Source organism: Nycticebus coucang, chromosome 9, assembly GCF_027406575.1.
Source record: "Nycticebus coucang isolate mNycCou1 chromosome 9, mNycCou1.pri, whole genome shotgun sequence".
Lineage (NCBI taxonomy): Eukaryota > Metazoa > Chordata > Mammalia > Primates > Lorisidae > Nycticebus > Nycticebus coucang.
The window spans coordinates 72140735-72212823 of NC_069788.1; the positions used below are offsets into that span (position 1 = coordinate 72140735).

At 38.8% G+C, this 72089-nt stretch overlaps 1 protein-coding gene across 2 annotated transcripts; it reads left to right on the forward strand.

The window, feature by feature from the left end:
• The first annotated feature begins 1885 nt into the window (after window positions 1-1885).
• On the forward strand, window positions 1886-46424 carry SSR1 (signal sequence receptor subunit 1). 2 transcript variants are annotated; one of them, XM_053601050.1, is made up of 9 exons: window positions 1886-2123; window positions 5244-5356; window positions 13046-13133; window positions 15493-15755; window positions 18748-18824; window positions 19821-19899; window positions 22191-22284; window positions 30795-30858; window positions 45601-46424. In XM_053601050.1, the coding sequence occupies exons 1-9, from the start codon at window positions 2045-2047 to the stop codon at window positions 45623-45625; spliced, it is 882 nt and encodes a 293-aa protein (XP_053457025.1). In that variant the 5' UTR covers window positions 1886-2044; the 3' UTR covers window positions 45626-46424. The 2 variants fall into 2 exon arrangements, with proteins under 2 accessions (XP_053457025.1, XP_053457026.1); XM_053601051.1 differs by lacking the exon at window positions 45601-46424 and having other exon boundaries at window positions 30795-33152.
• Window positions 46425-72089: the final 25665 nt, after the last annotated feature.

The window sequence follows — 72089 nt, forward strand, 5'->3', positions numbered from 1 at the left end:
AATGACCCCTATAAAATCCTGCCCCTTAACTGACTGCTTGACTTTTTGAGTTGTTGCCTAGAAATGGTGGATGTTCTGCAAGACAAAGTTGTTGAGATTCTAAAGGCCCCTGCCCAAGGTACCTGGAGGCAAGTGTCCCCACCTTCCTTCCTCATAACCTGCCCCAAAGTGCTTAGCCTCTGGTTAGTTACATAATGACTTGCCCCAAGGCACAAGCCCCACCTTTAAAAGGCCAAGATCTCTGTTGTCAGGAAGATGGATTTGAGGCAGCTTCTCACATCATATAAACAATTATTTTCTTCCTTGGAAATCCTTGTCTGAATAACTGAATCTTTGTGCAATAAGCAACTGGCTCTACACCAAAACCCCCTTGTGGTTTCACAACTATAGGTTCAGGCTACAACTAAATATCTCCTAAGAATTGGTGAGACACACCTACCAGGAATCTCTTTAACAGAAGGCATGAGAAGTCCTTCTCATCAGAAATCAGTCCTCTAAAGAAAAAGAGAGGCAGTGAAACACCCCCATGGCAGTGATGAAGAGCAGAGGTGAGTGTGAGTACAGCATGAATTCTTTAGCTTTATTTTGTACAAAGTTTGTTTCTGGTACTAGGAGAAAGCAAGTTAAATAGGATGATGCATTTCTAAAAAAAAAACTCCTCAAACATCAGGAGCTGGGAGCAGGTCTCTTTTGAAACTCACGAAACAGAAAGTGCTGCAGAGTAGAGAAGGGCAATTATTCCTGACAGTGGAGAACTCAGCAAGGTTCAGCCACATCAAAACAGGGTCAGCAGCCCTTCTGGCTTTGAGCAGAGTGGCAGCATGGGTAGCTGGGCACAGGAGCAAGGACAGAGAGGATGCCCTCTTGGGGAGGCTCTCAACTTCTGCAGGGTGCTCTAGGAGCAGCAGCACCCACACTGGTGGCCTGGTGGAATGGGGTTAAGCTCATTCAGTCCAACACTATCAGGTTGTAATTTTAGCAGACAGAAGTAGACAGTGACGGCAGCAGCAGCTACAAGCTGGCTTTACAGGGACCCCAGGACAATGAGACCTTAAGCAGAGACAAAAGTAGAACAGCACATGTCCTAGGCCAGTAGTGTGGGGTCTGGAACCAGATTGCCTTGTTCAAATCTTGCACTTGCCATTTGCTAGCTTTATGAAGCCTGGGGTAAATTGCTAACCTCTCTGGGTCTGTCTTCTCCTTAGAAATGATACACATACACAGCTCATAGGGATACTAAGAAAGGAACAGTGATTGACAACCTTCTCTAGATTTGTTCCATCCTCTAGATGACATCTCAAGTCTAAACCTACTTGGTATTCATTAGTATCATGAAATTAATGTACTCTTGAGTACAAGAGTGCTGGACTAGGCCAAAGCCTAAAGCCCAAAATAGATGAGGAGGAAAGAAAACTATACACATTGCTGCACCCATTGTACAGTTACCCAAAGTTTACTAAATGTCAGGTACTGTTATAGGCGATCTCTAATTCTGTAATGTCACATAGCAATCTCAGAACTGCCTTTAAATATGGGACAGGGTGCATGCGGGCAGATAGGGGAAAAATATTTTCCATTGTATATATTTTTATGGTCTTTTGGAGGGGGGGAACAATGTTGTCTTCCAAAATTTGTTTTTGCTTTTAAATGCCTTATAAAGGCAGTTCATGTTCATGTTCCTTATATTACTGTTAAAATTAAGTTACCACTGAGGACGTTATTTAATTGAGAGGAAAGGGTAGGGCGGAACAAGCGGAAAAGCACGTATGTCCAGCCCATGACAGCGCCGGAAAACCGAGTCTCGCGGGAACTCCAGAAGCGCCGGCAACCGGCCTCGTGACTCCGCTGGCGGCCGCCCCTCCCCACCCCAAGCGCGTACTAGCCACGTCAGCGGCGCCCCTCGGTCGGGGGGGCGTGGCGGGGACAGTGGCGTGTACGTGCCCCGCCCCTCCCCGCCTGGAGCCCGGATGAAGAGTAACGCCATTATTGCCGGAGCCGCTGAGAACCCTCGCGGTCAGGGACTGGACACCGGACTGTCCGCGCCATGAGACTCCTCCCCCGCCTACTGCTTCTTCTCTTGCTTGTGTTACCCGCCACTGTCTTCCTCCGAGGCGGCCCCACAGGTGAGGCGAGGGGAGTGGGCGATGGGGTTTGGCCGGAAAGAAGACGCTAGCGATGGCAAGTTTGAAGTTGGAGGCGACGGCGGCTCCTGCTTCTGGGGTCGGCGTCCACCGCGCCAGCTTCTCTCCTTCACAGCTCCCAGCTCGTAGTAGGGGGCCGCAGCGCGTGCCAGGGCGAGACCCGCTGCGGCCTCTGTTCTTCCACGCGGGGCGCGGGTGCAGTGCCCGGGCGACCTTGCTTTGTGGACGTCCGAGGGCTGAGTTTGCTCTTCTGGCCCCGGACCCACTCCTGCAGGGGTGGCCCAGAGCCGGAGTGTCCTCGGCTGGTGGGAGGCAGGCGAGGGGGCCGTGGACACCGCTGCGCTCCACGCGCACCGCAGCCCAGTTTATTTCTTTTGGCCGCCTCCAGCTCCGCTCCACCCCCCTCCTCTAGCGCTCTAGGCTGACGTGTCTTTAGCTTCCACGCTAGGAGACAGCCTTCATTCATTTGCTGAAATCTTTGTTTTCTACACATTGAAACTGTTAGAGCATCTTTTTTATGGTCACCTGGCTCGTTTGCCACCACCTGATTCCTGCGTTACCAGGAGGCTTGATTTCAGAGAAGTTCCCAATGCTCATACCCTGTTATCCGCTCGTGTTGCGAGGGAGACTGAAGATTCTCTGTGGGATGTCTCATTCTTTTGCCCTCTCTCTCTTTCATGTAATCATATTTTGTTTGTGGAAGCATCGGATTGTGCTGGAAAAAATACCGTCTACTTAGAGTTTTGTTCTTTACATAGGTTTATTCTTTCCAACAGTTAATCTGGTGCGAAAATAGCAGAACAAAAAAATGTGGCAGCTTGTTTTCTTGTTGGTTTTGTCGTGAACTTCGATTTTCTTATTTGTAAAGTTAAAGAATTAGTCCAAACGATCACTAAAATTGCTTTCCATTCTGGAAGTTTAAGCAAGTAGTGTGTCCCAATGAACGATGATGACAGTTAGCCAGTTGTTTTACAAAAAAAAAAAAAAAAAAAGGAAGTAACCGGTTTCTGTTTAGTAGATAGGAAACCAAGCCAGAGGATTAACCAAAACTGTTAAGAAATTCATTTGTAGATTTAAATTAAAGAGAGATTCTTTACTACGTCTTGAGCCTTTTTTTTTTTGTGATTTTTGGCCGGGGCTGGGTTTGAACCCACCACCTCCGGCATATGGGACCAGCGCCCTACGCCTTGAGCCACAGGCACCACCCAAGAGAGATTCTTTCCTTTTAGAAGTTGATTGCTGGTTTGCTCTCATTTAGCTTTTGAAAGAAAATTTGACAAATCTGTTTAGAAGCTAGACCATGTCTTTCAGGGTTAAAAACCATCTTTAAAGAAACACCAATTCATTTCCTAAACTGGATTAATATTTTGTAAACATTTTTTATGAATAATGGATTTTCTTTAAAGAAAATGTTTTCTCAGTTTTTCCAGTTAGAAGTTGTTAATTATTTCTAGGGGCAAAATTGTTATTGGTTAACATTAAAATAATAAAATTGTTTAATACCTACTGAAATGTCGTGTGAAAGGTCATAATATGTATTCAGAAGTCCTCAAATTTAGCTACAACTTTAAATTACAATGTCAGATATGGGTATTTTTCTTAATGGTTTTGGAAATTACTTGAAAGTTATGACTGCACTATTTTAGCCTTTCTCAGCAAGCATTGGAAGCTGTTTTCTGATTTGTAATGTTTTTTAATATTTTGCAGAAATCTTAACAGCCAGTAAGAACTCAAAGATGTGGAAAAGACTTAAATGCATGGTTGTTAATATATAGTTTTTTCCTGGGTATCACACATACTTGTCTTCCCACACTTTTTCTCTTCTGCATTGCCACATCATCATTTTTTTCTGAGAAATGTTGGCAGACACTAGCACTTGGAATTTTTTTGAGGGTCTTGCCTAAAATCTTTTAATGTGACTTATTTAGAGGTTTTTTTTTTTTTTTTTTTTTTTTTGCAGTTTTTGGCCACGGCTGGGTTTGAATCCGCCACCTCCGGCATATGGGGCGGGCACCCTACTCCTTTGAGCCACAGGCACTACCCTATTTAGAGTATTCTTGACTATAAACCTATAGTTTAAACTGTAGTTTAAACCTATAAACCTATGACATATTTTTTTGGCTTTACAGCTCCACTTTTGCTTTGTGATAATAAGTATGGGGAAAAATAAAATCTTACTTTATGTTTAAAGCCATATGCAAAAATAATTGAATTCGGGCAGCACCTATAGCTCAGTGAATAGGGCACCAGCCCCATATACTGAGGGTGGCGGGTTCAAACCTGGCCCTGCCAAACTGCAATAACAAAAAAAATAGCTGGGCTTTCTGGCGGGCGCCCGTGGTCCCAGCTACTCTGGAGGCTGAGGCAAGAGAATCACCTAAGCCCAGGAGCTGGAGGTTGCTGTGAGCTGTGACACCACTGCACTCTACCAGAAGGCGATAAAGTGAGACTCTGTCTCTAAAAAAATAATAATAATAATAATTGAATTCTTTCTTTTCTCTCAACCTTGAAGATACCAGTGTACTTTTTACTGAACAATGTCTTTTTTACAAGCTAGTTTTTACTATGGATATGATATAGACATTTTTTTCCTAAGAATTACATGCCATCAAATTCTAAGAGTTTTCAGCTATAATCAAATTTAGTAATTGTTTTTTTTGTTTTTTACGTAGATACTGAGGATGCTACTTTTTCTGCACCTTACTTTTTTTGGTTCTATATAGTTAATGATAGGGATTAAATTTAGATGTTTCTTATCTCTGCAGCAAAATTAATGTTCCTTAATTTGCTTAACAAAACTGCTTGAAGTTCTTTATTATAATATAATATTTGGGCTTCAGGGCATCTTTAGTTTCTGTAGCTCATTTTTCCACTGGATGGGTACTTTTTAAAATTAATAGCATTGCTCATTAAAATTAACATGCAGTTTAGTCAAATAAAATAATATAAATATTCTTTGATGCTTTATCATTTGGCATCATTACAGTAAACTGGAGATTGAGTAATACCCAGAGGAAAATTTTCTTGCATATACCTGATCTTAAAAAAAAAAAAATCAGTGTTTCAGAGTAAAGGTTAACTGGTTGTTTTATATTTTATTAGGCTCATTAGCAATGGCTCAAGATCTTACGGAGGATGAAGAAACAGTGGAAGATTCAATAATTGAGGATGAAGATGATGAAGCTGAGGTTGAAGAAGATGAACCCACAGATTTGGTTAGCCTTAGATACTGTTTAATACTTATAGAATGTATATAATACATCTAGAATTTATGAATTTTTTTATAGAAAAATTTGATGTTCTCAATTTTAGAGATTTATTAATGGGATCAAAGTGGATTGAAGTTGGAATATAGGGCCCAGTCATTGAGGATGGAGTGTTAAGTATTTTTTGGAACAGAGGAGGCAGCATGAAATAGCTGAAGAATAATTCGTGATCATATGCATGATCCTAGAAGGGTAACAATGTAGTGGAGATAGCCCTGGATTGATAGATACGGGATACATGCTGCTTATTAGCTTTCTGACTTATCTCTTTGGATCTCTCCTGTTTGCTTGTTTTTGGGGGCAGGTGTATGTTTTGGTGGCAGGGGGTGAGAAGCAGTCAATAAATAATAAGTAAAATATATTGTATGTAGAGTAAGAGAGTTAGTAAAAGATCTCTTAGAAGTTATCCAGCTTTGAAATTTTTACTGTATAATTATAGTATGACAGTAAGAATATTGGGGTGTAATCAGGGTCATTGCAGCATGCACCTAGCTAATTCTGTTTCTTTTCTGGAACTACTGTAATCCATAGTTTTGTTTTTTTTTTCTTTCTCTTTTATACTGTGCTTGAACCTTGAACTTTTCATGATTATAGAGTTTCACATTTCCTTCAAGATTAAACCACTCATTTCCTATTCTGTTATTTCAGTATCAAAATATTTAGCCTAATATGTAGATTTCTGCCTCTCTTTTGACTTACCTTTTTGTGGCATATACCTTCCAACTAAGGCAATCATTTATTTTGTTGATGTTTTTGTGTTACATTTTTTATGCATTGGACATACTGTTTAATCTGGACAGAATGACTTTGCTGATTTGGGTACTTTTTCCTAATTTCCCGTCTTTTGGAACCTCTTACTGATTACCTGTGTGTCCAGCCTTTCATATGCATGTATACCCATACTTTTAGGGTTTGTATTAGGACTCTGCATCTTTAGACCATTTCATTAAGGGAACAGTTTCAACTAGAACAACACATTCCTATTTCATTATTTGTCATTAATGTTTGACTGTTGTAATAGTGCCAGTTCTGGTAAGTTATCTTATAGTGAATCGGGGAAGGACTCTAGTCATTTTTCATATTAAAAATGGCATTTGGGACTATGAAATTTGGGCATGTGCAGACATTTAGTGGTGGATTGTGATAACCATTTCTATGAAATTACTTGGGCTTTTTGGTTCTGAAATGTACTTATTGTGGAGGAAGAGATTAGAGAAGGGAATTGTTAGATCCTTGATATCCTTACAGTGTTGGCCAGAACTTTTCTGTATCTTAATCATTTCCCCTGCCTTGAGAACCATTAAAGGAAAAAGAACAACTGTGATTGGCACTTCCCACCCTAACCAATTAGTACAAACGTCTTAGTAGATTTTCTTTGTTCCTTTTTTTATTTTTGCAGTTTTTGGCCAGGGCCGGGTTTGAACCTGCCACCTTCGGTATAGGGGGCCGGCACCCTACTCACTGAGCCACAGGCACCACCCCAGCTTTGTTCCTTTTTTAAAATCAGAAAATGATGAGGATTTACATGTGGATATCCAGTTCTCCCAACACCATTTATTGAATAGAGTGTCTTTCCCCTGAGGTATAGTGTTTGGTTTATCAAAGATTAGGTGGTTGTAAGATTAGTTTCATTTTCTGGTTTTCTATTCTATTCCAAGTGTCTATGTCTCTATTTTTGTGTCAGTACCATGCTGTCTTGACCACTATGGCTTTGTAGTACAGCCTAAAATCTGGTATGGTGATGCCCCCAGCTTTATTTTTATTACTAAGAACTGCCTTAGCTATACGGAGTTTTTTTCGGTTCCATACAAAACGCAGGATCAATTTTTCCAAATCTTGAAAGTACGATGTTGGTATTTTGATAGGAATGGCATTGAATAGGTTGCTTTGGGAAGTATAGACATTTTAACAATGTTGATTCTTCCCATCCATGAGCATGGTATGTTCTTCCATTTGTTAATATCCTCTGCTATTTCCTTACTGAGGATTTCCTAATTTTCTTTGTAGAGGTCCTTCACTTCTTTTGTTAGGTATATTCCTAGGTATTTCATTTTCTTTGAAACTACGGTGAAGGGAGTTGTGTCCTTAGCTTCTCATCTTGACTGTTGTTGGCATATACAAAGACTACTGACTTGTGGACATTGATTTTATATCCTGAAACATTACTGTATTTTTTGATGACTTCTAGGAGTCTTGTGGTTGAGTCTTTGGGATTCTCTAAGTATAAGATCATGTCGTCAGCAAAGAGGGAGAGTTTGACCTCCTCTGCTCCCATTTGGATTCCCTTTATTTCCTTGTCTTGCCTAATTGTATTGGCTAGAACTTCCAGCACTACGTTGAATAGTAAAGGTGACAGAGGACAACCTTGTCTGGTTCCAGTTCTAAGAGGAAAAGCTTTCAGTTTTACTCCATTCAGTAAAATATTGGCTGTGGGTTTGTCATTGATAGCTTCAGTCAGTTTTAGAAATGTGCCACCTATGCCTATACTCTTCAGTGTTCTAATTAGAAAAGGATGCTGGATATCCACATGTAAAAGACTGAAACTGGACCCATACCTTTCCCCACTCACAAAAATTGATTCAAGATGGATAAAGGACTTAAATTTAAGGCATGAAACAATAAAAATCCTCAAAGAAAGCATAGGAAAAACACTGGAAGATATTGGCCTGGGGAAAGACTTCATGAAGAAGACTGCCATGGCAATTGAAACAATAAAAATTAACAAATGGGACTTCATTAAACTGAAAAGCTTCTGTACAGCTAAGGAGACAACAACCAAAGCAAAGAGACAACCTACACAATGGGAAAGGATATTTGCATATTTTGAATCATACAAAAGCTTGATAACTAGGATCTATAGAGAACTCTAATCCACATGAAAAAAGCCAACAATCCCATATATCAATGGGCAAAAGACATGAATAGAACCTTCTCTAAAGAAGACAGACGAATGGCTAATAAACATATGAAAAAATGTTCATCATCCCTATCTATTAGAGAAATGCAAATCAAAACCACCCTGAGATACCATCTAACCCCAGCGAGAATGGCCCACATCACAAAATCCCAAAACTGCAGATGCTGGCGGGGATGTGGAGAGAAGAGAACACTTTTACACTGCTGGTGGGACTGCAAACTAGTACAACCTTTTTGGAAGGAAGTCTGGAAAAACCTCAAAGCACTCAAGCTAGACCTCCCATTTGATTCTGCAATCCCATTACTGGGCATCTATTCAGAAGGGAAAAAATCCTTTTATCATAAGGACACTTGTACTAGACTGTTTATTGCAGCTCAATTTATAATTGCCAAAATGTGGAAACAGCCTAAATGCCCACCAACCCAGGAATGGATTAACAAGCTGTGGTATATGTATACTGTGGAATACTATTCAGCCATTAAAAAAAATGGAGACTTTACATCCTTCATATTAACCTGGATGGAAGTGGAAGACATTAGTCTTAGTAAAGCATCACAAGAATGGAGAAGCATGAATCCTATGTACTCAATTCTGATATGAGGACAATTAATGACAAGGTCATGGTGGGGGTGGGGCAAGGGGAGAGCAGAGAGAGAAAGAAGGAGGGAGGAGTGGGGAAAAGTAGAGCAGAGAGAGGGAAGGAGGGAGGGGGTGGGGCCTTGGTGTTTGCCACACCTTCTGGGGGCAAGACACGATTACAAGAGGGACTTTACCTAACAAATGCGTTCAGTGTAACCTGGCTTATTGTACCCTCAATGAATCCCCAACAATAAAAAATAAATTGAAAAAGAAAATGATGAGGATTGATTGTAATAGGAATGCAGGGAAAATGTGTCCTTCCATTGGACACTAGACCATACCAGCAGGAGTAGGCTTATATGTAGGCTATTTAAGCAAGGTGGGCCCACAGAGCCAAAGATGCTACAAAAGTCACATGTGGAATGAACTAGCATTTTGCCTGTTATTATTGTTTCCAAGATTTCTAAAGGAAGTGGGAGATATAGGAGGATCCTTTGCTACTGGCCCTCTTCCTGGAGTCAGCATTAAGCAAAGGAAAAGAGGTTTTTCTTGGGTGGCGTCTGTGGCTCAAGGAGTAGGGCGCTGGTCCCATATGCCGGAGGTGGCGGGTTCAAACCCAGCCCCGGCCAAAAACCACAAAAAAAAAAAAAAGAAAAGAGGTTTTTCTTGTGTTTGTTTTTTTTTTGTAGAGACAGAGTTTCGCTTTATCACCCTCAGTGGAGTGCCGTGGCGTCACACAGCTCATAGCAACCTCCAACTCCTGGGCTTAGGCGATTCTCTTGTCTCAGCCTCCCAAGTAGCTGGGAGGCGCCCACCACAACACCCGGCTATATTTTTGTTGCAGTTTGGCCAGGGCCAGGGCCAGGGCCAGGCCCAAACCTGCCACCCTCGGTATATGGGGCCGGGGCCCCACTCACTGAGCCATAGGTGCTACCTGAAAAGAGATTTTTCTTAAGAACTGAGAAGCCAAAAGCTGGTTTAGATAAAAGTTAACTGATTAAAATTTTACAGTGCAGGCAAAACTTACTAAAGGTAGTATACAAATGTCTACATACAATAACTAAGAAAATGCCATGAAGGCTACGTTGAACAGTTTGATGAGAATATTTCAGATTGTATATGAAACCAGCACATTGTACCCCTTGATTGCACTAATGTACACAGCTATGATATAACAATAAAAAAAAAATCAAAATATATTAGCTATATTTTTTATTTTAATTTATGGAGTATCTCAATTTTGTAAATGAAAGTTCTTGAGTTACATTAAATATGACTAGAATGAATGCAATTAAATTATTTAATTCTAAAAAAAAATTTACAGTGCAAAATTTTTGAAAAGTAAGCTGGGGCTTTCTGCTCTGATTATTATTCTTTTACTCTATAAAACTCTGGGTTGCAGCGTAGCTTGTCATCATTTCTGTAGCTTGTCATCAATGCTCTGATCAGAAAGCATTTTTTAAACAAATGATGGTTTTGTTATTTTAATTAAAACAAGAACTACAATGGTAATAATACTGACTTTTAAAAGTTATTATTTAAAATAGATAATATAGGGCGGCGCCTGTAGCTTAGTGAGTTGGGTGCCGGCCCCATATACCGAGGGTGGTGGGTTCAAACCCAGCCCCAGCAAACTGCAACCAAAAAATAGCCGGGCATTGTGATGGGCGCCTGTAGTCCCAGCTGCTCGGGAGGCTGAGGCAAGAGAATCGCGTAAGCCCAAGAGCTGGAGGTTGCTGTGAGTCCTGTGACGTCACGGCACTCTGTCGAGGGCGGTAAAGTGAAACTGTTGTCTCTACAAAAAAAAATTAAAAAAAAAAATAGATAATATATTCAAATAACTCAGAACATAAAAGGTGCAAAATACGTAGCAAAAAGTTTTCCCTTGCGCCTGTCCTCCAGACACTGAAGCCATCTCCCCATGGACGGTCAGTGCTACCAGTTTCTTCATTCTCCTTCTGGAGATGGTCTGTAATAGCTGAAATATTTTGGAATTTTATGAGGTAGCAGGCAGTAAGCATTATACGTCTTAATTTCCTGATTAACTGTAAGATAAATGAATTATCTACCTTATATATACTTTCCAATGTTTAGTGTTCTAAACATTTATTACTTTTAAATCCCTAACATCAGCCCTTTTTCGTTCTTGGCAGCAGCATTGTCTTCTATGTCAGAAAGTGAAGAAGACCATCAAGTGTGAACTCTATCAAATTTTGTACTGTTGGCTTCTAAATATATTATTCTTCCATCCTTTCTGCATTTTCTGCTTTCTAATGAGTTCTTGCTGTCTTCTAAGGCTTCCATGTGTGCTCTTGTCCCATCTCTTCCTGTGGGATCTTGTTAAGCTTATTCTTTCCTTTTGTAACTTGATCTTATTAAGCTATATACATGCTTATCAACTACTGTTCATCCACTTTAGGGTGCTACCCACTTTCTAATCTTTACCGCCACTAGTTACTTCCTGAAAAACTAACCTGTCCAGCTTTTCTGTTCTGTTCTTCTCATATTAACCATGGTCTTATCCCATGTATCTAGTACAACTTTTTGCTAAGGTTACCAACAACCGAATCCGCAAATTCCTGGCCTATTTTCCATTGTTACCCTGTTGGAGTTGTTTTTAGCATGTGCTGATTACGCCTTCCTTGAACCCTTTCATGTTGGCTTCTGTGGCACCCCTCTTTTAGTTTTCCCCACCTGACTGCTGGTTCTTGGTGTTTCTACGACCTTCTCTTTCTCTGTTCAGTCCTTATGCTGGTAAAACCTGTGGTTTCGACCACTACAACCTTACATTGAAGACTTTCAGATCTAATTTCTAGCCACCTACCTTACTGAGCTCCTACTTACATTTCCAGCTCTTCACAGAATCGCTTCATCGGAATTCTCCATATATACTTTAAATTTCATCTGTCAAAAATGGAATTCAGCATTACCATTCATCTCATTTCTTAAATTATTTCCTATTTTGGGTGGCGCCTGTGGCTCAAGGAGTAGGGCGCCAGTCCCATATGCCGGAGGTGGCGGGTTCAAACCCAGCCCCAGCCAAAAAATAAAAATAAATAAATAAATAATTTCCTATTTTGATAGGCTCCAGAGATTGAGCTGTTGTGTTATGCCTTCCATTTCTTTTTTTCTAAAATCCATTAATCAAGGTTTAGAGATGATTCTCTAAACTATTTCTCAAGTATACCCTTTCCTCTTTATTTCTATAGTTTATGGTTCCAGCCTCCCTGTCTCTGATCTCTTTTCCTAATTGTGAGTCTCTTTCCCCAAAAGTTACAAACTTAAATCTTACTAAATGATATCATTAAGAGTACTTAAAATGTAACTTAAAACACAGTTTCACAGACATTAAACAAAGGTTTGAATGTCTTCTCAAGTACATGAGCTAATTCTTAGAGAAATGATGCTTTACTGAAGTTTAGAGTTTTAAATGTAAAATTTGTTCATATTTCTAAAAAACTTCGAAGTAGAGTTTATGTTGTAAAATTAACCTGTTGTAAGCATATAAATGGTAAGTTTACCCAGTTGTGCAATAGGAATTTCGATTTAGAACATTTCTGTCATTCTAGTAAGATCTCTGATAACATTTTTTAAAACAGTTTTTTCCAAATTATGTGACAGGTTTTCACAGGAAAGTTTTTCTCTTATTCGAATGGAAATCTTTGTAGGCTGATAATAGGGCATCAGGGAAAATTCATCTATGCCCGTACTTGCTTTCACATTGTAGTCATATAGTTGGGAAGTTGCAGTAGAGACTTTATGGTCTGCACAACCATGTTTGCTGTTTGGCTCTTTACAGAAAAATTTTACCAACTCTTGCTCTGGAACCTTGCAGTTAAAAATGTGATCTGAATACCAGCAGCCTTGGCATATCCTCGGTGTTTATTTCAAATATGGAATTTCAGGCTTTACTCTAGACCTGAATCAGTTTTGCCAGATCCAGATAACTGATATACACATAACTGTTCAAGATGCACTGCTCTGGGTATTCTATTTTAACTAATAAGGGATGGTGGAATTCATATTTCTAATCCCAGTAAAGCCATGGAGAAGCATTATTTTGCCTCAGTCCTAGGGAAGTCTTTATTTTTTAAATGATATATTTTTCTTTCGTAATAATCCCTTTTTAATGTTTTTCTTAGGCAGAAGATAAAGAGGAAGACGATGTATCTGGTGAACCTGAAGCTTCACCAAGTGCAGATACAACTATCCTATTTGTAAAAGGAGAAGGTAATACAGAAATATTAGTTTTAATTCAGATATAGAAATTTTAAAATGAAAAGCTTGAGTTTTTTGGGAAGCCTTGGTAATGCTAAAGATCTTTATTAATCATCTTCTATATAACAAATATAGTGTAAACATGAATTTTGATAAAAATCTCACATATATAAATACCCATATCTGTAAGGTAGTGTTACTGATATTTAAACTAAGGGGAAAAACAAATATTCTTAGTTGACTAGAAATTAAATTCCTTTTCAAAGATAATGTTTTAAAACTTTGTCAGGGGAGGAGAGTGAAGTAGAGGGGCAAAAACCTACCTAATGAGTGCAATGAACATGATTCGAGTGATGGGCACACCTGTAGCTGTGACTTAAGCGTTGCAAAAGTGATCCATATAACCAAAAATATTTGTACTCCCTTAATATTCTGAAATTAAAAAAGAAAACTTTTTTCAACTGCTACAGCAAAGTACCTTTGTTACATTTTGAGTGTTAAACAATGAAATATTAAATCTTTTCCATTAAGCCTAGGTTTCATTAAAATAAATGTAATGGTTAATATTTATTGAGGGTTGTATGATAGGCACTGTTCCTAATACTTTGTATTCATTATTTAATCCTAACAAACCTTATAAGCATACTTACTTTTTTTTTTTGGTAGAGATAGAGTTTCACTTTGTCGCCCTGGGTAGAGTGCCGTGGCGTCACACAGCTCACAGCAACCTTCAACTCCTGGGCTTAGGCGATTCTCCTGCCTCAGCCTCCCGAGTAGCTGGGACTACAGGCGCCGGCCACAACACCCAGCTATTTTTTTGTTGCAGTTTGGCTGGGGCCGGGTTTGAACCTGCCACCCTTGGTATATGGGGCCGGCGCCCTGCTCCCTGAGCCACAGGCGCCGCCCGAGCATACTTACTTTTGAACTGAGACTTAGAGAAATTAAGAAAGCGGTCCAGGGCCGGGCGCGGTGGCTCACACCTGTAATCCCAGCACTGTGGGAGGCTGAGGAGGGAGAATCGCTTGAGCTCAGGAGTTCGTGACTCGCCTGTGACTCGCCTGAGCAACAGTGAGACCCCGACTCATGAAAAAAATGGAAAAACCCAGCTGGGCGCTGCGGCGAGCGCCTGTAATCCCAATGGCTTCTGGAGGCTGAGGCAGCGGGGTGCCTACAGCCTGAGTCTGAGGTTGTGGCGAGCTACCACGCCCACTGCACTCTGCTCAGGGGCATAGGGTGGGACCCTGTCTGAACAACAACAAAAAAAAGTAAAGAAATAAAAAATAAGCAACGAAATAAAATAAAAAAGCCAAAAAAAAAAATAAAATAAAATAAAAAAAAAGAAAGTGGTCCAGGGTTACCCAGTTCATAAATCGACTGTGAAGACAGTCTTACCTCACATTGTATACTATACTGGGTGAAACTCAGCTGGAGACTGTAGTATAATTAGTGCGGACTTAATATTGAAAGATATTAATTTTCTTGGTCATTTCACATTTTTTGTTTTATTCCCATGTACTTGACAGTTTTATGCCTGAAAAAGTATAATTGATAAAGCGATTTGTGTTTGCATTTATTTTTGTATCTACCTCAGGTCTTTTTTTTTTTTTTTTTGTGGATTTTGGCCGGGGCTGGGTTTGAACCCGCCACCTCCGGCATATGGGACCAGCGCCCTACTCCTTGAGCCACAGGGGCTGCCCTCTACCTCAGGTCTTAATCTTCAAATTTGCACTTTGACTAATTGCTTAAAGTAGACACGGATCATCTGATTAATTATTTTGTGTCTTAACAAATACTAGTTTTCAGATAAATCTCTTGGATGTTATCATTCCTCTCTCCATTTTTCTATACAAATAGCATACTGAGTTATAGATCCAGTCACATACACTGCAGGTGGTGGGTTCAAACCCAGCCTGTGCCTGCCAAACAACAATGACAACTCCAACGAGTTGGCGGGCACCTGTAGTCCCATCTACTTGGGAGGCTGAGGCAAGAGACTCATTTAAGCCCAAGAGCTTGAGGTTGCTGTGAGCTGTGACACCACGGCACTCAACTAAGGGCAACATAGTGAGACTCTGTCTCAAAAAATAAAAAAAGTATACAACTCTTTCTGAGACTGCATGATTTGAATGTGATTTGGTCTGAAATTCAGGTGCTCAGTTCAACTCAGTGTTGGAATGCTAGAGTGTAGATAAAAGTTTCAGCTAGTACACTAACTCTCATCAGTTTCTAGTTAGTGGGTGACTGTTGAAAAGGATTCTAAAACTAAGTCTATATGCAGCAGGAAAGGGTGTCAAAATCCATTAGTAATGTTTCTTTTTATTTTGAACTCTTTGCCTGTGTTCAAATTTTCTTATTTTATTTTGTTTCGCAGATTTTCCAGCAAATAACATTGTGAAGTTCCTGGTAGGCTTTACAAACAAGGGTACAGAAGATTTCATTGTTGAATCCTTAGATGCCTCATTCCGTTATCCTCAGGACTACCAGTTTTATATCCAGAATTTCACAGCTCTTACTTTGAACACTGTAGTGCCACCCCAGAGACAAGCAACTTTTGAGTACTCCTTCATTCCTGCAGAGCCCATGGGGGGACGACCCTTTGGTCTAGTCATCAATCTCAACTATAAAGATTTGAATGTAAGCCCCTTTAAATCCTCTTTTTCTTTTTTTAGGTTAGAGGTGAATGGGGACATTTGACATTATTAAATATTCTTCCATTCATTCAAGTACCTGTTATGTGATTGAAATTGTAATAGGCATCATAGAGGCAAAGATAAAATATATCCCTCTGTCAAGTCTGTAATCCAGTGGGGGATTTCGACAAAAATAGCCAGTATAACTGTGTGCGTGATAAGTGATGTGTATTAGAGATATATGTAGTAAGGTGCTAGTATGTGAAAGAGGAAGTGAAGATCTATTAACTCCCTTTGTTGCTTGTGTTTTGCCCATTTTACTTCTTATATCTGTAAGTTTAAAGGACTTCTTGCAACTGTTTTTCCATCATTTTATACAATCACAGATAAGATATATAACCAGATATGTTTAAGGTAGTTTTAGCAGCAAGGTTTATTGTTTAGTTTTAATTTATGAGAATAAAATGTCCTAACGTAAGCTTTGATGTATTATGATTTTTAGAGTGTATATCATATATGTGAGGCATCAGTGTGAATCAAAGAAACCACTAGAATCCACTGCTGGGAGTTGACCTCCGTATGCCGGTTGTTACGTCTTTCAGATGAGAGTACATCTAAATCATTCTCTTTTTGAAAAGTTTTTGGAGAAGGAAATTTTATCTCATTTGGAAGCTAATTCAGGCTTTATCACCCTCTAGCTAATTCAGGCTTTATCACCCTCGCTGTATGTCTGAGTTAAATTTCCTGGGCTGCAGTTAAGCTTTCCCTTTTTCTATTTACTTAGTATGAAAGTAACTACAAAAGTTTTGAGACAGAGTGTGTTATGGTCCATTATTGCACTTCCAAAAAATAGCAGTGTCTTTCTGATTTCACCTGTGCAAGTTTCAGCTTGCTTGGCTTATTGGTGTTGCTGGGGGTGGAGGGGGGGACATTGTTGACATTGTTTCCCTTCTCATGCCACTCGGTTGACATCAGCTGTGGAGCTGGGAAGAAAGCAAGCACTTTTGTGCATGATTTTCTGTTATTTTAAAAGTGGGTTAAACAAGTCTCCAAGACCCTGAGTGTTTGTAACAGGCTTCTAGGGACCTTACTTCTTCCCACGCAAGAGTTTTTCCATCATTTCAAGAATTTAGAAGAGGCTCAATCTCACGGAAATATGAGGAGAGAAATGGGCATCTGATGACTGCAGTGACTAAGGAAAACATCACTGCTGTGGGAAAAAATGGTTCAAAAAACCAGTTGAGTGACACTTGCGGATGTTGAACTGGCACTGCAGATTGGATGGCCAATACTGTCCAAAATTCTGCACAATTATTTTCAAGTCAGAAGAGTTTCATCCCAGTGGGTCCCTCACACTTTGACAGATGAGCAAAAGAGTATCTGTGTTGAATGGTGTGAGGAAATGCTGGTCACATTCAACTGAGGCAAGTCTAGTTGCCATTTCTGACATTAACTGGTGATGAAACTTAGATTTGCCAGTTTGATTCAGACAATGAGCATCAGTTGACTATGGATTGTTCCTGATGAAAATCCACCAACAAAAGTAAAGTGGTACTGAAATGTCAGAATGAAAATGGTAGTAACTTTCTTCTTCAAAAGGGTCATGTTGTAGCTGCTCCTGTGGAGGAACAAAGGGCTTATTACTGCTCTGTGGTACCCAATAGAATGACAACCAGAAGTTTTTGGGAAGCTCCAAGAATAGTGACCAAGGACAGGACTGTGGGAGACCATCTTGCATCATGACAGTATGTCCACCCACACAGCCAATGTCACCATTCAGTTCCTTGGAGTCCACAAAGAAATTGTGGTCCTATGTGATTGTTTTTTGTTCCCTACAGTAAAATCACGTACACAGAAGAAGGTTCTCCAGCCTGGAAGAAGCTTTTCATGCCTACAAAAGTGAGCTTATAGCACTTGAAGAAAATGAGTGGAAAGAATGTTTCCAAAAATGATTTATAAGAATGTAAAAGTGCATAGAATGCCAGGGTGATTATTTTGAGAAAATACAGTAATCAAAATGATTTTGTGTTTCTTAATTTTTGTATGTCTCAAAACTTTTGTAGTATCCCCTGTAGAGACGACGAAGGGTTTTCATCCAAGTAGAATTAAATGTAATCCAACAAGCATGTATGTATTTTCACTTCCATTTTGAATGTTACTTTTATTAGCATGTTCTGATTCTTGGAATTGTCAATAGAGGAATGCAAACTGAAAGATCTTGAAGTAAGATTTAGTAATTATGGTTCAGAAAAAAAGTGATAATTTTGAGAAAGTGCTATACAAACAGGAAGTGTCAACCACTGAGAACTGTCTTTGTGTTGCCTCAATGATTCTGATGTATTTGAAAACTAAAATTGTGTTGAACTAACAATTTAAGTTTTAAGACTAAAAAAGAATTTTGATACTGAAAATCACCCATTAATTAGAAAGAAATTGGTTTCCAACCCCATATAAGTTTAGAACATGAATTGATTTTTGTTTAGGTCTTGAAATGATCTGCTTCTGCAGCTACTGTTGTACATAATTATACTTCCTTGTTTTGGAGAATTGCAAATAACAGAAGGTAAAGCTGCTGATACAAGAATGCTTCATGAGCTTTGTTTCTTTCTGCACATTTTATCTCATTTTTACTTTGTTTTCCTGGTTCCTCATACCACATCCCTCTCTCACCTCCACTCCAAAGAAAGTAGGGACCACTAGGTCTCCCTCTTTCCTAGGATGGACTTGAACTCCTGGGCTTGAGATCCTCCCACTGCAGCCTCATGAGTAGCTGGAACTATAGACAGCTGCCACACGCCCACCCTGGGTACAGTTCTATTTTATAGGAGAAAGTAACACAGTAATGGTGAGTCCCTGACATTGAATAGTGTAATTGCATATAACTCTTTTGAGTCTTACCTTTTAAGTGCCGAGAAAGCAATAGTGGTTCTATTAGGGTAACAGTTTGAATAACTTTAAATTTCAGATTTTTGTGATTTTTTTTTTTTTTTAAATAGGGCAATGTATTCCAAGATGCAGTCTTCAATCAAACTGTTACAGTTATTGAAAGAGAAGATGGGTTAGATGGAGAAACGTAAGTTGCAGTATGTAGATCTTACAAAGTTGGACTGGAAGGTTTGCTTTTGTTACAGCGTATTTTTTAAAATCATGATAATTGAATGGATTATATAGATTTGGTGAAATCCTTACTAAATTTATTCATACTGTACATGATTCTTATAACTATTAATGTCAACTTAGGAAAGATAGATAAAACTGATAAAAATATTTGTATTTTGGAGGGCCTGTTATCATTGTTTGCTTATTCTTTTTTTGAGGGGGGGGGTACCATGCACTGGTTTTATATACAATTTGAAATATTTTCATCACACTGGTTAACATTGCCTTTCTGACTTTTTCTTAGTTATTGTGTTAAAACATTTATATTCTACATTTAGTAAGTTTCATGTGTACCCTTGTAAGATGCACCGTAGGTGTAGTCCCACCAATTACCCTCTGATAAAAGTATTTTTAAAAAGATAGTTGGCTTTCAGTTCTGCTTCTCTTCTTTTTTACCCTCAAGCTCATCATAAGCTGTTTACCAGCATTAAGCTAAGTCTATAATTACCATTGAAAATATAAATTAGGGGCGGCACCTGTGGCTCAAGGAGTAGGGCGCCAGTCCCATATGCCAGAGGTGGCGGGTTCAAACCCAGCCCCAGCCAAAAAAAAAAAAAAAAAAAAAAAAAAATCACACACACACAAAAAAAAGAAAATATAAATTAGAAGACTTGATTTTGAAAAAAAGTGTTCTTTCTGAATGATGTATCATTCTTACCATAACTTACAGGTCATGCAGTCAAATTGTACAAAATAATGTAATGTTTGAGACATACAAAACTTAACACAATTATTTTAAACTGAGCGTTTAATATAGCATAAATTATGAAGCAATTCTATTCATTTTAGATCATAGAATTGCTTTTATTTATGGACTAATTGCTCTCAAATATAAATTCAATTGTATAAAACATAATTAGCTGTGGCATTTCCTATGAATTAAAGCCAGTTTATATTTCTTTTATGCCAGAATTTTTATGTATATGTTTCTTGCTGGTCTTGGGCTTCTGGTTGTTGTTGGCCTTCATCAACTCCTGGAGTCTAGAAAGGTAATTATATATGATTATCTCTTACAGTCATTCTTCAAAAGTCACTATAGTACTAAGTTAAGCATAATCTAGTTCTTTGTGGATTTTTGCTCTTGACTATGGGCTTATACACTTAGAGCTTTGTTGAACCTTTTAAAAATAAAACCTGATAATGAGACCTTGGACCTGTAACTTGAATTGATTTAGACTTTCATAATACACACATGATTCCTGTCTTTTGTCCCACCAGAGTGATTTTTACCTTCTTACTGTTAGTGTAACTCTGAATTCGGCTAGAAGTTTCATTCCTCAAACTCATAAAGATTTCATTGTCCTGTTTACTGTGTTTTTGCATGGATATGCTATTTTATCTGTACCAGGGGTGGCCAACCTACCGCTGTGTATAGATTTATGTGAGGACTTTTTGCTTATCTGTGTGTAGTGGTGGGTATTATGAAAAATATGCATGGACCTATTTTTTCTTTTTTTGCTCATCAGCTTTTATTAATGTAGACAATTCTTCCATTGTGGTTCAGAGAAGCTGAAAGGTTGTACACTCTTGCAAGCAATCCAGCTTTTGTATTTGCCTTGTACTTATAGAAATAATTTTTCATACATTTGTTACAAATTTTCTTTTTCAAATTTGTGTTTGCTCTGAGTCAAACTTCTGTTTTTGTGATGAGGGAAGTAAGGTGTATCAAAGGCGGGCAGCAGGTGGAGGGTGTCTCTGATTGCCCCTGCGAATCCTAACTCCTTTCTCCCGTTTCCCTCACTCCACCTCCATAGTCATTCCACTTTCCCTTCCTCCTCCCCTCACCTCCCCTCATCTCCTTCTCTCATTTCCTTCCTTATCTCTTTGCCTTCCTTATTTCCTTGCCTTCCCGTCCCTTTCCCTCCCCATTTTCTTCCCTTCTGCTGTCCATCTCCTTCCCTTCCCCTTCCCCTTCCCTTCTCCCCAGCTCCTTTCTTCAGCCCTACCCCACAAAAACAAAAACTGCTATTCCTCTCAAAGGGAAAGTATAACACAAATATAAGAATTCGTGTCAAATACAAGAATACGTGTATAATCTATTAGACCCTAAACTAGTAGTCATTTGGTGAATGTTTATTAAGCCATCAAATCTATATTAAAATTAATATAAACAAAAGCATACAATCTCATTTAAGCTAATAATCTCAAAATTAATAATAAATGTTGTTAATAAGCACTTTTTCATATTTTTATTTATTTTTAAAATGGGGGTCTTGTTTGGTTGTCCAGGGTAAAGCAGAGTGGCATCATCATAGTTATCTGTAGCCTCCAACTCTGGGGTTCAAGTGATTCTCCTGCCTCAGCCTCCAGAGTAGCCACCACACCTGGTTGATTTTTAACTTTTTTTGTGGAGATGGGGTCTTGCTATGTTCCCAGGCTAATCTGGAATTTGTAGCCTCAAGGAATCCTTCCACCTCAGCCTCCCAAAGTGCTGTGCTTATAGGCTTTAGCTGCTATGTCTGGCCATACTTTTTAGTTAAAAGAGAAATACTTAGTGTTTAAATGTTAATTTCTAAAACTTTGATTTCCTTATTTTTATAACAGCTGGAATTTTTGCTAAAAATTAATATGTATTAGTATAGCTGCATCTCTGACTATTTTTTCCTATTTGAATGAAGCCATTTTTTAGTTATCTTTCTATGTATTCAGTATCTGATTTATGGACTGTATTAATACTTAACGTAAGTAATGAAGTTGGATTTGGGGGGAGGAGTTGGGAGTTTTCTTTTTAGCGCAAGGCTAAAAGTAAATCATTTTTACTATCTAGCAATTTTGTTGTAAATACACACGTACTCTAGGGAGAACATTTGAAGCTATTAGATCAAATTGAGGTTATTAGCTTAAATGAGATTTTATGCTTTTGTTTATCTGTGCCAAGAGTTTAACTGTGTTTAACTCTGTTTAGCTTAAAATGCAGGAAAGGTCCAGATGCAATATTTTGGCAATTACCTGGAATTTTATTAAATGTGAAAATAAATTTATTCTTTAATTATAATTTGATTCCTAAAGGGAAAGAAGATCATTGTATAAATACATTCTTCTTTGATCTACTAACGGTATAATATATGAAGGTTTTATAGCAAGGGAAAATTCTTGAAACCCTAAAAAAAATATTGTGAACATTTATTATCATTTATTCTTTATAGCTAGTACTAGACATGATTTTCCCCATCTAGTTAATAAAGTCTTTGAGGGAGGACTATATTTTAAGACTAGAAGAATCTTAAAAATTAAACAATGTAATGGAACTACTTTTAAATATGCTTTTATGTTCTCTTAGCGCAAGAGACCCATACAGAAAGTAGAAATGGGTACATCAAGTCAAAATGATGTTGACATGAGTTGGATTCCTCAGGAAACTTTGAATCAGATCAGTAAGTAGTCTAACAGACTTGGCTGGGAATGTTTCTCTTAATGGATATTAAATATCTTAGATTTAGCAAAAAGTGCGTGATCAGTACTATTTAACATGCATCTCTTCCATTACTTACACAGACTCTAGTATAATGATGAGTAAACTCTGTAAAGATGTATTTTGTGTGTAGTATTTATTAGGTTTTACTTTTGAAATGCTTCCAAATCTGGAGTTTATTTACAAATGTGTGAATTTTCTATATTCCTAATCTATTTCCTGTCTCTTCCCTTTTCCTTTTGCTTCAGTGCAAAGTAGAAGAGGTGAGGCATTTTATTTTTTTAATGTTGTTTGATAAGAGTATTGGGGGCTCTTGTGTAGCACATAAATACCTTACAGCTAGTTTAATGAGTAATGGAACAGTTTTTAGTGCTGTATTTTATTAGAAAAACTACCCACTACAGTTTACAAGGATAAAGGTAAAGATTACCTGCTAATTTACCTAACAGATGTATAGCAGTTTTATTACATACGCAGTTTGTTAAAATACTAATCTTTGTAAAGGAATGTAGAATGTTTTTCTCCAATGGTAGAAAAACTTTTAAAAACAGCCTTATTGTAAAAAATGAAATAACACAGAAGTAAAAAACTAAGGTCAGCTCCTGGCTTCACTAATGCCATTTTCTGTAAATAATTATTCCAAATATTTTCTAGACATCTATAAGCGTATATGTCTCTTGTGTTCAAATGACGTCATGGAGTCCACACGGGAATGCAGTGTCAGTTTTCACGTCTCTTTATGCTAGCTACATATTTACTTCCCTCATTCATTTGGTTTTTTTTTAATTTATTTTTAAAGTCTCATTTTAATAACTAGACAGTATTCCTTTATCTAAATGTTTTTTGATCGATTTAACCTGTTCTGTATTGAATGATGTTTAAGTTAATTTCAGTTTTTCACTCTTAAAAATAATCCTAGGATGAATATTCTTAGATCTAAATGTATAGAATAACTTCTTAAAAGTAGATTAGCTAGGTCTAAGATTATGTATATTTTTATAGAAAGGATCTCATTTCTCACCTAAAAGTGCCAGTTCATGCTCTCAGGTTAGCCTGTTTCTTATTTATTCTCACTAATCATTCTTAAGCATCAATATTTTAATCTGTTAATATGATTCAAAATGGTAGCTTGTTGTCTTTCCTTTACATTTCTTTAAGAATGGGGTTCAACTCTTTTATACATGTTTATACATGACCCTTGAACAACAAGAGTTTAAACTGCAAGGGTCCGTTTTTTAAAATTAAATATAGTCTGCTGTCTGTATATCAGGAGGTTCTATATCTGCAACCAAATGCAGGTCAAAAATACAGTACTTAAGGGATGAGAATTCGCATATAGGGAGGGCTGACTTTTGGATCCTCAGGGTTGGCTGCAGGACTTGAGCATACTTGCAAGGTTTGGGGGTTGTCCTGGAACCAGTCCCTTGAGATACCAAGAAAAGATAATTGGCTATTTAGTTTTTCTTTTCCTGTAAATGGGCTGTTTAAGTCATTTTTCTGAATTGTTTTCAGTATTGCTTTCTGTGAGCTAGATCTGTTTGAAACATCATTACAGTATGGTGGTGCTTTATTAAAAGTGGGTACAAAGTAATGAGAGCACTGGGGGAACCTTCCCCCTCGAGGGTAGTATAAAATCATTCACAGGAGGGGTTGACATTTGACTAAAGTCTTGAAAAGTTGGGTGAGGAGGAATATAAAGGGTTTTAAGTACTATGCTAAGTGCTTTTGACTTCTAGATAAAAGGAGAGTCATCACGTTTTAAAGCAGAGGAATTACAATTTTGTATTTTCATTATTATTATTATTATTTTTATTGTTGGGGATTCATTGAGGGTACAATAAGCCAGGTTACAATGTCCCTCTTGCAATCGTGTCTTGCCCCCATAAAGTGTGACACACACCAAAGCCCCACCCCCCTCCCTCCATCCCTCTACAATTTTGTATTTTTAAAAGAGATGTTGGCGTGGATGTGGAGAAAAGGGAACACTTCTACACTGCTGGTGGGAATTCAAATTAATACATTCCTTTTGGAAAGATGTTTGGAGAACACTTAGAGATCTAAAAATGCATCTGCCATTCAATCCTATAATTCCTCTACTAGGTATATACCCAGAAGACCAAAAATCACATTATAACAAAGATATTTGTACCAGAATGTTTATTGCAGCCCAATTCATAATTGCTAAGTCATGGAATAGCCCAAGTGCCCATTGATCTAATGGATTAATTGTGGTATATGTACACTATGGAATATTATGCAGGCTTAAAGAAAGATGGAGGCTTTATCTCTTTTCATGTTTACATGGATGGAGCTGGAACATATTCTTAGTAAAGTGTCTCAAGAATGGAAGAAAAAGTATCCAATGTACTCAGCCCTACTGTGAAACTAATTTATGGCTTTCATATGAAAGCTGTAACCTAAGAATATGGGGAAGGAGGAGTGGGAGGAGACAGAGAGGGGAGGATGGGTGGAGGGAGGGTGATTGGTGGGATTACACCTGTGGTGCATCTTTACAAAGGTACATGTGAAACTTAGTAAATGTAGAATATAAATGTCTTAACACAATAACTAAGAAAATGCCAGGAAGACTGTGTTAACCAGTGTGATGAAAATGTGTCAAACAGTCTATAAAACCAGTGTATGGTGCCCCGTGATCGCATTAATGTACACAGCTATGATTTAATAAAAAAAAAAAAAAAGGAATTGTGATAGCTTTTGTAAAGGATTACAGGAAGCAGAGATAACAGATTTCCTTAAAGCACCAGAGAAATCATTAGGGCCTAAACAGGCAGTGGTGTTGAGAGTGAAAGGGAGAGGGAAGATAATTCAGAGGTGGAGCAGATAGGGATTTTGGTGTCGGTATGAAAGAGGAGTGAAAGAGAATTCTGAGCTTAGGCAACTGAATGGAAGATGGTCATGTTAATGTACCATAATCTAAGAAAGAGCAGTATAAATGGATAGGGGGAGGTTAGTTTGGATTAGATAGGTTGAGTGTGAAAAGTATTTAGGACTCCCCCACCACCACCACCACCACCAAGCATTTCAACTTTGGCTTTAGAGCACAAGTGAATCAAGATTTGGAGAAATGGGTATGTATAGATATCATAGGTGGTAGCTCAAATCATGGGCGTAAATAATTTTTATGTGTATAACTACTAATTTCCTATATGTCCTGACACTTAGTATGGCAGGAAGAATTGGATTGAAGTATAGACCATGGCCTATTTCAAGTTCTTCATCAAATAGTTAATTGTAAATATCATAGAAAATTAGCTGAATCTATATATAATTACATATAATTAAATACAGTTAAAAACTAAAGTTGAAGTAACAGCTATTGAGCCACCCCTCCAAAGAATTCTTACATGACAAATAGTATGTGAATTTGGTTTCAGCGTACTTTTTCCCCTACATTGCTGTCTATGAATTTAAAAGCTGAACATTATACTTGTTGGGCAAAATTCAAATTGTGTGTAATTATATTTTCATTCAACATTTATTGAATTGTCTGCTGTTACACTATATGTTGAGTGATTTTTTTTGAAACAATTGACACATTTTATTACTTGAGTTAATTTTTATGTCCAAGCACAAGGATAATGAAATACATTTTCCATGCAAAGTATTATATACATTAAATAACATACAGTGGTAACAATGCAGTGTAGGTTTCCTGGGGAACAGACTCTGTGATAGAAATATACAGGCAGGAAGTGTATTTATTGGGCAGTGCTGTCTAGATGAGGACCAGTGAGAGCAGAAGAATCAGGACAGACAGAGCAAGAAGTTGAACTCTATCGAAGTCCCAACAGATATCTCAGTTGATCCCTTGAGGAACCTCTGAAGTTGGGAAAGCCCCTCAAAGATGTCTGAATTGAGGCAACAGCCAGTCTTTAGATATCTCCTGCCCCACAAACATGAACCTTGCATGAGACGACTCTCTTTAGCCGGGGGCAATTTCCAGAGAAGAACTAAGCAAAGAGCAGCCACCTACCAATAGTCCCAGTAGCTGAGGGAAGGAATGCTTCAGTCTCAAAAGGGTTGGGGGATTTGTAAGAATCTGGGAAGCACATCATAGCATCAACTACAGATGATCAAAAAGAACAATACGTAATTCATAATTTACAGCAAAGTTCTCCCTCAATCCCAGGTACAATTGAATTTAAAATTATGAAAAGGTAAAATTCTAGCACGAAAACAAAGAAACCACCTGAAATGCCAGCTGCTGGAATTATGGAAACTTTGACAATAAGAGAGAAGAAATACCCCCCCCCACCCCCACCCCCACCACCAAAGGCCTCTAAATAGTGAGAAAATTACTTCTGGGAATACTCATTTTGTTTCTTTCTTTTTTTTTTTTCCCCCAAAGTCTCAAAAAATAAACAATATTTATAAATAAAAATAGAAGATAATTTTAAAAAACAGATCATGCCAAAATAGAAAAAGAAGAAATACTTCAAATTTATTCTACTTCATCTGGATATACCTGATATTAAAATTGGAAAAAACATGTTGTTATAAAGGGAAATTACAAACATATTTGACTTATAGATGAGGATGCAGTATCCTAAACAACGTATTAACAAGTTGAATTAAAAATTATTGTTCAAATAATGTACTTTAGTGAAAATTAAATCCAACTTATGTGAGAATTAGTCACTATTTTCTTTTTTTTTTCCCTTTTCCTTTCCTCCACCTCCTCCCTCCTTCTCTGTCTGCTGTCTCTTCCCTCCACCCCCCACCTTGTCATTAATTGTCCTCATATCAAAGTTGAATACATAGGATTCATGCTTCTCCATTCCTGTGATGCTTCACTAAGAATAATGTATTCCACCTCCATCTAGGTTAATAACAAATGCTGCAAAATCTCCATTTTTTTTTAATGGCTAAATATTATTCCATGTTATGCATATACCACAGTTTGCCAATCCACTCCTAGGTTGAGGGGCATTTAGGCTGTTTCCACATTTTGGCAATTGTAAATTGAGCTGCGATAAACAGTCTAGTACAAGTGTCTTTATAATAAAAGGTTTATTAGGTTTTAATAATAAAAGGTTTATGAGTGTTAAAAAAAGTTTAGCATATTTTTTGGGGGGGGGAGTTTAGTTTCTGTTTAAGGAAATAAAGCACATACAAAAATAATTTGAATAGTTAAAGACAGGGAGGCAGGATGTGATTATGTGTTAGAACAAATAATATGGACAACTTAAAAGTTAGGGAAAAGGATCATATTAGAAGTCAGAGGCGGGAAGCACGCGCCTGTGGCTCATCGGAGTAGGGCGCTGGCCGCATATGCCGGAGGTGGCAGGTTCAAACCCAGCCCCAGCCAAAAACTGCAAAAAAAAAAAAAAGAAGTCGTCAGAGGAAGCCTTAGTGAAGGAAAGAATTTAACACATGTTGCAGGCCTTTACTGCCTTGGGCATTTACTCTGCAATGTTAAGAGGCTGTATATTGATAAGAAAATTTTGCCTAAGAAAAATTGACCTGCTAAGATTCACAATGTTTCGTTATAAAGCCCATGAATTTTTCCCACTGAGTTTTAATACTTAGAAGATGGGTAAAGTTAGCATCACTAAGTATTTTTTTTTTTTTTTTTACCTCATTGTACATGAAGGTTACCTGGGACACTTAAAAAATATATAAAAACCTGACATCACTAAGTATTTTTTAATAGTACTTGCTTGTCTTTCTCTAAATCTGATTATCTGGCCTGAGTTTGCTTTAGGACCATGGGAACTTATCTATTACCACCACTATTTATTATTCCTTCTCTTTTCCTGTTTAATTGAATCTCTTATTTTGAAAAACCTTTACAAGCAACAATAGAGCTTGCAGCATTAAATTAACCTAGTTATCCAATTAAGAGGATAAAATATTTATCAAGTTCAGGAAACTTTTGAGGCATTACCCTAAGCTTATCATTGAGAGATATTATTTTTTGTTTTGGAGTTTGAAAATGACTGGTAGACACATAACACACACATAAACATACCCCTTTCTTTCTCTTTTGTTTTTGAGACAGAGTCTCACTATGTCATCCTCCATAGAGTGCCATGGCATCACACCTCAAAGCAACCTCAAACTCTTGGGCTCAAGTGATTCTTTTGCCTCAGCCTCCCAAGTAGCTGGGGACTACAGGCGCCAGCCACAACGTCCAGCTACCTTTTCTCTCTTTTATTACTTCTCTCAAACTCTGGAGCCTGGGGATTCTATTAATACATTCTATTAACAGACACAGCCTCACCCTGTGAAATTAAAGGAGTCCTCAGGCCGTGATGTCTGATGAGAGCATTTCCAAAAGGTCAAGTGCTAGAGTTAAAGGAGAACAAAGGGTATGAAAAAATAAGTATAGTTGACACAGATATGATTATCTGTTCTTTTAGAATGTAGATTACTTTTTCTATATAAAAGTCTTTTTTTTTTTTTTTTTGCCTTTTTAGTTGCTGAGATACTTTACAGCTTGATACCCTACCTCTAAAATATTTCAGTTTGCAAAAAAATAACATTTTCACATCTGGAATAACATCACATTTAGAAAGTTATTATTTTATTATATATAATAATCAGTCATGTCAAAAATTTTCCCATTGTTTAAAAAAAATCTTTTACAAGTGATTTTTTTCCAGTGCAGGATGATGAACTGCATCTAGTTGTCACATCTTTATATTAAGTCCTTTTTAACTTAACGTAACACTTCAAGCTAGACTAACTGGATAGTAAATGTATAGGTTTGATTATATTTAAGTTAATTATTTTTGGCCTATAGCATATATCTTAACTAAGTACTTAGCTAAGTAATTTTTCCTGCATTACTTCCAGAAAAAGTCTCTGGTTGCGCCCATCCTTAGTGAAGCTAAATTGAGCATTAGGTTAGGGTGGTAGTCACATGATCCTTGTAACCAATAGATCTCTGCTCTTTTAATCTAGAAGTTACCTGTGTGCTACTACTTTGGGATTGCGGAGGTGTTCAGTTCTCAACTCTTTGCCAGTTGATAATCCCTGCATGAGTTAGTAATGTGTTCGAAGTTAAAATTAATTATTCTCAATTGTAATTTCTTATGTTTTTGCTGTCTTTTGTAAAGTAGAGCTTTTGCTTATCATCTGGGACTCTGGTTACCTAAATGACAGTTCCTATTAGAAAAGCAGGATGAATGCTTTATTCTCTCCATTATCAGTTTTCAAAGTAAGAAGTTAGTATAAAAGCTACACAGATGGTGACAAATGAGTTCTTCTCATTTTCTCCTTTGTTTTTTGATTATCATACATAAATTTCCATCTTCATAGGATCAATGTGTCTCTGTCAACAGTATTCTTTCTTAAACTCAAATTGTGACAGTTTAGGGTATTAGGAGCCTTTTTGAGCTGCCTCTCATCTTTTATCCCTTTCATCTTTGAACAATCCCTTACTTGCTGGGATTATCAGCAAAAGAATCCAGACTTATTTTATACTTTCTCTGTCCCAGAATGGTGCTATCTGCATCTCCAATGATACTAGAAAGTAATATAAATTCTAGACTTTAGGGATATCTTTTACACTAGGCCCATTGTTTGTAGGCCTTCTCTGTGAACCGAGTTAAAAAAAAAAAAAAAGTATGTTTTTTAAAATCATGAAATCATATTAATATTTTAAATTCAATTTTAACAATATTTTTGCTTAACTTTATATACTTTGGTAAGTATGAATAAACTTCAGGCTTTGGCAAAGATCTTTTTCTAATCCTTCACTTTTTTTAAACTGGAAAAAATGATTATTTCTAACTTATTCCACAATGAGCTTACCTTCCTGAGCCTTATCTTTAGAAAATAAGAAAAGGAAAATAATAGGAGATGTGTTCAGCCTTTTACTTTTTAAAGAAACTTATAGATGATTCCTCTTATTAAATAAACTCCACTAAGAATCTATAGGAGATAAAGCGAAGAAGTAAAAGGATAATGCTTATGTGTACACAATGGTTTGATCGTTGAAGTACTATCTCATTCATATCCTTTATTCTGCTGCTTATTTCAGGTAAATATATGAAATCGTGAAAAAGTATGCAAACTACATGACTGCATTTGTAAATACTAAATCTTTTAATTTGTAACCAACACAAATTTTTTTGAGCTGTGAACATCGTGCCTTTTTAAACTTTCTAAAAGTGTTTACTTGTATATGTATAAACATGTTAAGACAGAACTCAAGATGATTTTGCATGGTATCTTCATCGATAATAGTAATCAAGATTAGATCTTTTTCCTATTCTCATTGCAAAAAAGTATTGTTTTAATTGGAGTTACCTCTTGAAAGATTATGTTAACAGTTATTTTAAAAACCTGTAGCTAGATAGGCAGAACTTATTATTAGATGGTATTTTTGCATGTATGTGTCTTTTGAACTTAGTGATAAAGTTGAAGGAAAAGTACTTTTTAAATGTCTTTTAAATCCAATATACTTGTTAATAAGTAACCTTACAACCTTCTCTTTTCTTTCAGATAAAGCTTCGCCAAGAAGGTTGCCCAGGAAACGGGCACAGAAGAGATCAGTGGGATCTGATGAGTAAATGTTCCTTTGTGCAACAATTCAGTCTTTACTTAACCTGCCCTAATGTTTTCGGCCTGATGGGAATTAGTGCAGAGAAGCCATATCACCATAGAAGGCAACTACTACTTATGTATGGACTGAGAAATCAGAGTCTGTGGCGATAATAATGCTGAAAATGCACTGCACTCGTTTTTCTAAAGTAACAAACTTGGTTTTTTTAAAACCATTAAAATCTGTGTGTGCGTGTGTATGTATGTGAGCAGTTGGTCTTACCAGAATCATTGTTGAACTACCCGAAATAAGCCTTTAGAATGCTAAATATTATACTTTTGTCTCTTCTTTTTTGACATTTTCTGATTTCTGCCCCCCCAAAACTCAATGAATATTTGCCCAATACAATTGTAGAAGGTCCTGCCTTGGATGGTTTTGAAGAGAACAATGTCTTTCTTCCTTGGAATGGCTCACATTTCAATTGATGGCACAAATTAACGTTCTTTTGTTGGTGTGTAACAACTGGTATTCTAAAGGCATGAGCAGGAGTAGCTGCTTTTTAGCAATAGACTTGTTTTGGTATTTTGCTGCTGTTTACTATAATGCGCACCTTCAGAAAATTTCCCAAATGAATTCAAGGAATTTTGGGATCTCTCTGGCAACAAAATTGTGAAACATAAAAATTCTTTTGACTTTGATATATAAAACCTAACCTATTCACTTTTTTTAACCAAAAGAAAACATATTTGTGCAAACTGGGATGTATTGTCCACTGTTGTTTTATTTCTGTCCTGAAGATAGCTCTGGAATAAGACCTACTCAAGTTTTGTTTTTTTTTTTTAAGTAATTTTTCTCTCCTTAACAGATGCATCTCTTCTTAAGAAAAGTTGTCTTGGTTTACAGACTAAGTGGAAAATTAAATTGTAAGGGCAGAGAGATATCTCATTTATTCCTAATCTTAAAAAAGAAAAAAAAAGAATTGGATATTTTTAAAGCTGTTAACCAATCATTTCTTACCTAATCTTTTGGGAGTTTTGGTTGTTGATATAACCTTTTTTCAGTTGATCTGAAAAATTCCAAAAATTGTGCTTAAGATCTTAGAACCAGAATTAAACTGGACTTCAGAAAAATCCTCTTAGTTATTCTTGCATTAGGCAGTAAATTAAATTTGGCATTATTGTCAGACCAGATAAAGGGTGAAATAAAATAGTAGGAACAAATAAGAGGCTTTCCCCCTTCTGTTGTTAAGCCATATTCTCCCACATGTATTTTTTAAGGAAACGGTGAACGAAATATTAGAAGCTCTTTAATTCCTGACCTCTCTTCATTTTCATCTACAGTACAGTGGCCCCCCACGCCCATGCCCACACAAACAAAAAGAAAACAAAATACACACAAAGACAAAATCTTTCTGAGCTGTTTAAATATTTAAACATCTGAGCCAAAGTCAATGACAGTAGAATAGAAGTTATTGTATAATTGTTAATCATTTGCAAGTAGAGGCTAAGATGTTAAATTACCTATATTGCTGGACTATAAACTTTCTATACCTGTAATATATAAAGTATTTGAGTTTTTAATTGGGCTGTATGATTAGTAGTTTATTTTGAAAAAGCTCTGTGAGCTCTTAAGTAACTGCATGGTTTTTTGTTTAATGTAACATAGGAAACCCTTCACATTCTCAAGAAGTATACTCCCAAACATTTTTGTGGTGTTTAAGTTTGTGAAACTGCTAGAATATAATACAGTAAGGTGTTAACTACAATTGTAAATGGCCTCTAGAGGGTCTTATTGAATACCTGGTAATACATAGGCAGTCGGGAGTTGCAAAGCTACACTGAGCTACAGCTGCCATCCTCTTCACTCTTAAGTAATTTGCCTTATATAATAGCCCTTCTACTTCTGAGGTTCAAATTAGTGCCTTCAGAAATGTAGAATTTATTATTTATCATGTCTTATTTTTTAGTATAGATTGGAGACTGTCGAAAACTCTTAAATGCTCAGATGCCAGGCGTCTACTATAGCATCAGTATTTAGCAGAAACTAACTCCATAATGAATGGAATTCAATTCCACACATGGTTTGTTCAAGCACACTTAATAAGTAGCCTATTTTTTAAATGTCTTTTTAAAATGTAAATATTTGGATGAAATTTTTCTTTGTTTTGATATATTCATTTGCTACACCAACATGGTTTCAGAATTCATCTTTTGAACAACTTGGTTTCAGAATATGTAAAATGAACTTAAGGATCTTGTGTATCAAACCTGTCACCTTGATGCGTGAGAATACATGTGTTCATAAAGCATGGATCTTGCTTTGGTTGTATAGCTTCATCATTTATTTCATGGTCTTACATAGTGACTTCTAAGACTATCCTGCCCTCTAAAGCCTTGTCTGAGGAGGGGAAAGGGGTAACGGGACCTCCAAGTTAGAAGCCTCAGGGAAGGAGTAAAGTAGAAATAAGAAGGAAAAGAAGCATCACCTTGATGTTAATGAGACTTAATTTTAAGCAGCTTCATAAAATGTGACTTTGGTAGGAGGAAAAGGCAAATTTAGACCTTAAAAAATACTAACAAAATACTGCCTTGAAAACATATTTGTAGCTCATTAGCCTGGACCTGTATTCTGACTGCTGGGGAGAAGAAAAGGGTGGTAATGTAACATCAAAACCTTTACTTAATGACTTGGGTTATTTTAGAAGTACCGTAGATAAATGTAATAATATGCAAGGCTGATATGTAGCTTACATACCCTTGGTATGAAGGAAAATTTACTTAGTACATTTGAATAATGAACATTTTTTCTTAATTCAGCAATACATACTATCTCCTGCCAAGATTTTGATAGACTACACCCTTTATTTTACTTCTAAAATTAGATATTAGCTTAAACATAAAAACATTTTCAGGTACATTTAAGTGCTTCTACAGTTTTAGATGGCATCATTTATAGCTGTAGAACTAAAAGTAATAAATTTGTTCTAATTTTTTTTTTTGAGACAGACTCTCACTATGTCACCCACAGTAGAGTGCTGTAGCATCACAGCTCACAGCAACCTCAAACTCTTGGGCTTAAGTGATTCTCTTGCCTCAGCCTTCCAAGTGGCTGGGACTACAGGCACCTGCCACAATGCCCAGCTATTTTTGTGTGTGTTTGTTTGTAGTTGTCATTGCTTGGCAGGCCTGGGCTGGATTCGAACCCACCAGCTCTGGTATATGTGGCTGGCGCCTTAGCTGCTTGAGCTACAGACGCGAGCCTGTTCTAATTTTCTTAAATGCTACTTTGACCTGCTACTTTACTGAAGCACATCCTAACATAAACAAGATCCTTGTTTTAGTGTAAGTGGAATGTTAGGTTTCATTGTTAAGCTGATCTGTGTATTTATAGTATCATCCTTAAAGGATATTTAGGAAGGAGGAACAACACTTAAGAACTGACTTGTAGACATCTAAATAATTTCTTTAGTATTCTTACAAACCTAGTATTTGTATGATTTTATCCTTTTTTATTTATAGAAAAACATGGACTTATATGTTAATTATATCATCTAAAGTTCTGGGATTTATCTTTAGATTTTGGAGTTATTTAGGGATATGTATGGCTCATTGGTTTGTACCATTTAGTTGCTTTTTTAAGGAAGTGGGAAGGGAATTCATTTATTAAACATGTCACGTGCTAGGTTCTCTTGAGGCTTTACATTTATCATCTCATAAACCTCACTGAAGGAAAGTGGATATGGTTCTCATTTTGAAGCTGGAAAAAATAAAACCTGAATGTAAGTAGCTTAATTGAGGTGACATACTGAATATGCAAAGTTCAAGTAACCTTAGTACTAAGTATATATGCTTGCTGTGCTGTATAATAGTATATAAAGCCCCAAAGAATAATTATATACTATTCTGAGCTATTACAAATTGATTTATCTAAATATTTATGGTATGTATATATACATATAATTATTTGAAGCTCGACATTGCATTTTTGTTATCTTTGGTATTCACTTATCTACAATACCTTATTTAATCTCTATTACTGATGCATTTTTAAATGTCTCCCTGATTAACAAAATCATGGTCTTTAAAAACATTTTCTGCAAGTTAGATTCAATAGCTCGATTGGATTTTCAAGTTGTAAAGGGTTGAAAGGTTCACCTTCATGTTAGAGAGTAAGGCATCTGCCCTTGGATTATATAACCAGATGATTCTGTAACTGAGATTACAGGTTAAGGCTTCTGTCTAGTCTTCTTTCTGTTTAGTGCACAGTGTGAGGCACTAAAAAGAGAATTGATCCAGTGTACTGGAAAGCACATGAAGGATAAACCTTATTTAAAGTCTAATTCACAGTCAAAGATGATTTGACTGCTTTTTCTGTTTAGACTTCTGTCAGAACCTGAGGCATTCTGTCACCTTGTCAACATGTCTGTTTCCCTCTGCTCTGGGAGCTCTATATTTTATTTTTTATACCCAGTTTCTCATTCACAGTTACATAGGAACCTGTTACTGTTGAAAGGAAGAACAAGAAAATGTGGGCCAATTTTCATTTATTGTTCTTCCACGTGATACAGTGTGATTCGGGAATACTCCTGGTGGTAAGCCACTGTCATTGCCAGATCTGTGAGACTAAACAAAGACAGGAGAAATGATTTGCCAGCTTGCGGATTGGGGGGTCCTTGTTGGTCCATCGTGGCTGCTAATCGAAGGCAGCCGTCCCTGGAGTCTCAGTGTGTTCTTTTGTAAATTGAAGTGTCAGCCCTAAACCCTTACTAAATACAACGTTATTAAACGATTCTTAACTAGTTTACTTAGTGGAAAAAAGAATTTTTAGTGGGCTGCCTAGGGTCAAATCCTAGATGGGGTGGTCTTAGGTGAACACAGGTGACATGATGTCACTGCGCTTCGGGTTCTGGTGCCTGCTTCCTAGGGTTGTTCAGAGTTAATAAATGGAAAGTGCTTAGAGCATTGCCTGGCATTAGTGAGCTATCTGTGATTGCTCTTACCTCTCCTGAAACTCCAGGTGGGAAAGAGTATATGGGAGTTTTTGGACTTCAAGGTGGAGTAATAGTTAAATTCTGAATATGCAAGGAAACAGTGTTCTTTTTTAACTAAAGAGTAAAAGTTTTAAGATGGCTATATTATCAATCTAGCAGTGTGGATTTAGTAATGAACCAGAGTAATAATGCTGGCAAGTGGAATTTTTCTAATAAATTTCTTCACACCTGCACGTCCAAGGATTCTTTTTCAGAACACTTGAAGAGGCTACGTATTTTCCAGTGAAGCTTTTGGTGTTCATGCCATTTTTAAACCTCATTTCTCAGAATCTCAGCACATAAACCACCCAAAGAAAATCAGTCTTCTTTCTGAATATTTTTTTCAGAAATCATATCATTCTGATCACTTCTATTCGTCAGAATAGGTGTGTAATGTCTAAAGGCATTTTAAAAAGGAGCGTGAGAAGTACTTTAATCAATGGTGTTCAGAGGGAGTCTGTCAAGCCTCTCTTGTGACACGTTCATCCTCATTTCATCCTCACACCTGTCCCAGAAACCCTGCTGTCCATGATGAACAGGCTGGCAGGAACTAGGCACCCCCTTGTCTCATTTTTGGTTAAGCTGTTTCCAGCTTGGTTAGAATAAAGTTGCAAACCCTCTGACAGGCAGCATATCCACAGTAACGCACAAAATACACTTACCTGTGTTCTCAGGCAGCATTTAGGATTTCCTTGGTATTTTATATTCCCTGAGTGCTTTATTGTTTTTCATGTTATCACAGTCCAGAGTCAAGCTACGTTTGTACATACTCTGCCTGGACAGTGGCTCATAAAAGGACCCATGGCCATCATCCATGGTAGAAGTTTTAACACAGTTGGTTATTAGTAAATATGAGAACAGAATTTCATCCCCTTGGGCTAGCCTAAGCAGTTTTGAGTCCATGCATTTAAAAGTTTTGTATTTACTGTCTACTCCAGTTCATGATCATTGACCTCTTCATGGCTAAAACATGCTGATGATGCGTCTTACAAAATCTAGTCCTACAAACCCAGGGTGCTGTCTTTCCTGTGTGGAAATCAGATCCAGGGCAAGCTGCTTTCTGCTCTTGAAGCTGAGTCTGTGGCTGTGGTAATGGGCAAAGGCCACTCTGATGGTAGTATGAGTATGTTTTGTCATCTTCCTATTGGGTAGGAAGTCCACCTGAATAGCACAAATCTGGTTTATACTACAGCCCCCTGCCTAGAAGTATTTCTTTTCAGGAACCATCTGTAAGAATCTGTGTCCTGTTAGTCACACTGGCTTTTCACATACGAATTAATGGCCGCAGGGATCTGATTTCAAAAAATAACCCTGTTGGTGTGCATTCATGGTCATCTTCGTACAGGGAGAACTTTGCTGTGCTCACTGTCATCTACACAAGGAGCTAAAAGCTGCGTCCAGCTCTTCACTGTCACCAGCTCCTGTCCCTTTGAGATTCTTGAGAGACTTATCTCCAGTTGTAAACCTTCCTCACATCTCTCCATCTCTGGCTGCTTTCCTTTTGTGCCAATCTATATGAAAACCTCCTACCTTAAGTCTTGCACAAGACTGTTGCCTCTAGCTGTATTCCTATTTTTTTTTGTTTGTTTGTTTGTTTTGTTTTGTTTTTCCCTCTGTCAAAATAGCTCCTATGGCATTGGGCTTCCTTTTTCTTACCAGGCCTTCTTTCCTATTTCCATCTAATTGGCTTTTGCCCTTTGAAGGCCTGCTGTCTTAGGAGCTCGTCTCCCTGCTTGCTAGAATCTTCCTCAGTGTCAGTTCCCTGTTTAACCCATTGATCATGGCCCCCAAATTCACCTTCATTTTAGTCAGGAGCTCCTTTTCTTTTGGTGATTCTGTTGACGAGCCCCAAGCTACCTTAGGCTTATCCTGTCCTGCTCTCTGGACTGTCCTGTTGAGAAAGCTTAGCACTTCTCTTGGCTTCATCTTCTAACTGTTGATTAAGATTTCAATTCTCTCCACTTCAAAATCTAACAACTTTAAGAACTTTGGGGGAAATCTGAAATTTATTCACTTCGGGCAAAATACCTCTAATTCACAATACTTGTTATATTTATTGTATTTTCTAAGTGGGAGGTTTGGGGTTTGCTATTTTAATTTTAGTGCTTGCAAACTCAAAATGTGATTTCTGGCAGTGTATTTAATCAGGGTTGTTTATGATAAAACTTTCTCCTGCATTATGAAATTTTATCTGGTAATTACGTCTGAAAATGTTATTTGACCATCTTTTAAGACTAATGAAAATGGCATAATGAATCCTTAAATTCTTATGCAGCTTTGAGAAATGTTTCTACTCTTTGAGTAACTGGAAATCTAAATTTTTTTTTTAAGTTTGGTAAAGCCAAGATATAAGCAAGTATTTCTCTTTCTTGTTTATTTTCATTGATCTGACCTACTGCTTAAACTAGTGTACTGTCTTATCAGATGCATCTTTTAATTTACATATCCATTAATTAAAGCAAATTTTGAAAGTATTTTTGTGTAATTTGAAAAGCACCAATGCATATTACTGCTTGGCCTTGAAGATGAGATATTTAAGAGAAAAAAATGAAAATTTTGATTTGATCTGAATTTCTCTATGGAAATTGTTTTAGAAGTTCATTCATTTTCTGCATAAAAACATTTAAACATTTCAGATAACAAAACCGTGTTTAGAATAAAGCTGATTTAAGGTGAGTTTATGTGAGCTGTTGGGCTGTCGGCTAGTTGGCTTTTCAGAAAATGGTCATAAAGTCACTCCCTCCTCCACACACACATTAAGATCTCCTCCTGCCCCCATTCTCACTAATTGCAGAGACTGCATATTTTGACCATTTAAACATTTCCCAGCAAATAGAGATGCATCTTTGATTTAATATTCTTGGCACTATGCCCAGTAAGTTAGTAGTACCTACAATTTGCAGTGGAACTGAATGTTCTTTGTAGAATAAGTAACTTTTGATTAGAAGCTGTGCACACTTCAGAGAATCAGTCTTTGTAATTATGTAATAATGTTTTCAGTCTTTTCTGCTGAAAGGAAAAAAATGCTTTGAAGAATAAAAAAAAAAGATACTAGGACAGTAAGAACCAGCATTTTTATGTCTTTGCTACAATGTTTGAAACCCTCAGTATTACATTTTGGATTAGTCCAAAGTCTAAAAAGAAATATACCAAAATGCTAAAGCAATTTTTGGGTTAGGGTGATGGATTTTCTTTTTCCCTTTCAAAATGTTTGTAATGTGCTTATATTTTATAATGGAAGCAATAAATTCAAATGTTAAATTTATCTGAGCCTCCTACGATGAATATAATAATCACAATGGTTGTGGACAGCTTTTCTGTAACCCCAAAAGAAAATGAGCCAGTTTTTAAAACTTGAATATATATATTCAAAGAAAATCAAGATTATTAATAGAAAATCCTTGAAAGCACTTTTCCTGAGTAGGGACCACAGCTATCGCTATGTTATTTGTAAAGTCATAACCTCCTTTTACTGCCGCCTCGTTGTTGCCAAGTATGGGCTCAGTGTGGCCCCTCCTGCCCCCAAAGTCCAAGTTCCCTCACTCCCTCTTCTGGCTCCCACGGCCTGCAGAGCCCTCTGGGCTCTGGCACTTCTTGCTGCACCAGCTTCTGTGCTTCCCGCCAGCCACCTTCCCATCCTCTACTCGCCGTGCATGTCCACTGGCAGAACCCCTCCGCCCAGGTCTCAGCTCCCATCTTCCCTGCTGTCAGCCTTCTCTGACCAACTTCCTTCAGGGAAGGCATCACCTGAGCATCCCAAGTTACATACCCAGCTTTGTTGTCCTCACGCCATTATTACTATCAGGCTACCTTGTCCTTCAATTGCCTGTCACCTCTTGTGAAATAAAGGGAAGCTTCCTGACAGCAAGAATTTTTATTTAAGCCCACTAAGTCTTAAAACAGTACATACGGTAGGTATTTAATAAATATGAATTATTTTTCACAGCCACACAGCAAAGTAGGTATATCCCCATTTTGCAAATAAGGAAATTGAATCCACAGGTTAAATACCTTGCATCACTATATATACATATTTATTTAAATAAATAACATCACTCAGCTGTTAAGTGGAAGAGCCAAGACTCTCACTCAAGGTTGTCTGTGTCCAGAGCCTTCACATAATTATGCTGCCTCCCTCATATTATGAAGGTTCTTTTTCCAGGTCACTTCAGGTTACCATTTGCTGAAAACCCAGGAGAAAACAGTCTGAATTGCCATGCTTTGGGTTCACAGATGCCCAAATCTCTGGCTGAGGACTTCCAGGCTCATAGGGCAGACTGTTGCAACTTGAGGATTCTATATATAAGAACAAGATTTTCAATGTACATTTTGGTTGTACATTGCAGCTCAACCAGGAAGGGTTTACCAAAGCAAAGACTTAAGGAAACTGGCAACCTGTGCATAAGAGTCACTGTTAATGGTTTATGTGAAATTCCCTTAGGTGAGTACTAAAAAGGGAAGCAAAACACTAGGATGATAGATCACAGCCGTAGCTTCAAAATGAAAAATTGGTTCCTAGATTGTGAATGAACTGTAACCTTAAATATGTCCTCAAATGTGTAATAACAAGCTTACCAAATGTTACGAAGTAAAAACCACTACAGAACCTTTCACAGGTGCACAGAAGCCACTCACTGGCCATAAGAACAACACTGGGAGGAAAGAGACCTAAGGAAATTTTCATAGACATTTAAGCCCTCTTTAGAGTAGTGTCTCAAGTCGGGACTGTGTCGTTAAGAATTTGTAAAAGTATCACTAAGTTCTTACAAGGGAATAATTAGTCACTTGCATCTGTTTTTTTGGTTTGTAATTTTAAATCAGTAGTATTCCTTCTCTGCACGAATTCTCCAAATGATGTGAAAGTGTATCTGGTGGTATATCCCCGAGATTCTTAGATGCTCTTCAGATGGATGTGTCTTGCTGCCCCCTGCTGCTCATGGATGGTACAGCAGGAACCTAACAACCCATTCCTGGGGCTGCCCCTGGGTATTATCAGAAAGCTGGGAAGAAAAGACTGTTAGGAATTGTTTGCTCCTAAAGTAAACTACCTACTGTGACTAACCCAACCAGCCTGTGCTTCAAATTATATTAAACTTCAAATTATATTGAAAAATACAGTGAAAAAATAAGGTCTTTTGCTAAGACTTTAATGAAATTTTGGATTTTTTCTTTTTTTAGTTATTGAATGGTTTGTGCTAGTAGAAAAATGCGTGCTATAAGAGATACCCACTGAATTACCTGTAGAGCTGGCCGATCACACTCAAAGTGTGCTCTCTAGATTAATTTTGTATCCCAAAAGAAGCACTCTCTGAGGACAAGAGATGCCACTCCTCTGATGACCTCAGATGAACAAATCAAATATTTTCACTCATTAGACCAGTGGTTCTCAACGTTCCTAATGCCGTGACTCTTTAATACAGTTCTGTGGGTCACAACCCACAGGTTGAGAACTTCATTAGACATTATTGTAGTATGATGGTTCATAGCTGTTAGGAGTTAGTCCTATTTTGAATGAAGACTCATCCACTTAGTGGCCAGATAATCTAAGGCAAGTCACTTAACTTGCCTTAGACTATTTCTTCATCTGTAAAATGCTGATCATAGCAATTGGAGTTATTAATCCAATGGCCGTTTATAAAGTCCTTGCCATGTGTCAAGTGTTTTGTTAATTTTTTTAAAGACGCTGCATGTAAAAAAAAAAAAAAAGCTGATAGCCCTGCCTGGCCCAGAGGAGCCTTCTAATTTTCACTACTAGGAATGTTTATTTCCTCATTTAAAAAGCAATGTTCATTTGTCAGCCAATTAAAAACTACCATCAGCAACTTTTTTGACCTGTCACTGTGAACTTCTATTTAAAAGACATGGGTCTCTCATTATTTTCCCTTACTTAATGTTAGAATTGGAAAGAATTTTTTTTTTTTTTTGTCTTCTTTGAGACAGAGTCTTGCCCTGTACCCCAGGCTAGGGTGTAGTAGCATCATCATGGCTTTGAACTCCTGGGTGCACCTCCTGAGTACCTGGGACTATAGGTGTGCACCACCATGCCCAGCTAATTTTTTTTTTTTTTTTTTGTAGAGATGGGAGTCTTGCTATGGAGTCAGGCTGATCTCTAGCTGGCCTCAAGTGTTCTTCCCACCTCTGTCTCCCAAAGTGCTAGAATTATAGGCATGAGCCACTGTGGGCAGCCAGATTTTTGCCCAGTGCAGGACTATTCTATAGGCTGTTCTATGGCCATATCCATGTGGCCAGGTGGCCTGTCCCATCTTTGGACAGCTCAACCATTGAGTACCTTTTTGAACCCAAACCAGCTTCCTTGACCATGACCTAATTCTACCCTGCAGGTCTCAGAAAAAAAAAAAAATCTGCCTTCTCTTCCTGAATCACAGATAGCACTTCTTTCTTGGTCACAAATCATCTGTTACCCATGTAAAAGGCAATAACAACCACCTCAATCTACCTGGGTCTTTTGAAAAACAACTCCCATAGAATAATGTTGTTTTCAAGGAAGTACTGTCTTTTTAGATGATGGGAAATGCCTGGCCCATCATATGGGGCCTTATGTATTTTATTGAATTGTGTAAATTAAAGGGTCCAAATGATGACAAGAAAAAAAAGATAAAATGTATTACTTCAACAATTAGTTATTGCTCTTAGGCAGCATTTGCAGACTGAATTGCCTGTAAGATTGTGGGGCAAAGGGTTAGGCTTGCTTCAAGTGCAAAATTCAGGGTGCCATTTCCAGAGAGTCTGAGTCTGTGGCTCTGGGTTGGAGCCCAGGAATTTGCCATTAAAATTTTTTTTTATATTTAATATTTTTTAGAGCTAGGTTCTGGCTCTGTCACTGAGGCTATAGCGCAGTGGTCTGGTCAGAGCTGCTAATTTTTAATTATTTTTATAGCAACCCTGAGGCTAGGTTGCTCGGATTGGTCTCACACTCTTGGCCTTCAGTGATCCTCCCAGAGTGCTGAGATTATAGGGGGTGAGCCACTGCGCTCCGCCAGGAATCTGTACTTTTGAAGGCACTATGGTTCTCCCACAACCATACTGCATGGGGGTTCTAGGGCTTACACTCATGAAGTCCCTAACTAGCTGTGTGTCAGGATAGCACAGGGACACTGGTGGCAGTGGGGAGACTACCTGAATGAATTGCCTTGTCCTCGTACAGAAATGGGGCTGCATCCCTTGCCCCCTTCCTATTGTTTCTTACCCTGTTGTTGAATGGCTGAAAGACCATCTGAAACTGGTGGGGGGGAGTGGGAGTGCTGACCCTTACTGAGCACTTAGCTCTGATGCAGGGTCTCTTCTAAGTATTTTACTCGTGTCCACTCAAATTCTCTATTTGAGATGGGTTCTAATGTCAACGTTTTACAGCTGAGGAAATGGAGGCATAGAACGATGAGGCAGCTTGCCTCCCCGAGCTAGTGAGAGGGTGCTGGGATGTGGTGCAGGCAGTCCCTCCTGCAGTCTGCCACAGCACCTGGACCGCTCTGGGGATTGTCAGACATGTCAGCCAGACACCCCATGTCTCAAAGGCTCCTGGGACTTGGTGTCAGAATTGGTCGTTTTCCTTCCCTAAATCACTTTCTCCTTCAGTATTTTTGGGATCACTTCCACAAGAAACGTCTCTTTATCAGCCCCCCTCCATCCTCCCATCTCTTAATCTCCTAAATGCAGCTCTCCCACAACCTGCAGGGTGAGCCTGGTTCCCACTTGTTAAGTAAGCACTTGCCAGAGACCCACAGACCATGTGCGGGTGGTACTGGCCTTTGCCCGAATCATCGTGAGAGCTTTGCACCGCTCCCCAGCTACCAGACTGGTCCCCTTCCAGCCTACATGTGAGCTGCTGCCATGGTCACTGTAAAGTGGCATTCTGACCTTGTCTCTGTCACCTGCTTAAAACCTTCCAGAGATCCCCCCACAGCCAGCAGGACAGAGGCCAGAGCCTCTGCCGTTTGAACCTGCGTGTCTCACTAGTGCTCCTTTGACCTGGTACTCCAGCAGGGCTGTCTGCTCCCACACACACCACACCATCGCCACCTGACACCAGTACAGGCTGCTCTCTCCCCTTAGGAAGAAGGACCAGGCACCTTGTCCCCTATTCTAGCACCCTGTTTGAGGGTAGCCTTTAATTTTGATATGTTGTAAACTTACACAAAAGTTGCAAGGTAGTACAAAGAAATTCCTCCTACCCTTCACCTTCACCCAGAGTACTGTTAGCATTTTGTCTATGTACATATATGCCCACAGGCACACATACCCACCATATATGTATTATCTTTTCTTAGCTATTGGAGAGTAAATTATAGACATATTGTGTCCCTTTACCCCTAAATACAAGTGTTTATCTCATAAGAACAATCACATTCTCTTGCATATCCAATTATAGTTAGCAAAATCAGGAAATACAACTTTCATGCAATGTTTTCTAAGCTATAGGCTATGGTCAAATTTCACTGGTCTTGACTGCTGTTTCTTTTACCTGATTCAGGATCACATATTACATCTAGTTTTCATGTCTCCTTAATCACCTCTATTCTGGAGACTACTTGTCAGTGTCTTTCACAATAGTGACAATTTTTTTTTTTTTTTCAGAGACAGGGTCTTGCTCTGTTGTCCGGGATGAGTGCAGTGGTGCAATCATAGCTCACTGCAGCCTTGAACTCCTGGGTTCAGCAGGAGCAGCCCTCCTGCTTTAGCTTTGCTCCACTTTGTACCACCAAGCCTGGCTAATTAAAAAAAATTTTTTTTAGAGGACACTGGCATTTTTGAAGAGTACAGGCTGGTTGTTTTGCAGAATGTTGCCTATTGAGAGTTTGTGTGATGTTTCCTTGAGATTAGACTCAAGATTCTGCCTTTTTAGCAAGAATAGCCCTTGAAGCAATGCTGTGTCATTTTCTGAGCTGCGTCTCGGGCCACATGATGCTATTGGGTTGTCCTGTGACATGAACACTGATACCTTGGGAAAGGTAGGGTTTTATTTATCTTTTACAACCACAGTTTTCGTGACCCCTCTTGTAAGGAAGCTTTTCTTAGATCATACTTGCAGGCACCCAAGGGAAGGGTAGGAGTCTGTTCTCAAACCTTAGCCCTGGGTACAGGTGCCTCATCCTCAGTGACCGAGCCATTGTACTGTGTTCCTCTCCCCTGTTCTACTGCACATTCCATGGGGGTGAGGACCACTTCTCACTCATTGTGGCGGCCCAGCTTTTGGCCCAGGGCCTGGCACACAGTAGGCATTTAATAAATACTTGAGTGAATGAAAGAATGCGTGAGAATACTTCAGAGCTGATTCTGTTAAAATGCAAAAACTTCCACATCTCTCGAGATGAGTCTTTGTGATTTTTAGGTGCTTTACTCATGAAGCATGGCTAAATTTGGGGGGTTCTTTTTATGTCTGATTCTCACTAAAAGCATGAAAATCTAACTAAATTCCAAGGAAGGAGCATGGTATTTATCTTTCCTTTTGGGAATCACAGAATTTTAGAAACTTCTGAGCCTCATCTTAGATTTTTCTGTTTCTTTATGGGAGGAAAGATGGGTGCGAGTGAGGGGAGGTTCTCTGGATCTTTGTGGGAAACATTTGGACTGGACAGAGCAGCATAAGGAGTCTGGTTCTAAGACTGGCCCTCTGCCCTGTTGCCTCCGTCCTGCCACATGCTTCACACCCAGTAGGGAAGTGCCTGAGGCAGGGGTCCTGAAGCCTCTCAGGAGGTCACTCTCTCCCTTTGCTCTTTCAGACGCAGGAGAAGGGAGACGCACTGATGGCATCAGACTGGCCCATCTGCAGCTCTGCCGCCTCAGGGTCTCCAGCTGCCAGGGCTGTGCCCTCCGCCTCAGCTGCTTCAGGAAATCCCCTGGACAGGCAATTCTGGAGACTCAGCTGTCTTTTCTGCAGTGTTTTTCCATTTGTGAAACTTAGGGCAGCACCAACTCACTCAACTGGTTTCTCAACATGATGGCTCTGGGAAGTCACTGCTGAAGGGAGGGCACTGTGTGACTTTGTGGCTGATGAATAGCAGCTGTTATATATTGTTTCTGGGTAGAGATTTCCCAGGAAACCTTGCCAACTTTACCTATTAGTAGGACTGTGAGTGAGTAGTGGATGAACCACGTGACCCAAGCAGAAGGCTCATTCAGGTCGTCTTGCCCCATTACATAGATGGTCACTGAGGCCAGGAGGCAGAGAGCTCTGTAAAATCAGTGGCAAACCCCAGCGATGTGATGGTTGCAACACATACCTTAGCAGCTTCCAGTTTCATCTTAGGAAGTATTCAAAGTTGAGTGTCCTCGGCAGGAGGGCAGGGAGGGGCCTCTGGAAGAGTTGGCATCTGCAGCAGTCAGTGGGACCTGGAGAGGAGGTAGAAGTTGATGCCCAAGCTGAAATGCTTCACATGAACGTGAGTATCATGCTTTAGAAATGAGTGAGCTCCTTCCAGCCAGGACTCTCAGAGGCCAGGTGCCTGTGTGTTGGTTCTCATAATGGGCTCCTGAGGGTTCTTGTATTGTGCTGACATGAATTGAAGTGCATTGAATCAAATTGGACTGAAATAAATTGGATTGAAAGGCCTACAAATGAGTATGAATCTCTTACTAAGTGCCAGGCCCTGGGAGTCAAAGATGAAGAAGCCAGTGCTTGTTTTCACACTAGTTGGACCTATTGCTAACTATGATATAGTGGACTTGAGGCAGAAATGCATGGGGGATGGCTGGGTGAATGCAGAGGAGGATTAGAGAGAGACTTCAAGAGGAGGTGATCTTTGGGCTGAACCTTTGAACACAGAGTAGGAGGATTTTAGAGAGAAGGAGGTGGAAGTAAGAAGGACTCAGGGGACCCAGGAGAAGCAGGAACACAGATGTGTCACAACTGAGGAAAAAAAGAGACAAAACCATGAAGCAGATCATAATTGTCCATCCAATAGATGACACAGACCTACATAGTCACTCATGGAGAAAGTATGTGGTAAGGGCAGCCTGTGAACCACAGATCCCCCTACTAAATCAGAATCTTGGGAGGCAGAGCAAGATGGCGCACCAGAAGGGTCATGCAGTTGAGATCTCCTAGAATGACTGGGAGATAACCCAACATTACCTGGCACGGGGACCTTACCCAGAGTCCTAGCTCAGGGGACACAGTGAGGATGTGCTGAGCTGGATATAGCATATCATTCAGAGCAGTGGAAATCTGATGAATTGGGCAAGTGATTGCAACCGACTGGGATTGGCTTGTGGCCCACAGAGGCCTGGGATGGGAGGAAGCTTTTCTGGAGTTTTATGTTGTTGGGGAAACCTGTGTCTTAAGTGGCAAGCTTGGAAGAGTGGGCAGGCTCGAACAGTAAACAGAAACCAGATTTGAATGCCTATTGGAGTTTATTTGCCATAGGTTTGGTGGCTGCTAAGGCTGCCATTCTGAAAAGGTCTGGGTGGCCAGGGGGCTGCCATTGTGGGAAGGTTGTGAGAAGATCTTAACAGGTGCCTAAGTATGGCTGTCTTAATTCTGCCTACCTAGATTCTGCCTTACTGGAATCTAAACTTCACTCTTGGGACAGGCTGAGGGACTCCCACACCCAATGGGAACTAGAGTCACTGTGAGACTTTCCCTTGAAGGGTTCTTTAAGATCCCAACCCAGCAGGGTCTGAATGCTGAGGAAACAATCAGGCAATCACCAAAGGCAACTAAGTTTGGAATAAGAACCACAGAGGTTGCTGGCTGTGGACTGTTTCTCCTAAAAAACCACAGCACCACCTGGTGTCCCAGCGACATCTTGCAATATACTGTCATCAACAGCACAGACTTCTGTTTGAAATAAAGGAGGCAGTGAAAATGAAAAAGAAGGACAAGGAGGAGGATAAGAGAAAGAACACATGAAGAGGAACCAACAGAAAAATTTGGGCAATAAGAAAAACCAAAACAGAGGGTCTCTCCCAAGGGACCATGAGGTAGCTACTACAGAAGACTCCACCTATAAAGAATTAATGGACTTGACAGAAAGGGAATTTAATATGTGGATGGTAACAACAATAAATGGAATGGACAAGAAAATGGAAAGACAGAACCAAAATCAGACAAGAGAGATGTAGAATATAGAATGATAATGCAGAGCTTAAGGAAATGAAGGGGACAAACAGGGAATGTAAAGATGCAGTAGAAAGTATCAAAAATAGTTTAGACCATGGAGAAGAAAGAACCTCAGAGTTAAGGATAAAGTTTTTGAGTTAACCCAGGTAGTTAAAGAGGCAGAAAGGAAAATAGAGAAAGCAGAATAGGTGCTAAGAAAACTACAACACTCCATGAAGCATTCAAACATATGAATAATAGGGATTCCTGAAGGTGAAGAAGATTATCCCAAAGAAATGGAAGCCTTACTGGAGACTATCATAAATGAAAACCAAGTTTTACTGAAGATCCCAACACACTCCTCTCAGAGGGACATCAAACTCCAGGTCATCTCAGCTCAAACAGAGCCTCTCCAAGATACATTATAATGAACCTGTACAAAGTCAAGAAGAAAGAAAAAAATTCTGCAAGCAGCCAAGAGCAAGTACAAACAGACTTACAGAGGCAGAGCCATTAGAATGACAGCAGACTTTTCAGTGGAAACTTTCCAAGCCAGAAAAACATGGTCATCCACCTTCAACATTCTTAAACAAAACATGTTCCAGCTCAGAATTCTGTATTCTGCCAAACTGAGCTTCAGAATGGATGGAGAAATAAAATCTTTTGCAGATATACAAGCACTGAGGAAATTTGCCACAAGATCAGCTTTACAGGAACTACTTAGACCTATTCTCAACACTAACCATCACAATGGATCACCAGCAAAGTAAACACCCAGAAGCTAAAGGTCAAAACTTAGCTTCCACAATGGCACAAAGGATAAAACTACAGAACACACTTTCACAAAAGAAGATGAATAGAACTCCACCACACTTATCAATTCTCTCAATAAGTGTCAATTGACTGAATTCACCACTGAAAAGGCACAGGCTGGCTGATTGGATATAAAAGCATAAGCCATCCATATGCTGTCTCCTGGAGACACACCTAGCCTTGATGGACAAATCAAGACTCAGGGTTAAGGGATGGAAAACAGTATTTCAAGCAAATGGAAATAGAAGAAAGGAGGGGTTGCAATCTTATTTTCAGATACAAGCAGATTTAAAGCAACTAAAATTAAGAAAGACAAAGATGGACACTTTATACTGGTCAAAGGAGCAATATAACAAGAAGACATTTCAATTTTAAATATTTATGCACCCAACTTAAATGCTCCCAGATTTATAAAATAGACCTTGATGGGTCTTAGCAATATGATATCCCATAACACCATAATAGGTGGGGACTTTAATACCCCTCTGAAACTGAACAGATCCTCTAAACAGAAACTAAACAAAGATACAGAGGACTTAAATGTGACCCAAGAACAAATGGGAATAATAGACATATACAGAATACACCATCCCAAAGCTGAAGAATATACCTTTTTCTTATCAGCCCATGGTACGTACTCCAAAATAGACGACATCCTAGGATACAAATCAAACCTCAGCCAATTTAAAAGAATAGAAATTATACCTTGTATCTTCTCAGACCCCCAAGGCAATGAAGGTGGAATTCAACTCCAACAAAAATGTTCATCCCCACACAAAGACTTGGAAATTAAACAACCTTCTGATGAATGATAGTTGGGTTCAGGAAGAGATAAAAGAAGAAATCATTAAATTCCTCAAACATAACAGCAATGAAGACACAAATTACCAAAACCTATGGGATACAGCAAAAGCAGTCTTGAAGAGGGAAATTTATCGCAGTAGAGGCCTACATTAAAAAAAGAAAGAGAGCGCATCAACAAACTCACAAACCATCTTATGGAATTGGGAAAAGGAGAACAATCAATCCCAAATCCAGCAGTAGAAAAGAAATAACCAAAATAAACCAGAGATTAATGAAATTGATAAAAAAAAGATTCATTTAGAAAATTAAAAGAAAAGGTTGATTTTTCAAATAAATAAATAATATTGGTAAACCTTTGGCCAGATTAATTAGAAACAGGCAAAATCTCTAATAACTTCAATCAGAAATGATAAAGCGGAAATGACAACAGATGCCATAGCGATACAAGAGATCATCTCTGAGTACTGTAAGAAATTCTATGCCCAGAAATTCGACAATGTGGAGGAAATGGATCAATACCTGGAATCAGACCCTCTCCCTATACTTAATCAAGAAGAAATAGATCGGGTGGTGCCTGTGGCTCAGTCGGTGGGGTGCCGGCCCCATATACCGAGGGTGGCAGGTTCAAACCCGGCCCCGGCCAAACTGCAACCAAAAAATGGCCGGGCGTTGTGGCGGGCGCCTGTGGTCCCAGCGACTCGGGAGGCTGAGGTAAGAGAATCACTTGGGCCCAGGAGTTGGAGGTTGCTGTGAGTTGTGTGAGGCCACGGCACTCTACTGAGGGCCATAAAGTGAGACTCTGTCTCTACAAAAAAAAAAAAAGAAGAAGAAGAAATAGATCTCTTGAACAGATCTATTTCAAGAACTGAAATTGAAGAAAGAAGAACAATCTCCTAACAAAAAAATGTTTTGTTCCAGATGGCTTCACATCAGAATTCTATCAAATCTTCAAAGAAGAGTTTGCACCCATACTGCAGAAATTATTCCAAAAAATTGAGAAGGAAGGAATCTTCTCCATCACATTGTACAAACCAAACATCACCCTGATACCAAAACCAGGAAAAGACCCACCTAAAAAGAAGAATTTCAGACCAATTTCACTAATGAATATAGTTGCAAAAATTCTCAATAAAATCCTAGCCAATAGATTATAGCTTTTAAAAAATGATTTAAAAAAAAAAAAAAGATTCATCACGATCAAGTAGGTTTCATCCCAGGGATGAAAGGCTGGTTTAACATACACAAGTCAATAAACATAATTCACCATATCAACAGAAGCAAAAACAAAGACCTTAAGAGCCTCTCAATAGATGCAGAAAAAGCATTTGATACTATTTAGCATCCTTTTCCAATTAGAACACTTAAGAATATAAGTGGCACATTTCTTATATGATGGAAACCATCTCCAACAAACCCACTGCTAATACACTGAATGGAGTAAAACTGAAAGTTTTTCCACTTAGAACTAGAACCAGACAAGGTTGTCCTCTATTGCCACTACTATTCAACATAGTGCTGGAAGTTCTAGCCAATACAATCAGGCAAGAGAAGGAAATAAGGGGCATCTAAATGGGGGCAGAGGAGGTCAAAATCTCGCTCTTTGCCAACAATATGATCTTATACTTAGAGTACCCCAAAGACTCAACCATAAGACTCCTGGAAGTGAGCAAAAAATACAGCAATGCCTCAGGATTTAAAATCAATGTCCACAATTCAGTAGTCTTCGTATACACCAATAACAGCCAAGATGAGAAGCTAATCAAGGACTCAATTCCTTTCACAGTAGCTTCAAAGAAAATGGAAATACCTAGGAATATACATAACAAAAGAGGTGAAAGACCTCTACAAAGAAAATTGTGAACCCTAAGAAAAGAAATAGCAGAAGATATTAAAAAAACGGAAGAACATACTATGCTCATGGCTAGGAAGAATCAACATTGTTAAAACGTCTATACTACCCAAAGCAATCTACAGATTCAATGAAATCCCAATTAAAATTCCATCATCATACTTTCAAGATTTGGAAAAATAATTCTTCATTTTGTATGGAACCAGAAGAAACCCCATATAGCCAAGTCAATTCTTAGTAATAAAACAAAGCCAGGGGTATCACCCTACCAGACTTTTGGCTATATTACAAAACCATCGTGATCAAAACAGCATGGTATTGGCACAAAAATAGAGACACTGATATTTGGAACTGAATAGAAAACCATGAGATGAAACTAACATCCTATAGCCACATGATCTTCGATAAACCAAACAAGAACATATACTGGGGAAAAAAATCCCTATTCAATAAATGATGCTGGAAGAACTGGATAACCACATATGAAAGACTGAAACTGGACCTGTATCTCTCACCACTTACAAAAATTGATACAAGATGGATTAAAGGTTTAAATCTAAGGCATGAAACAATAAAAGTCCTCAAAGAAAGTGTGAGGAAAAAACACTTGAAGATATTGGCCTGGGGAAAGATTTTATGAAGACTTCTATGGCAATTGCAACAACAACAAAAATAAACAAATGGGGCTTAATTAAACCGAAAAGCTTCCGCACAGCTAAGGAAACAATAACTGAAGCAAACAGACAACCTTCAGAATGGGAAAAGATATTTGCATATTATGAATCAGACAAAAGCTTAATAGCTAGTAGCTATAGAGAACTCAAATTAATCAACAAAAAAAGACCCAACAGTGCCATAGATCACTGGGCAAGAGACATGAATAGAATCAGCAAACATATGAAAAAATGCTCATCGGCCCTAATCATCAGAGAAATGCAAATTAAAACTACCCTGAGATACACCTAACCCCAGTGAGAATGGCCTACATCACACAGTCTCAAAGCTACAGATGCTGGTGTGGATGTGGAGAGAAGGGAGCTGGTGGGACTGCAATATACTGGACACAGCTGGTGGGACTGCAAACTAATACAATCTTTTTGGGAAGAAGTATGGAGAATCCTCAAAGAACTCAAATTAGACCTCCAATTTGATCCTGCAATCCCATTACTGGGCATCTACCCAGAAGAAAAAAAAAAATCCTTTTATCATAAGGACATTTACACTAGATTGATTGTTGCAGCTCAATTTACAATCGCCAAAATGTGAAAACAGCCTGAATGCCTGCTAACCCAGGAATGGATTAATAAGCTGTGGTATATGTATACCATGGAATCTATTCAGCCACTAAAAACGATGGAGACTTTACATCATCGTATTAACCTGGATGGAATTAGAACACATTCTTCTTAGTAAAGCATCGCAAGAATCCAATGTACTCAATTCTAATATGAAGGCAGTAGATGAGCTAAGATAAGGGGGGTAGGGGAATGATCAAGTGGGGAGCAGGGAGGGAGGGGAAGGGGGTCACAGTGTATGGCACACCGCTTGGGTGCAGGACACAATTCTAAGAGAGACCTATCTAACAAATGCAATCCGTGCAAGTTAATTATTTGTACCCTCAATGAATCTCAAACAATAAAAAAATTAAAATAGGCTTGGCACCTGTAGCTCAGCTGCTAGGGTGTCAGCCACATACACCAGAGTTGGCAGGTTCGAATCCATACTGGGCCTCCCAAACAACAATGACAACTACAACCAAAAAATAGCTGGGTGTTGTGGCGGGCACCTGTAGTCCCAGCTACTTGGGAGACTAAGGAAAGAGAATCACTTAAGCCCAGGATTTTGAGGTTGCTGTGAGCTGTGACGCCATGGCACTCTACCAAGGGTGACATAGTGAGACTCTGTCTCAAAAAAATAATAATAATTAAAATAAAAAAAGAATCAGAATCTTGGGGAGCTGGCCCAGGAAATGGCATTTTAAAATAAACTGCAAGTGGATTCAAGGACTTGGCACAAGTATGTGTTTGCAGGTGGGCAAGTAAGCCTTTGGCAAGTGTTGGGAAGCCACTCAGCAATTTTTAAGGGGGAATGCCAAGATCAGTATCTGCATCAAACAAGTAATGGTCATAATTTCCTGTGCGTCAGAATCACCTGGAGGACTTGTCAAAACACAGACTGCCAGGTTCCACTCCTGAGGTTCTGAGTCAGCCAGTCTGGAGTGGGGTCTGGGGATTTATTTTGATGATAAATTCCCAGATGGGTGATGTGGCAACTACCAAGGATTCTGAGAAGGAGACAGATTTGAGAGATGCTGAGGAATCCGACCAGATTGAAGGAATGCCCTGCTGGCTCTTCTGAGACTCTGAGGACGTGGACAGTAGCATTATGTGAAGCATTTCAATTTGACCAGATACACCTTCTTATTTACATGCCTTGTTTTCAGACTCTCTCTGACAGTGGCATGGTACTCTGGATATGTGGCAGACACCCCATGGCCCTGATCTAAAGATGGGTGAGCATGAGCCAAGCTGTCCAGGAGTCCCTTCCAGGGACCCTTGTTCAAGATTGTGCTATCTCTCAGGCAATGCTATAGAGGCCCATGGCTCTGAGGCCATTTGCAAACACAGAGACCCATGCAATGCCTAGATTCCTGCATCTGGTTTGCCCTATGTCACAGGTGAAATCCATCCCCAGTGTCCCTTAGAAGGGCTGTGTGTGCCATCACCCTTGGGGCCCAGTCCCATTGCCTGGAATGGGAGGTGTTCATTAGCAGTCTACACAAGATTGAAATAAGGCCCCACTTGAAATTATAAGTTTGTTCTTAGTAGCATGCCATTTCCCATAGGCAAGGACATCAATACTGTGCTCAAGCCCAAAGGCAGAACTAAACCAATTTCCAAATGCCATCTTTGCAGGTCTATGTCTTGAGAGTACTCATGATACAAATTCTGTACCAGTCAGGGTCTAACCAAGAGAGAAGAAAACACATGTCAGTTTGAACAGAGAAGTTTGACATAACTGTTACAGGATTATTAGAGTAATGAGAGGTTGGTTGGTAAGAAGTTTCGAAAGAGATCTGTAAGTAACCTGGAAGAACAGCTCTCTGGAGCAGCCTCTCCCCACAGCTGAGATCAACCCTCATTTTAGAGACCACTGCCAGGACTCTGAATGGCTGAGAAGTTGCTGCTGGTGCCATGCCTGTGGACCTTCCTGCAAATGCAGTTCAAAGGTCCCAGGGGAATCTGTTCTGTAAGGGGAAGTACCTTGCTGGAGGAAGTTGACAACAAACCGCTTGAATGGGATGCCGGAGAATGCTACTGGCCACTGGGTGCAGCTGACCACCATGCACACAGTGGGAGCCTGGTGCCCAAGGATCCACATTCATGGTGGGAGTTGGCCAGGTGGGCATAGAGAACCAGGAAAGGAAGCCCCTTCTCTTGCTATGTCTTGCCACTGCTTTCTCTGACAAAACTTATCCTGCCAGCCAGCAAAGGGAAATCATCTAAAGGGGCCAGATTCAAAGCAGACAATGAAGGATAAACTTGGAACTGTGGGACACTAAATTGATAAGCGACACAATCCCAGGCTATTTGATTCTTGGCAACAGAGTCTGGAGGGTGGGGGTAGGGAGTTGGCAAACCTATTCTTTGATCAGAGGAACAGAGAGTTGCAAGAGGCCTCGAGAACTGCTCCAGTGAATCTCTTACCACTGCAGGTGCCAATGCCTTGATCAAAGGCACATGGCCATGTGGGGTCACAGCATGGGAGAGAGGAACAGCTATGCCACCTACCGCTTCATTCCTCAGGTCTTTGCCATTATACTGGGCAAGTGGACTGGTAGTATCCACTTTATAGAGGGGCTCAGAGTTGGAAAACCTCTTTTAAATGAATAAATATACCCAGCTAAAGAGAACTCAAGGCATGAGCTGTCTAGTTCCAGACCCAGGGGAATTTCCTGACTTTTCAAGTACAAACCCCCATAACATTCTTGTTTCTCTTACTTCTATAAAGATACTTTTAGTAAAATGTGAGAAAAAGCCAGCATGACTAACACAGCCCTTTCAACACTCAGTCTGGCATTGTGTGTACCTAGGCGGCAGACAAATGTCTCTCTGCCTTTATCCACCCTCTAATCCCTTTTCCCCCCAGTGTTTAGTTTTGAATTGCCCCTGCACAGTCCTTCCTTCCCCTCCCCCACAATCCAGGCAGTAGGCATGTCCAAGGTCATCTGTGCATCAAGATGAAGAATGGGAATTCCAGAGAGGGAGTGGATGGTCTCAGGGGGGCCTTCTTGAAAGCTCAGAAGACAGAAGCAGGGGGTCCCTAGTTGGGCTTGGCTACAAATAGGTAGAATTCAGTTGGGACTACTTCCTGACTCACTTCCCCTATGGCTGAGACATGAGATCTTTCCAGCCTCTACAGGCACTCAGAAATTGTTTGAACAGTTGAGTCACTCAGATGGTTCTACATTATCATCGTGGCCACCATAGCTAATGATTACTGATCACTTACTATATACTATGGATGAAAAGAACCAGTTTACTGTCAGGAAAGGGAGTTACAAATACAGTTGACCCTTGAGTAACACGGTTTGAACTGTATGGGTTCACTTTTATGCAGATTTTTTTTTTTTTTTTGAGACAGAGTCTTACTTTATCAACCCTTGGTAGAGTGCTGTGGCATCATAGGTCACAGCAACCTCAGACTGTCAGGCTCAATCGATTCTCTTGCCTTAGCCTCCCAAGTAGCTGGGACTACAGGTGCCCACAACAATGCCTTGCCAATTTTAGAGGCAAGGTCTTACTCTGGCTCAGCTGATCTCGAAACAGTGAGCTCAGGCAATCCACCTGCCTTGGCCTCCCAAGATTGTTAGGATTACAGGCGTGAGCCACCATGCCCGGCTGCAGATTTTTTCCCATAAATATAATGTAATATTTTTAGAGGTTCACTACAACTAGAATAATCTTGCAGATGAACCACATAGCATAGGAATATCAACAAAATTAAGAAAAAGGCACATGATGAATGCATGAAATATATTGGTAATATAGGTACTAGTCTATTTTATCATTTACTATCATAAAATATACAGAATCGGTTATAAAAGGTTTAAATTTCTCAAAATTGGGGCACACATGCTACCTGGTGCCATTTGCAGGTAAGAGAAATATAAACGAATGTAAAGATGCAATAATAAATCATAATGGCATAAAATTAACTATCGTACATACTGTACCACTGTAATAATTTTGAAGCCACCTCCTGCTGCCGTTGCAGTGGCTGAAATGTTTCAAATATCCACTTAAAATTCCATGTGACACTAATCATCTCCACGTGACCAGTCTGTCTTTCCAGTAGGTTGCATTGTGCAGTGATGTCTCATGATTCTCTCATATTTTTCATCATTGTTGTTGCAATAACATAAACCCTGAATAACACCATGGGATGGACCTACATGAAATTCCACTGTGATGCTGTAAATGCTCCCAAGAAGCAAAAAAAAAGTCATCCCGAAATTACAAGAAAGTCGTATTGCGTGAAATGTATTACAGACTATGATGTGGAACTGCAGTTATCTGCCGTTTCAGAGAGACAATCACCTCGTAAACAAGATGTAAACTCATGTGCTGACAAATACAGTACAGTACTGATTTCCTCTTCCTTATATTCTTCATAACATGTTCTTTTCTTTCACTTTAGTATAAAAAGACAATCTCTAATATGTGGAACATACAAAATATGTGTTAATCGACAGTTTATGATATTGGTAAGGCTTCCAGTAGTTACATCTAAAGGGAGCCCAAAGTTATATGCAGAGTTTCAACTGCACAGGGGAATACTGACTCCACCATTGTTCAAGGGTGAAGTGTATTGAATAACGAAGAGTAGAATGAACTTGTTAGAACCAGAATTGGAAGTAAGAACTCATGAGGAAACATCTTAGGACCCAAGCCGAGAGAAAATCTAACCAATTACCTATATTCTTTTTTTCCCTTTTTTATTTTTATCAAGTCATAAATACATAAATCATGTATACATTAATGCATTTATGGGGTACAATAATAACCTATACTCTTCAAAACATAAATGCCATGAAAACCAAAGACAGACTTGGGAACCGTCCCAGATTTAAAAAGACCCAAGAAACAGGTTACCTGGACACAACGCATCATGGATTGTGGCAATCCTTCATCATAAATTTTCTTTGGCTATAAAGGATATTATTGAAATAATGACAAAATCTGAATAATGTCTTTTAACTAAAAAATATATATATATTTATATATAATGAGGCTTATACCTTAGAAAAAGGAGAGCGTCATGTCTCATGATAGGTTTTTAACGTGCACTGGCCATTCTGATAGGGTGAGAACCAGCTGCCAACCACAAGCCAGGAACATGTGTTTCCAGGGAGAGACAAAAGTATAGGATTTTGTACTGAGCAAGATGGCTAAATATTTAGCAACATATTTAGCAACTCTTCTTATAGAGGAGTCGTGAATATTAATGAGAAGAAAACCTGTGTTATATGTAACTGTGCTTCACACCTTGTGTCCAGGATGGTTGGAAACTCAGATGTCAGGTTTTTCTGGGGCCTATTGGTGTGAGGGGTCCATTCATTCAGGAGAGGGCTTAGGATTTTATTATTATTTTCACAGACTGTAGATTAGATATGAATATTAAACCAATTTTAACTTCCTGATTTCAGTAATTTTAGTAGAGCTATGTAAGATAATTTCTTGTTTTTAGGAGGTACACACTGACATATTTACAAATAAAGATGCATCAGGTCTGCAACTTACAAATAGTTCAGAAAAATCTGTATTATACACTTATGTAGGTAGAAAGAAAGGAGAAGGCAGGGAAAAAATAAAACAAATGTTGTAAAATGTTAACATTTAGGGAATGGTAGCCAACCAAGAATAGTAATTCCTATAATTTTTCTGTAAGTCTGAACTTTTCACAATAGAATGCTTCTAAAAAGAAAAATCAGGGCAGCGCCTGTGGCTCAGTGAGTAGGGCACCGACCCCATATACTGAGGGTGGCGGGTTTGAACCTGGCCCCAGCCAAACTGCAACAAAAAAATAGCTGGGTATTGTGGCAGGCACCTGTAGTCCCGGCTACTTTGGAGGCTGAAGCAAGAGAATCGCTTAAGTCCAAGAGTTTGAGGTTGCTGTGAGCTGTAACGCCACTGGCACTCTACTGAGGGCAACAAGGTGAAACTCAGGCTCAGAAAAAAAAAAAACAAGAAAAATGAATTTTTAAATAATAACAAATTATAAGCCACTGAATTAAATCAACCATGAATTCATATTGATACAAGTAAATTAATAAATTAAAGGTTTCATGAGGAACAGAGCTATTTACATATTCTCAAAATGCCAGGCCCAGAAAAGCCTAATTAATGTGAAAAAGTAACCTTATGAGAAACCCAAAATATAAAACTGTTACTGATCAGTGTTAATATCACCAGCACTGGATGAATCAGATTATAGGTCCCATAGGATGCAATGAGAACATCAAGGGGTCACTTCTGTGATACTCTTTACAAAATCATATGATATAAACCTAATTATAAAGAAACCTCAGAAAACACAACAGAGGGACATTATACATAACTGGACTTTACTCTTCAAAAAATCAAGGCAGTGGAGGTCAAGGAAAGACCAAACAACTGTTTCAGACCGAAAGACTCTAGGAGACACAACTAAATGCAATCCATGGCTCTGAATGGGATCCTATTGTTATGAGGGGCATAATACACAATTAATAGAATTCAAAATCTGACAATTAAATTACCACATGCATTGATGTTAACTTTTGAATATCAAGACTGTATCGCAGTTACTTAGAATACCCCGACTTGTAAGAATACCCACTAAGGTGTAAGGTGATGGCACAATTCATGCTCAGATACTTTAGAAAGAAAATGTTCTTTGTACTAAAACTTGAGACTTTTCTATAGCTTTAAGAGTATTTCCAAAAGGTACTCAAAAATAAACAAATATGAAAGATACGGTAAAAAGCCTCAGGTAAGCTTTATTTTTTTATGAGGAAAGAGTCATATAAGTTGGTGCTTAAAATTAAAATTCTGTGAGTGTGATGGCACTGTAACAACTGCAGTACATGCAGACATTGACAGAGACTACAATACTAGTATGCTGCTAGAAGGTCTAAACCCAAAACTGTCATTATATACAGCGATAAAAAATGTTAAAACTAACAATTTGGGGGCACCTGTGGCTCAGTGAGCAGGGCACCGGCCCCATATACCAAGGGTGGCGGGTTCAAACCTGGCCTTGGGCAAACTGCAAGAAAAAATAGCCCCGCATTGTGGCGGGCGCCTGTAGTCCCAGCTCCTGGGGAGGCTGAGGCAAGAGAATGCCTAAGCCCAAGAGCTGGAGGTTGCTGTGAGCTGTGATGCTACAGCACTCTACCCAGGGTGGCAAAGTGAGACTCTGTCTCTAAGAAAAAAAAAAAAGAAAGAAAGAAAAGAAACTAGCAATTAATTATACCAAAGTATTCTACACTAAACAGCCAAAAGCTTGATTGTTTTTTTAACTAGCTGACAGTTGGGCAGCTGAAGTATGTAATACTCAGTGAAAACTGGTTTTCATTTGTGAGGTCTGCTTAAAAGGCTTCCAGTGCCTATAATTTCTCCTTAAAATCAGTACATATTTTTATGATGTAGATTCAAACTAGATCTTGATGCAGATTTAGTAGATCAGTAGATCCAGATTCCAATTCAGCAGTATTGGAAAAGAAAAAGAAGGAATTATATTCTTTCCCTAAAAGATTTCATAGTAACTAGATATAAGTCACTAAAAAAGAATTGAGAACTTATCAGTGCTAAGAAGAATGAAAAATAGGTCTGACTATAGGACAAACTGACTATAAAGTATCATTTATTTTGCCCATAGTTGCCACTGAATTAACTATCGTTGTGGTTAAGTAACAGAGCTTCTGATTTTCTCACTCTTCATCCATTTATTCCACAACCATACTTAGAAACAGGCAATTTCCGGGCAGAGTCACAGATACCATGACAGATATGAAGTAGGGCACTACTGGAACTCACACAGAGGCCATCTGTTCTGTAGATGAGATGTAGGTTGGTACCTGAACTGACGAAGTGTGCCAGGTGGAGGGAAGATGCAAAGAGCCAGAGCTGAGGAGGAACACTGTGGACTTCTGGGTAATCTGGGAGGCCAGATGCCTGTGTGAATGGGCAGTGGAGGGGAAGCGGCAAGAGACAAGGCTGAATAGCTTGACAAGAACCAAATTGATCTGGGAGTTTTTATTCTATGCCAAGGAATATGGACTTTTCCTGAGGGCAAAAGTAAATCAATGACAAAGTAAATGAATGGTTTAAAATGTCACCTGTCAAATGATTGCTTAAGAACTGAAACTGCTTAGCTAAGTGTTACTAGGTAAGTCTGGGGTCTTTTGGCCTTAAATTCCCACCAAAAGCCTGAGGAGTTCATGAGGCCTTGGTTTTCTGAGAATAGTTTCAGTATACTGGCTGACAATTCCATAGGGATGCAGGAATGAAGTGTATAGCCTGAAAGAGACTCAGAGACTTTAGGAGATGTTCTTTTATTTATTTACTTTATTTTATTTATTTATTTATTTATTTATTTTTGAGACAGAGCCTCAAGCTGTCGCCCTAGGTAGAGTGCTATGGCATCACAGCTCACAGTAACCTCTGACTCCTGGGATTAAGCAATTCACTTGCCTCTGCCTCCCAAGTCGCTAGACTACAGGTGCCTGCCATAACACCCAGCCATTTTTTTGGTTGCAGCTGTCATTGTTTGGCGGCCCCGGCTGGATTTGAACCCATCAGCTCAGGTGTATATGGCTGGCACCTTAGCCATTTGAGCCACAGGCACTGAGCCAGGAGATGTTTTTAAGGCTACAAAACATGATGAATTCATGAGGCATAAGTATAGTTTTTAGTGTAAATGTTTTAGTTTTCACATCATTAGATGATTTTAAGAAAAAAATACTAAATGTAGTATCTATTAACCCAATAAGGGAAAGGGATGCCATTTACAATTTATAGTTTATTTCAGAAGTCAATTCATTAATTTCAATTTAATTCATTTAATTCATCAGTTTTGATGACATACCTTCTTCTAGTTCTCCAGTTATGTTTTCTTCCAACTCCTGCTATATCTGAAATAAGTCAAATATTATTTACAATGTTTAAGTAAATTAGGGACATTTTCTTACTTTTTTTATTAAATCATAGCTGTGTAAATAATGCATTTAAGGGGTATAATATGCTGGTTTTATATACAATTTGAAATACAACAAACTGATTAACATAGCCTTCACTGCACTTTCTTAATTATTGTGTTATGACATTTATACTCTACACTTAGTAGATTTGACGTGTGCCCTTGCAAAATGCACTATAGATGTGGTCGACCAGTTACCCTCCCTCTACCACCACCCCTCCCCTCCTCCTCTTTCCCCTTCATCTTGGGCTACAGTTGGGTTATAGCTTTCATATGGACGTGTGGATGATTATATATTGATTTCAAGTACATTGAATATTTTTTCTTCGATTCTTGGGATACTTTACTAAGAAGAATATGTTCCAGCTCCATCCATGTAAACATAAAAAGGTAAAGTCTCCATCTTTTTTAGAAATCACATCTCACGGGGGGGGGGGGGAGGTTAGGGTGGGGGGAGGGTGATGGGTGGGGCCACACCCATGGTGCATCTTGGAATGGGTACAGGCGAAAGAAACTTACTAAAGGCAGAATACAAATGTCTACATACAATAACTAGGAAAATACCATGAAGGCTGCCTTGAAGGGTTTGATGGGAATGTTTCAGATTGTATATGAAACCAGTACATTGTACCCCTTGATTGCACTAATGTACACAGCTATGATTTAACAATAAAAAAAAGAAATCACATCTCACATACAAAATATGGCTTTTAATACTTGTCCAGATTAGAATTTTTTTTTTTTTTTTGAGACAAGAGTCTCACTCTGTTGCTCAGGCTAGGATGCTGTAGCATCAGCCTAGCTCACAGTAACCTCAGACTCCTGGACTTAAGTAATCTTCCTGCCTTAGCCTCTGGGGTAGCTGGGACTATAGGTGCTGGCAACAACATATGGCTAATTTTTCTATTTTTAGTAGGGACCACTATAGGAGTTTGAGACCATGCAGGCTGGTCTCAAACTCTTGAGCTCAAGGGATCCTCCCAGAGTGCTAGTACTACCAGGCCCAGCCCAGACTTAAGATTGCTTAAGTAGAAAAATAATCACGTTAAAAAAATGAAATTCCTGCTTATTTTACATTTACATACTCCAGCTACTCCAGATGGTTGGGAGTCCAGGCTGAGCCACTACACTGGTCTCAGATAGCAACCTTAAATATGTGAAAAATAAGTTGAAGATTATAATATTTGGCATCTACATCAATGAAAGAAATTAGAAATATTTACCCCAAGGTACATTTCTTTGACAAGTTTTGGGATGGCTGCCACAGAAATAATGCTGCAAAGCCTATAGGAAATATTAGTCCTATAGGAAATATATGTCAACAGAGACAGAACAGCACCTGTCTGGAACCTAGAGGTAGTTCTGAGATATGGTTCAGGTCCTGTATTCTAGGAACAGACCCACTCAGACCAAGGAACTGACTCAAGTGGTCTTGGACCCTTCATCCAAGGTTCTAAATTCTAATAACCTACCCACCTAGACATCAGCCCAAACCAAAGGACTGATGGTTCTGCCCTGAAACCAGCCAAATTAGCAAATTCCTTTTTTGTTTGTTTGTTTGAGACAGACCCTCAAGCTGTCACCCTGGGTAGAGTGCTGTAGCATCACAGCTAACAGCAACCTCCAACTTCTGGACTTAAGCAATTCTCTCGCCTCAGCCTGTCAAGTAGCTGGGACTACACGTACCTGCCACAACGCCTGGCTATTTTTTGGCTGTAGTTGTCATTGTTTGGCAGACCCATGCTGGATTCGAACCCACCAGCTCTGGTGTATGTGGCCTTAGCCGCCTGAGCTACAGGCATGCAGCCAAATTAGCAAATTCTAATTACAATCCCAGACTAACAGCCCTGATTCAAGCATATAAAAGCTAGCCATATAACAAAGACGTTTTTATCAATTTAATGAGCAGCGTTTTAAACATTCTCTTATTAACAAATAAAATAATGGGGCATCACACGATTCATGGTGTTCACCTTTTTTTTTTTTTTTTTTTTTAATTGTTGGAGATTCATTGAGGGTACAATAAGCCAGGTTACACTGATTGCAATTGTTAGGTAAAGTCCCTCTTGCAATCATGTCTTGCCCCCATAAAGTGTGACACACACCAAGGCCCCACCCACCTCCCTCCTTCCCTCCTTCTATTCCCCCCCCATAACCATAATTGTCATTAATTGTCCTCATATCAAAATTGAGTACATAGGATTCATGCTTCTCCATTCTGGTGATGCTTTACTAAGAATAATGTCTTCCACGTCCATCCAGGTTAATACGAAGGATGTAAAGTCTCCATTTTTTTTAATGGCTGAATAGTATTCCATGGTATACATATACCACAGCTTGTTAATCCATTCGTGGGTTGGTGGGCATTTAGGCTGTTTCCACATTTTGGCGATTGTAAATTGAGCTGCAATAAACAGTCTAGTACAAGTGTCCTTATGATAAAAGGATTTTTTTCCTTCTGGGTAGATGCCCAGTAATGGGATTGCAGGATCAAATGGGAGGTCTAGCTTGAGTGCTTTGAGGTTTCTCCATACTTCCTTCCAGAAAGGTTGTACTAGTTTGCAGTCCCACCAGCAGTGTAAAAGTGTTCCCTTCTCTCCACATCCACGCCAGCATCTGCAGTTTTGAGATTCTGTGATGTGGGCCATTCTCACTGGGGTTAGATGATATCTCAGGGTTGTTTTGATTTGCATTACTCTAATATATAGAGATGATGAACATTTTTTCATGTGTTTGTTAGCCATTCGTCTGTCGTCTTTAGAGAAAGTTCTATTCATGTCTCTTGCCCATTGATATAAGGGATTGTTGTCTTTTTTCATGTGGATTAATTTGAGTTCTCTATAGATCCTAGTTATCAAGCTTTTGTCTGATTGAAAATATGCAAATATCCTTTCCCATTGTGTAGGTTGTCTCTTTGCTTTGGTTATTGTCTCCTTAGCTGTACAGAAGCTTTTCAGTTTAATGAAGTCCCATTTGTTTATTTTTGTTGTTGTTGCAATTGCCATGGCAGTCTTCTTCATGAAGTCTTCCCCCAGGCCAATCTCTTCCAGTGTTTTTCCTATGCTTTCTTGGAGGATTTTTATTGTTTCATGCCTTAAATTTAAGTCCTTTATCCATCTTGAATCAATTTTTGTGAGTGGGGAAAGGTGTGAGTCCAGTTTCAGTCTTTTACATGTAGACATCCAGTTCTCCCAACACCATTTATTGAATAGGGAGTCTTTCCCCCAAGGTGTGTTCTTGTTTGGTTTATCAAATATTAGGTGGTTGTAAAATGTTAGTTTCATTTCTAGGTTTTCAATTCGATTCCAAGTGTCTATGTCTCTGTTTTTGTGCCAGTACCATGCTGTCTTGACCACTATGGCTTTGTAGTACAGACTAAAATCTGGTATGCTGATGCCCCCAGCTTTATTTTTGTTAGAGAGAACTGCCTTAGCTATACGGGGTTTTTTCCGGTTCCATACAAAACGCAGAATCATTTTTTCCAAATCTTGAAAGTACGATGTTGGTATTTTGATAGGAATGGCATTGAATAGGTAGATTGCTTTGGGAAGTATAGACATTTTAACAATGTTGATTCTTCCCATCCATGAGCATGGTATGTTCTTCCATTTGTTAATATCCTCTGCTATTTCCTTTCTGAGGATTTCATAGTTTTCTTTATAGAGGTCCTTCACCTCCTTCGTTAGGTATATTCCTAGGTATTTCATTTTCTTTGAGACTATGGTGAAGGGAGCTGTGTCCTTAATTAGCTTCTCATCTTGACTGTTATTGGTGTACACAAAGGCTACTGATTTGTGGACATTGATTTTATATCTTGAAACATTACTGTATTTTTTGATGACTTCTAGGAGTCTTGTGGTTGAGTCTTTGGGGTTCTCTAAGTATAAGATCATGTCGTCAGCAAAGAGGGAGAGTTTGACCTCCTCTGCTCCCATTTGGATTCCCTTTATTTCCTTGTCTTGCCTAATTGTATTGGCTAGAACTTCCAGCACTACGTTGAATAGTAAAGGTGACAGAGGACAACCTTGTCTGGTTCCAGTTCTAAGAGGAAAAGCTTTCAGTTTTACTCCATTCAGTAAAATATTGGCTGTGGGTTTGTCATAGATAGCTTCAATCAGTTTTAGAAATGTGCCACCTATGCCTACACTCTTCAGTGTTCTAATTAGAAAAGGATGCTGGATTTTATCAAATGCTTTTTCTGCATCTATTGAGAGGATCATGTGATCTTTATTTTTGCCTCTGTTAATATGGTGGATAACGTTTATGGACTTGCGTATGTTAAACCAGCCTTGCATCCCTGGGATGAAGCCTACTTGATCATGATGAATGACTTTTTTGATGATAAGCTGTAATCTATTGGCTAGGATTTTGTTGAGAATTTTTCCATCTATATTCATGAGTGAGATTGGTCTGAAATTCTCCTTTTTGTTTGGGTCTTTTCCTGGTTTTGGTATCAGGGTGATGTTTGCTTCATAGAATGTGTTGGGGAAGATTCCTTCTTCCTCAATTTTTTGGAATAATTTCTGCAGTACAGGAATAAGCTCTTCCTTGAAGGTTTGATAGAATTCTGGAGTGAAGCCATCTGGACCAGGGCATTTTTTGGTTGGAAGATTTTTTATTGTTTCTTTGATCTCAGTGCTTGAAATTGGTCTGTTCAGGAGCTCTATTTCTTCCTGGCTGAGTCTAGGGAGAGGGTGTGATTCCAAATATTGATCCATTTCTTTCACATTGTCAAATTTCTGGGCATAGAGTTTCTGGTAGTATTCAGAGATGATCTCTTGTATCTCTGTGGGATCAGTTGTTATTTCCCCTTTATCATTTCTGATTGAGGTTACTAGAGATTTTACTTTTCTATTTCTCATTAGTCTGGCCAATGGTTTATCTATTTTATTTATTTTTTCAAAAAACCAACTCCTTGTTTCATTAATTTTCTGAATGATTCTTTTGTTTTCAATTTCATTGATCTCTGATTTGATTTTGGATATTTCTTTTCTTCTACTGAGTTTAGGCTTAGATTGTTCTTCTTTTTCCAATTCCATAAGATCTCTTGTGAGATTGTTGATGTGCTCTCTTTCTGTTTTTCGAATGTAGGCATCTAAAGCGATGAATTTTCCTCTCAAAACTGCTTTTGCAGTATCCCACAGGTTTTGGTAGCTTGTGTCTTCATTGTTGTTATGCTCAAGGAAGTTAATGATTTCCTGTTTTATTTCTTCCTGCACCCATCTGTTATTCAACAGAAGATTGTTTAGTTTCCATGCCTTTGGGTGGGGTTGAGCATTTTTGTTAGAGTTGAGTTCCACCTTTAGTGCCTTATGGTCTGAGAAGATACAAGGTAAAATTTCAATTCTTTTGATTCTGTTGATATTTGTTTTGTGTCCCAGGATATGATCAATTTTGGAGAATGTTCCATGGGGTGATGAGAAGAATGTATATTCTTTATCTTTGGGATGGAGTGTTCTATATGCGTCTATCAAGCACAGTTGTTCTAGGGTCTCATTTAAGTCTCTTATATCCTTATTTAATTTCTGTTTAGAGGATCTGTCCAGCTCTGTAAGAGGAGTGTTAAGGTCCCCTGTTATGATGGTATTATCAGATATCATATTGCTCAGACTGAGTAAGGTCTGTTTCAAGAATCTGGGAGCGTTTAAATTGGGTGCATAGATATTTAGAATTGAAATGTCTTCTTGTTGTATTTTTCCCTTGACCAATATAAAGGGACCATCTTTGTCTTTTTTGACTTTACTTGCTTTAAATCCACATGTATCTGAAAATAAGATTGCAACTCCTCTTTTCTTCTGAATTCCATTTGCCTGAAAAACTGTCTTCCAACCCTTGACTTGGAGCTTTAATTTGTCTTTTGAAGCCAGGTGTGTTTCTTGCAGACAGCAAATGGATGGCTTGTGTTTTTTAATCCAGTCAACCAATCTATGTCTCTTCAGTGGGGAATTCAAGCCATTAACATTTATGGAGATAATTGATAAGTGTGGTAGTATTCTATTCGTCTTATTTTGTGAGAGTCCATTGCTTAGTTTTATCTTTTGCATCAGTGTGGAGGTTAGGTTCTGTCATTTAATTTCTGAGTTCTTACTTTGCTGCTGATCCATTGTGGTGGTCAGTGTGCAGAACAGGTTGAAGTATTTCCTGTAGAGCTGGTCTTGTTGTGGCGAATTTCCTCAATGTTTGTATATCTGTAAATGATTTGATTTCTCCGTCAATTTTGAAGCTTAGCTTAGCAGGGTACAGGATTCTGGGCTGGAAATTGTTCTGTTTAAGTAGATTAAAGGTAGATGACCATTGTCTTCTTGCTTGAAAAGTTTCATTAGAGAAGTCTGCGGTCAATCTGATGGATTTGCCCCTGTAGGTCAACTGGCGCTTACTCCTGGCAGCTTGCAGAATCTTTTCTTTTATCTTGACTTTGGACAGGTTCATCACAATGTGTCTTGGAGAAGCTCGGTTAGAGTTGAGGCAACCTGGGGTCCGATAGCCCTCTGAAAGCAGTGTGTCAGAATCTTTGGTGATATTTGGGAAATTTTCTTTTATAATATTCTCTAGTATGGCTTCCATTCCTCTGGGGCATTCTTCTTCCCCTTCTGGAATTCCTATAACTCGTATGTTGGAACGCTTCATAAAGTCCCATAATTCTGACAGTGAACGTTCTGCTTTCTCTCTCTTCTTTTCTGCCTCTTTTACTATCTGAGTTATCTCAAAAACTTTGTCTTCTACCTCTGAAATTCTTTCTTCTGCATGGTCTAACCTGTTGCTGATACTTTCCATTGCACCTTTAAGTTCCCTGATTGACTGTTTCATTTCCTTCAGCTCTGCTATATCCTTTTTATATTCTTCATATCGTTCATCTCTGATTTGATTCTGTTTTTGGATTTCCTTTTGGTTATTTTCCACTTTATTAGCAGTTTCCTTGTTTCCATCGTTTCTTTCATTGTTTTTAACATGTGTATTCTAAATTCCCTTTCTGTCATTCCTAACATTTCTGTATAGGTGGAATCCTCTGCAGTAGCTACCTCATGGTCCCTTGGCGGGGTTGTTCTGGACTGGTTCTTCATGTTGCCTGGAGTTTTCTGCTGATTCTTCCTCATGGGTGATTTCTTTTATCTGTTTCCTTGCCCTAATTTTCCTTTCGCTTCCTCTTGCTCTTTAAGTTCTCGTGCCTGTGGATTAAGGGTTACAGGACCAGAAGGGTGAGAAGGTTGAAGAGCAAAAAAGGGATGAAAGAAAGGAGGACCGAGTGATAAAGAAAAATAGAGAAAGGAGAGGGGATGGGTAAAAGGAATATTGACAAAAAGAAGAGAGGCACAGAAAGAGGGAGACAGAGCAATATAGGTGTACAGTAGGGTACTTTGATACAACCTTAAAAAAACCCCACCTTCTGGGGGTGCCCAGTTGGGTGGTTCCCTTTAGGTCAGCAGCTCTTTGCTAACCTGATCAGACACAGTACCCTACCTCCACCAAGTAGAGAGGAAAGACAAAAATGCTATAAATCAAACCAAAACAAGCAAACAGAAAACTTTATGGGATAAAATTGGCTGGAGAAACCAAATAATAGCGGTAGAAACACTAACAAAAATGAAGTTCTAATTATTGAAATAGGCAGCAATGGGAAATTATAATTAAACTAGAAAAATTGAGAAAGAAAAAGGATCTGTATGGAAAAGGTTGAACTTAAAAAACAAAACAACAATCCACAACATCAAAATAAACAAAAAACACAACCAAACCAAAAAAAAAAAAAAAAAAACCACAACCAAATACAAAGCAGTATGTATATGTTATTGAATATTGTCTGGGCAACACATGGTCTTCTGGAGTATGAGATGTTAATCACAGTTCTGATATGACTGGAGGCTGCTAGTTTCTCAAACCCCAGCAGGTAGACACCCTAAATCTCTCTTCAGCCCACTTAAAAGGCACTTTGAACTTGTTCACTTACTGAGCAGAAGCTTTCTCAGGGAAGTGCTTGTTGCTGGAATCACTGCTGAAGTGGCTATCCACTTACCCTGTGTGTCAAAACTGGTCTCCCTCTGCCCCCGAGGGTTAGGGCTGCAATAAATTTTACTTCTGAACAGTGCTATGGGAAAAGAAAGCTGACAGAACACTTTTAAAACAAACATATATTCTGGGCGGCGCCTGTGGCTCAGTGAGTAGGGTGCCAGCCCCGTGTACCGAGGATAGCGGGTTCAAACCGGACCTTGGGCAAACTGCAAGAAAAAATAGCCCTGCATTGTGGTGGGCGCTTGTAGTCCCAACTACTCAGGAGGCTGAGGCAACAGAATCCCCTAAGCCCAAGAGCTGGAGGTTGCTATGAGCTGTGACGCCATGGCACTCTACGGAGGGTGACATAGTGAGACTCTGTCTCAAAAACAAAAAATGATAATAATAATAATATATATACATATATATTCTTGGATTTTCAAAAGACTTCAACACATAGGAAACTCAGGATTCAAAGGAATGGGTATGGTTCATGTTTTCAATATTCAGATTTACAGAAAGTGTGCAATCAGATATGCCCAATGATCAACATTATTATTTAATACTATTACACATTTCTAAAAGGGCAGTCTAAGGTGATCTTTCAGACTTTTCTATCTTCAGAATGCTTTTATTTGAAAGGAGGAAGGAAAAGCTTCAATTGAGAAACTAAGCCCAAATCCTCCAATTTTAAATCTCTCAGCTTGGTCAGGAATGGCAGGTAAACAGAAAGTTCTTCGGGGGGGATGGGTCCTGAGAGACGAGAATATGCCTGCTAGATAAAGGTGTTCAGGTTATGTTTGATGGTAGGTAGACTGAAAGAATGGATAATTACGGTTGAGGAGTTCAAGAGTCTTATGCAAAAGTCTTGGAAAGTAAAACAATACTTTTGCAATAGGAATAACCATTTCTATTTGCTATTTTTTCATTTTCGTAAGGGTACAACTAATATAAAATGATTTATCCATAATAGATAGCACATTTGTAATGAATCTATACCTAGCAAAAATATATGTATCTGATAAAATGTATATACAATAAAATTTACAAGTACACATGAAAAGATGCCCTTTAGCTTTGAAGAGGCTAAAATGGAGCAAAAGATTCTAATCTACCAAAAGGAAAAATAAAAATAAATTAATAGAAAAAAGAATTCATTTCTATCTCAGCAAGATTCGCACTCTGGCCTTCTCAGGGATCATTTCATTAATAATAAACTTTTACTGGAATTTTGAATAAATGCTCATTCTCGTAAGTGCAGAAATCACAGATGCAGAAGAAAATTCCCTTATAATACAAATGCCCAGAAACAACAGATTTTTTTTTTTTTAATTGTTGGGGATTCATTGAGGGTACAATAAGCCAGGTTACACTGATCGCATTTGTTAGGTAAAGTCCCTCTTGCAATCATGTCTTGACCCCAGAAGGTGTGGCACACACCAAGGCCCCACCCCCCTCCCTCCTTCCCCCTGAAACAACAGATTTTTATCACATTTTTAAGCATTTTTGGATAAGGCAAGACCATAGTATGTTTGTGCATGTGTATATTCAAACTGATATTTTTTCTCACTTGACATGCCAAGTACTTTTCACACGTCAGCACATCTGTATCTATGCCTACCTTCAACGGTTGTACATTATCGCATCCAATGGATGCACTGGAATTTATTGATAAAATCCACAATATGAGTTCTTCTTAGTACACTGCTATCTTAAACAGTGTTGAGAGAAACAAATGGCAGTATCTCTAATTATTTCCTAACAATACTTTTGTTTACTGGAATGACACCTTTGTGGAGAGAAAACAGTATTTCATTCCTCTCTTCAATCACATGCTTTCTCTTATAAGAAACACTAAATATTTTATCCTATGTGCACAGGTCATGCATAGATGTGTAACAAAATATTTTGCCAAATTTTAAATTATAGTTCAGTTGACCTATGCAGTTATCTCTGTGTGTGTGTGCACATCACGCTTTTGTCCATACACAGGAGGGCAGGCAAAATTTGCAAATATGGTGTCTTTTGTTCATTTGTTTCTGATATGCAAAGAGTTAAAATTTTTTCTGCTAAATCAACCTTTGGAATGCTTATTTGTGACATTCTCAGGAAGGTCTGTCAACATAAAAATGTGTCTGGATGAATGGGCACTTACGTTTTCTTCTGGTACTTTTCTCATTTCCTATTTTAAGATTTGTGATCTCAGCTCAGTGCCTACAGCTCAGCGGCTAGGGTACCAGCCACATACACCAGGGCTGGCGGGTTCAAACCTAGACCAGGCCTGCCAAACGACAATGACAACAACAACAAATAGCTGGGTGTTGTGGCTGGTGCCTGTAGTCCCAGCTACTTGGGAGACTGAGGCAAGAAAATCGCTTAAGCCCAAGAGTTTGAGGTTGCTGTGAGCAGTAATACCACTGCACTCTACTGAGGGCAACATAGTGAGACTCTAGCTCAAAAAAAAAGATTTGTGGTCT

What these genes read in the sequence shown, in the direction of transcription:
- SSR1 (XM_053601050.1), top strand. Translation starts at nt 2,045, where the DNA reads ATGAGACTCCTCCCCCGCCTACTGCTTCTTCTCTTGCTTGTGTTACCC. An exon ending in CCTCCGAGGCGGCCCCACAG is followed by an intron (nt 2,124 to 5,243) that starts GTGAGGCGAGGG and finishes ATATTTTATTAG; the next exon opens with GCTCATTAGCAATGGCTCAA. An exon ending in TCAACTATAAAGATTTGAAT is followed by an intron (nt 15,756 to 18,747) that starts GTAAGCCCCTTT and finishes TTTTTTAAATAG; the next exon opens with GGCAATGTATTCCAAGATGC.